The 50,491-nt window shown below is 35.0% G+C and overlaps 3 protein-coding genes and 3 pseudogenes across 5 annotated transcripts; 5 read left to right on the top strand and 1 right to left on the bottom strand.

The window, feature by feature from the left end:
- The first annotated feature begins 10,008 nt into the window (after positions 1 to 10,008).
- On the top strand, positions 10,009 to 10,700 carry LOC143566793 (RNA-binding protein involved in heterochromatin assembly dri1-like). Its single transcript, XM_077053396.1, has 3 exons — positions 10,009 to 10,083; positions 10,178 to 10,528; positions 10,628 to 10,700. Exons 2-3 carry the CDS (start codon positions 10,203 to 10,205, stop codon positions 10,698 to 10,700), a joined length of 399 nt encoding a protein of 132 aa, XP_076909511.1. The 5' UTR covers positions 10,009 to 10,083; positions 10,178 to 10,202.
- A 7,469-nt stretch (positions 10,701 to 18,169) lies between these two features.
- Positions 18,170 to 20,050, top strand: LOC143566792 (pentatricopeptide repeat-containing protein At2g44880 pseudogene; annotated as a pseudogene).
- Positions 20,051 to 23,616: 3,566 nt separating this feature from the next.
- LOC143566791 (uncharacterized) lies at positions 23,617 to 26,908 on the top strand (annotated as a pseudogene). Its single transcript, XR_013141287.1, has 8 exons — positions 23,617 to 24,240; positions 24,988 to 25,125; positions 25,214 to 25,282; positions 25,359 to 25,430; positions 26,110 to 26,192; positions 26,278 to 26,409; positions 26,547 to 26,760; positions 26,855 to 26,908. The product of XR_013141287.1 is annotated as an uncharacterized LOC143566791 (transcript).
- Positions 26,909 to 29,700: 2,792 nt separating this feature from the next.
- LOC143566777 (uncharacterized) lies at positions 29,701 to 33,128 on the top strand. Its single transcript, XM_077053383.1, has 6 exons — positions 29,701 to 29,935; positions 30,703 to 30,788; positions 30,876 to 31,022; positions 31,095 to 31,218; positions 31,869 to 32,152; positions 32,942 to 33,128. The coding sequence occupies exons 1-6, from the start codon at positions 29,704 to 29,706 to the stop codon at positions 33,032 to 33,034; spliced, it is 966 nt and encodes a 321-aa protein (XP_076909498.1). The 5' UTR covers positions 29,701 to 29,703; the 3' UTR covers positions 33,035 to 33,128.
- A 1,688-nt stretch (positions 33,129 to 34,816) lies between these two features.
- On the top strand, positions 34,817 to 36,123 carry LOC143566790 (receptor-like protein 51 pseudogene; annotated as a pseudogene).
- A 1,360-nt stretch (positions 36,124 to 37,483) lies between these two features.
- Positions 37,484 to 44,163, bottom strand: LOC143566781 (potassium channel AKT1-like). Of its 2 annotated transcripts, XM_077053387.1 has the most exons (11): positions 43,952 to 44,163; positions 40,790 to 41,155; positions 40,648 to 40,705; positions 40,241 to 40,558; positions 39,918 to 40,163; positions 39,736 to 39,834; positions 39,610 to 39,642; positions 39,336 to 39,521; positions 39,042 to 39,236; positions 38,882 to 38,957; positions 37,484 to 38,417 (listed from the first exon to the last, which is right to left on the bottom strand). In XM_077053387.1, exons 1-11 carry the CDS (start codon positions 44,161 to 44,163, stop codon positions 37,510 to 37,512), a joined length of 2,697 nt encoding a protein of 898 aa, XP_076909502.1. In that variant the 3' UTR covers positions 37,484 to 37,509. The 2 variants fall into 2 exon arrangements, with proteins under 2 accessions (XP_076909502.1, XP_076909501.1); XM_077053386.1 differs by lacking the exon at positions 39,610 to 39,642 and having other exon boundaries at positions 39,336 to 39,566.
- Positions 44,164 to 50,491: the final 6,328 nt, after the last annotated feature.

Here is a 50,491-nt window from a genome sequence, read left to right as displayed (position 1 = left end):
ATGCACATTGTGTCAAGTCGTGCGTGTGCCCGCTTGCTCAATTACCCTTATCATGACGATTCGCTGATCGTTTATGCAAAGTATGATAAGAGGAATAGCGTCTGGGCCATCAGACGATATAGCGGCGATCTGATCTATCTCAACCACCATAAGCTGAAATCGCTACCAGAGCTTAACATCAATTATCTCCGACAAACTCTAGGCCATGGTGCAGTTGGGAGTACGTTAGAAAGCTGGGTCCCAGACTATCTCCATCATCAATCAAGGGTGGACTACAAAGATTTCGAGCCGAATAAGTGTCGCAAGTACAAGAACCCAAAGGAGATAGATCCAGCTACCAGAAAGCCTCGCACCATGTGGAGATACAGGGCACCGAAAGACTGTCACGAGATTTATCACGGCGAGCCTTATCTTCCCAACACTCTCCGAGATTTCATTGACTGGGAGTTTGATAATAAAACCGGTGAAGCCGTCATCCACTGCCGTGATATGCACGAGATTCGAGTGTTTGACGAGCATGAGCTTATGGGTCTACACATTGAGGATGTGAAGAAGCTCTACAACAAGTCACAGGGAACCGTCGAGGACTTGGGACGTCAGAATACAGACCGGATAGTTGAAGCCTTCAATAAGTTCGTACGTAAACTTGTTGAGCTTCCACTAACCGATGACGAATGATTGGTCTACGACACCGACGGGTTTCAATAATAAAGACTAGAGGGAGATTGTTAGTCCCATTTTGTTGTTTTAGTCTTTTGTATTGTAATTATATGCATTGGGCTCTAGTTGTTAGTTGTGAATGTTTAGGCCCAAGAGAAATAATGTTGTAAAGCCCATTGAGCATTTGATGTGACTTACTTCTCATGCATGCTTCCCTATAAATAGGAAGCATACCATGAGAAGTAGGGGTTGTTTTTGTTTTTTGTTCATTTTATATAGAAAAACCTTTTGAAAACCTCTCTATCTCTCTCTCTCTCTCGGCCCTCTCTCTCTTTCTCTCAAACCATCCGAAAATAACATCTCAAGATCCGAGACCGCTTAGGTGGCTTAGTGTGATTTCCGCTAGTACTAAGCTCGGTTGATTCAAGACTATTGTTAGATCCACCCACGTTGGGACCTACAATAACTAAGTAGACAAAATAATTATTAAACATATTATGTAACATATCTACCTATACTATTAAAAACACCAATCTTACACACGTCATTCAAACTAGAGTAGTCAACTAATACTATTATCTTTTATAGAATTACTAACAAAGTTAAAAATATAACTTTAAATGTTGTACTAAATGAGATTTTTAAATATTTATGAATTACAAAATTTGATTTATGATTATCTATGTCTTAATAATTCATAAGGTATGCTATTGTGCATATTATTAAATTTAATTTTTTGTTGTATTTTTTTAACCGCACGTGTATGACATGAGCTATATCTTAGTATAAATAATTATACAACGTATACAAATAATTTTGCAACCTATGTTTATGATTACACGAGCCTATGCTTATAATTCATCAGAGTATGATTACGCACGTTATCGAAAAAATACATTGACATTTCTTAGTTCAAAAAATTATGGAACTATGGCAACAATTGTAGGCTTTATCCATTTTGCCCCTCCCAACCCTTTAATTTATTTAATTAATTTGTACACGTGGTGTGTCACCTTTTTAATATCTCAACTACTGATTAGCATTTATCAGCTGTCTATATAACTATTTACACTTCTTACATTAAGAAAAATTTTTTATATGATTCTAAATCATTCTCTCCTATATATAATTTTAAGATATGCTTGTTTTTGGACTAAAAGTATAAGTTTTGAAAATCCGAATGAAATAAGTCCCTGAGATTAATGACCAGTTTTGCCAATTTGAATAGCAAAATTCCATAAGTTCTTTTACATTCAACACCAAAGGGTTTGGAGATCAACAATATTAAGATATATAGCAGCGTGCTCCTCTTTAAATGGTTGAGAGTTACAGTCTCATAACGAACACTAGTGAATAGTGATGGGATAGGTACTTTCGGAATTTATTATTAGGAAAACCCACTCTTTCTTGTTATGTCATAAAGTTTTACTAGTAAGACTAAGAAAACAACTTTTAGTTTTAGTTTTTCAAAATAGGGCATAATCCAAGTAAAAAATCACTAACACATAAATCTTGCGGTCCCACTCTATATGTATAGTTGAATACTTTTGTTTTCGAAAAATATGTTGGGACCAATGAGTATGTAGTCGTGATTGTGTTGGCACTTATAATACATACGTATATTGTATTATCTGTGACTTGTAATATAACTCTCCAAGTATCGTATGGCTAATTTACGTAATTGATTCAAAGATATATACGTAAAACAAAGAATTATAGAAATTGTCCTTTATCTTTGCAATCAATTTCATTCATTGTCCTTTATCTTCAAAATTGATTTGTTTTATAATTTACGTTTATAAATTCAACGACATTTGTCCTTTGGCCTTAATCCAGCTAGTTTTTTTGTTAAGTCGGGTGATATGTCTAACACATGAGGGCAAGCTGGTCAATTTACATATTTAATAAAAAGTATTTTTTAAAAAATCAATATATATACATATCTAGCTAACGTTCAAAGTATTTTTCTGCAATTATGTCTATGTAAAATTCCTTATCTAGCTAACGTTCAAAGTATTTTTGATTGTATCAATGATTTTACATGTGAAACTCACTACTATCTTCATAAAGGTTCTATTAACCGAAAATAAGGTATATGGTGGCACTTATGTATGCATATTGTATTATCCACGACTTATGATATAACTTTCTACGTATCATACGACTAATTTTAGTAATTGATTCATAGATATATATGTGAAATTCATCATTTTGCTAACGTTTAAAGTATTTCTTATTAACTGTGTCTTATCAATGATTTCACACGTGAAACTCACTATAGTGGTTCCCTTAGTGTTCCAATTCATTGAAAACAAGGTGTGTGCGTGCATGTGCACGCGCATACACATTTATACTTGCGTAAAATTTCCAATGTAGTTTGAAAAGTTAAAAATTTAATTTAATGAGATTGATGTGAAATAAGTTTATCTTGAAAAGTGAGCACTGAATCTTTAAGTGGGGATTTGAATTATCGCCACAAAAATAATCGTAAGCGAAGAAGAATATAATTTTGTATTGGTGCATTGTTCCATATATGAGGAACTTATTCTCACATGGCATGGAAACCATGAAACTTATTATAATCAAATAATCAACACCAAAGAGTTTTAATTTGTATCTTAGTACATTGTATATTAAGAGTGGGCTATCATGTGAGAAACCAATGGAGGGAGAGGGATGTATCATGTTGTCTTTTCTTAACGATCAAGTGCAACTAGTTGTTACGAGTCTTTGAAAGACCTACGTACCATCCGCATATAACCCATGCATATTACCTGAGTTTGAATCCTTCTTACAGCAGTGCTGCCCGTATTTTAGAGTGTGCGCATGAGCTAAGAATCGAAGTTGGGACCTTCGAGACAGGAACCCCACATGAGCGAGTAAACATTCCATCTCTGGCCATCTAGACTGGACATCATTGACAAATGTATCATGTACACCTTTTTTTTTTTACTAAAAAAACAAATTGCAGTTTGTAACTCTACTCTTAAATCATTTAGAGTGTCTTACAAGTTACAATCAAAGTATTTGAATGTTCACCATTTAACAAAACATTATCTAATAAGTTAATTATATCACTAAGTCAAAGACCTATTGGTTGTCACCTTCTTATTTATGATTAGTAATAGTGCACATAATATATTTACTAAAAGTGGAAATAGTAAGAAAGAATAACATAAAGACTTTTTATTCAAATAATGCAAGAAGAATCATGTAAAGAGGGGCATATTTGGAATTTGAATCTTGTAAAAGAAGATGTTCTTTTGCTACATTACCACCTATTCACATATTAATATATAGTTTAATAATGTAGGAAGGATAGCATGGATTAGGGATTTATGACCCTTAAGAATTTTTATTATTCACATTCATCTCCCCATTCGTCTCTATGAATTTGGAAACATTGTTGTAAATAGTTCCAAGAATTGAGTAGAGATGAAAAAAGAATCTGAAACAGATATGAAAACCTAAAGGCTGAAACCCGAAATGTTTGGAAGAACTATACAAATATGGTACGAGTTATAAAACTTTAGGGTTTTGGATGGTTTGATATTATGTGATACATGCTCGATTACTCTAACAATTTTACCCGCATTCAATCCGAATCTATTAATATATTATGTAATCTTGAAATTTATTACGAATAGTGTTAGAATATTCTAGACCGATTAGTGTCTACAATCAAGGGAGAGGATCACATAATTAAGGGACAATATTTTCCATGATTAGTTTTTCCATGTTTAGATTATTTTCCTCCTATTTAATTCAATCCCTTGTCTGATTTATTGATATAAGAAAAATATTCAATTTCCTCTGTATCTGTCTGTACCTTTCATCATGGTATCAAAGCATAATCCTGGAAATTCATAAGCTCATCAAAACCCTAGCCAATCATAATTGAAGCCTGCAATCAAATATGGCAGACCAAAACACCACTTTGACCAAAATACCCGATGAATTAACCATGCAAATCGCTGCGCTATTAAGAAACGGTCTCGGGGTACAATCAACAACAACCAATTCCGAGAATCTCTCTCTCGGATTTAAACTCGAAGGGGATAATTATGCAATGTGGGCAACCTTGATGAAAAAGGCTGTTGGAGGTAGGGGGAAAAGTTCTCACATTACCGGGGAATCATTACCTCCTTCAAAAAGTGATGCAACGTTTGCACGATGGGAACAAGATGATCAATGTGTTTTTACATGGTTAATCCAAAATATTGATGCAAGTTTGGTGAATAATGTCTCGCAGTATCCGACTGCGAAGGCCCTTTGGGATGGCCTTGCGGTTACGTATGGTTCGGAAACAGACTCGCTGCAAGTGTTTGATCTTCACAAAAAGGCAAACTTATTGAGGCAAGGAGGAGATACCTTAGAAGATTGCTGGAACAAACTACAAAAAATCTGGATGACCATCGACAGAAGAGACCCGAACCCGATGAAACACGCTGAAGATATTCAATCTATAATAACAAAATTCAAGAACATAGACTCTTTCAATTGTTAATGGCCAATGACGACAAGTTGGAACCAATTAAGCGGGACATCCTGAAAAAAGATCCCTTACCTTCGGTTGAAGCTGCATATGCGACGATACGGCGAGAAGTAGCAAGACTCAATATTCTAAAACCTATCACTACTGAAACCGACAGGCCATCTGAAATCGGCCTGGGTCTGGTAGGAAAGGAATCAACCGGAAGACCAAAAACCCGTTCAGAGCCACTGCGAGGAAAAGATAAAGAAGATAAATCGAAGTTATATTGTACCCATTGTAAGATGAAAAGACATACTAAGGAGACATGCTTCAAGATTGTTGGTTATCCGGAATGGTGGGAGAAACCGGGGCAGCAAGGCAAGGCGGCCGCCGTCGTTGGAAGCCGGGACGCCGGGGGTGAATCAGAAAAATCGGCGTCTCTGGAACAGGAGGAAGATCTGATTGGTTTTGGTGGTGTGGCTGCTGGGATCGATCAAAAAGATGGAGCAGGTAAAGGGTTTTGGAGAAATCATACTCCAGACCCTTCAATTCTTAATCCCAAATATTTTAGTCCAAATTGTTTTGAGTATGACAAGCAGGCCCCTAGTGTTTTTAATCTAAAATCTAAAGCACATCAAACTAGTTCCACACATAACACTAGTTCAAAAAAATTAACTAAATGGATTTTTGATTGTGGAGCTACGGATACTATGACATATGATCATGAAGATTTTTTAAATATGTCTCCCTCATCCAAAACGTATATCGAGACCGCTAGTGGAGAACGGGTTAAGGTCAAAGGAGGAGGTTCAATTGAATTTTCTAAGAAAATGAAGCTAAACAAGTGTCTTTATATCCCAACATTATCTTCAAAGTTATTGTCTGTGAGCCATGTGACGAAAGAATTGAACTATGTAGTACTAATGTATCCAACATTTTGCATTTTGCAGGACATTCTTACGAAGGAGATACTTGGGCGTGGTACTGAGAGAGGAGGCCTTTACTATGTTGATGAGGTGACTCACAAGGGACATGCCATGCTTGCTCAAGGAACGGCTGATAGACAACTTTGGTTATGGCATCGTCGTCTTGGCCATCCGTCTTTTGGGTACCTTAAGTCGTTATTTCCGAGTCTTTTTTTGAATAAATCCACTGATATGAAGTGTGAAACTTGTATTCTTGCTAAAAATCATAGAGTTTCCTTTGACCAGAGTAATACTCGGGTAAAGTCTGTGTTCTCTATACATTCGGATGTTTGGGGTCCAGCTCCAAATTCTAATAAAAATCAATTTAAATATTTTGTGTTGTTTGTTGATGATTTTTCTCGAATGACTTGGGTATATTTTATGAAACATAAATCAGAGGTTCCTGAAAAATTCTTTATGTTTTATAAAATGATTCAAACACAGTTCAACAAGAAAATACAAATTCTTCGCTCTGATAACGGTGGAGAGTTTGTAAATCAGTCAATGAAAAATTTCTTTCAGGAAAATGGTCTTATCCATCAAACCACGTGTCCCAACACACCTCAACAAAATGGTGTTGTTGAACGAAAAAATCGAAATTTACTTGAAAAATGTCGTGCTATGATAATTGAATCTCAAACTCCTGAGTATTTCTGGCCTGAAGCAATAGCAACGTCCGTATACCTTCTTAATCGTCTTCCAACTCAAATTCTAAAACATAAAACTCCTTTGCAAACACTAGCAAGTCAAGTCCCTATTCCTTCTGTCTTAACCCTATTACCACGTGTCTTTGGATGTACAGTGTATGTCCATATTCCCAAGACTGATAGGAATAAACTTGAACCTTGCGCAAAAAAGTGTGTGTTTGTAGGATACGCCACTCATCAAAAGGGGTATCGGTGTTATAATTCAGTCACTCGTCGTGTCCATGTTACTATGGATTGTGACTTCTTGGAGTCCGAATACTATTTTTCTGACCAATCTAGCGTTCCAGGGGAGAGAGTTAGGGAATCTCTAGATTGGTTAGGTCACCTAAGTTGTCCCGACCAAAGTTGTTCCGATGCTGTTCCAACAGAGCGGGTAGATGGAGCCACCGAGTCTCTCACGACCAACATAGATGGGGCTGACAAACCAGTTTACACAACCAGTGAATCTACTTCGGATGATGTCCAACAAGAGGTAAATGAATCTCCTGATATTTTTGATGATCATTTAAATAGTCGTGGTGACAACCCAGTTCCAGAAACTGAACCAGAAGAACCACAGTCTCGTGTTCCAGAAACTGAACCAGAAGAACCACAGTCTCGTGTCCTTCCTCCAAGGAAAAATAGAGGTGTGCCAGCGGATCGATACTCGCCAGAACATGTGTCTCGGTCCTCTAGGTACCCGGTAAATGTAGACAGGGGGAGAGTTGCTGATGTTGCGAAAGCCTTCTCGGCCACAATCCTTTCAGAAAATATTCCAAAAACAGCTCAAGAAGCAAGTAAGAAGATTGAATGGCAAGAGGCTATGAATACAGAAGTGAAAGCCCTTATAAAAAATGACACATGGGAGAAGTGTGTGTTGCCTGCAGGAAAGAAACCGGTTGGTTGCAGGTGGGTGTTTACCATCAAGTATAAAGTTGATGGAACGATTGAACGATATAAAGCGAGGTTGGTAGCTAAAGGATATACCCAAACATATGGCATCGACTATTCTGAAACTTTTTCTCCGGTTGCCAAAATTGATACTATCAGGGTGTTATTTTCAGTTGCAGCAAACAAAGATTGGCCACTTCACCAGTTTGATGTTAAAAATGCTTTCCTACATGGAAATCTAGAAGAGGAGGTATATATGGAAGCCCCACCGGGTTTTTCTGATGGTTTTAAAAAAAATGAGGTGTGCAAACTAAAAAAGGCTTTATACGGGCTCAAACAATCTCCGCGTGCATGGTTTGGAAGGTTTACTATGGCTATGAAGCGATATGGGTACAAACAGAGTAATGCTGACCATACCCTATTCTTAAAGAGGATGGGAGATTTAGTTACATGCCTAATAATATATGTTGATGACATAATCATCACAGGAAGTGATGAAGAAGAAATCATTTCACTTCGAAAGAATCTATTTAAAGAATTTGAAATGAAGGATCTTGGAAGGCTTAAATATTTCCTAGGGATTGAAGTTCTCCGGTCAAAAGGGGGAATTTTCATTTCTCAACGGAAATATATTCTGGACTTGTTGGCAGAAACAGGTATGGTAGATTGCAAACCAAGTGACACTCCAATGGTAGTAAATCATAAACTCAAGATTACTGAAGGGGCTGAGCTAGCAGATCGTGAAAGATACCAAAGGCTGGTAGGAAAACTAATCTACTTGGCTCATACCAGACCAGACATTGCCTATGCTGTTGGGGTGGTAAGTCAATTCATGCATCAACCTCAGTTAGAGCATATGGAAGCAGTTATGAGAATTATAAGATATCTTAAGGGTACTCCAGGAAGAGGTATAGTGTTTAAGAACAATGGACACTTGGATGTTAAAGCGTTTACTGATGCGGATTGGGCTGGAAGTCCAAATGATAGAAGATCTACTGCAGGATTTTTTACCTTAGTTGGAGGAAACTTAGTCACTTGGAGAAGCAAGAAACAGAAGGTAGTGTCTCTATCAAGTGCAGAATCAGAATTCAGGGGCATCGTTAAAGGGATCACATAAATTCTTTGGCTTAAAAAATTGATGAACGAGATTGGTTTTCCTCTAAATCTCCCAACTCAGTTAATGTGTGATAACAAAGCTGCAATTAAAATTTCAGAAAATCCTGTCCAACATGACAGAACGAAGCATGTCGAAATAGACAGACACTTTATAAAAGAAAAAATTGAAGATGGCACCGTGGAACTTCCTTTCATAAGGTCTGAAGAGCAGTTGGCGGATATTCTTACGAAAGCGGTTGCAACAAAAATTTTTGAAGTAATGTTGTGCAAGTTGGGTATTGAAGATCCCACTACACAACTTGAGGGGGAGTGTTAGAATATTCTAGACCGATTAGTGTCTACAATCAAGGGAGAGGATCACATAATTAAGGGACAATATTTTCCATGATTAGATTATTTTCCTCCTATTTAATTCAATCCCTTATCTGATTTATTGATATAAGAAAAATATTCAATTTCCTCTGTATCTGTCTGTACCTTTCATCAAATAGTATGTCGATTTTTTTAGAGATTGAAATTATTAAAAGTGCATAATTTTATTGAATATTTTGTATTTGAAATCAGGTTTGTAGATGAGTTTAAGATTATGTTTTTGACAATGAGCATCAAACCTTATGCATAACGTATAATAAACACCTGACGGTTATGAAATATGGCTTAATAGCCACTAACCTATCCCATATATGATCTGTTTACACGCGTGCAAACTTGACAATCATAGTCCACCCAAAAAAACCAGATTATAAAATATAAATGTGTATTTAAATTCTAAGATGAATTTTTATCCAAGCTAGGTTTGAAGTCTCATCTAAGACATATGTTAACTTATAAATAGAAGTTAAATAGAAACTCAAACGTCATAAAATAACTTAATTATAGATGTATAGATACCCTCTCTTAAAAGCTAGATTTTATCATCTTTAACTAATTAATACTCATGTTTAGATTGTGTTTGTATGGATGATTTTTCTACACAATGGGAAGGTTTATCTGAACCAATGTGACACTTGTTAGAAAGGTTTTATCTGAACCGATGCAACTTTTCTACTTTAGGAATCTCATTCCAAGGAGAGTCCATATGAAAATACACTACTAAAAATGTCTAAACAACTTTAAAAGATTACTACTTCCATATTTTACATGGGTCCCATATTTAGAATCTTTTGGCAAGTATATAAACCCTTCAAGTTTCAATCAAGAAAAATCACCAACTCAAACACAATCATATATCACTCTTTTGTTTGTGCTATTTTGCTTCACTCCTCCATTACAAGATCAACATACTCTCAAGGTTAGTACTAATTTCTTAATTAATAGATTTGTATTTTTAGTAATTTTGAAAGGAAATGAAATGTGATTTATTGTTCTTTTGTTAATATTTTCAGATTCTAAAACTTATAACAAGAGAGAATGAGCAGTGGAGATTGGATGTGTGCTGCATGCCAACATTTGAACTTTAAGAAACGTGATGCATGTCAAAGATGTCAGTGTCCCAAATTTGCAACCCCTGATGAGGTTTCATCTTATGGGATGAATAGAACGGAAGTCTTGGCCGGCGATTGGTATTGTGCTACATTCAACTGTGGGAGCCACAACTACGCTAGTAGGACCGCTTGCTATAGATGTGGGACAATAAGAGATTATAGTGCTATGATGGCTGCTTCAACCGCAACATGTTATGGCTATGATGCTAGTGCTGTTCCAGGGTGGAAAACCGGAGATTGGATTTGCAATAGGTATAAATAATAAAGATTCTCAAGTGACACAAGTTATATACTTAGTTATATGCTAAATGTTACTTAATCTAATGTGCTCATTTTTATTTTTTGAAGTAGATTAGGTTGTGGGGTGCACAATTATGCTAGCAGAATGGAATGCTATAAATGCAAAGCATCAAGGAGTAATTGAGGTAATTAAACTACTTCTCATTAGTTTTGTGTGCTTGGTAACTTTTTTCTTTTCTGATTAATGTACAAAGATTTTTTTTTTTCAGGATGCAAAATGAATTTGAGGAAGGCAATCATGTGCTTCAATGACCAACTTAATTTCTTGTTTCTCTTTGTTTTTTAATTGTGCCTTCTTAAGTAGTGTTCTTGTTTTTTGCTTTAAAGATCGCTAGTTTATGACTTTATGTTCAGTGTAACCTCTTGTTACATGAAGCTTATGGAACCGTTCATACCTTTAGATTGTTCACATGTTTATACATATTTCAACTCTCTCTCTCTCTCTCTCATAGTTTATCAGTCTTTTTTTAATCTTGAGAACTTGTTACATCGAAACTTATGATACATCAATACTTTGCTAACCAATAGATCAAGTAAATCGCAATTTGAATCGACATATGGCCTTCCGGTGTAGTCAAACTTTCTTGCAAGAAACTTATAAATCCCCACAAACTTTATGCAAATTTCTTGTATTTATTTTTAGTTCTATTAGCTATCTTCTTTTATTTCCGGTTGAAGATTTTTTTGGTTTCTAATATAAACTATGAACGTTTTTCTTTTTTTTTTAATTATGTTATCATTCCACTTTTGCATGTTATCACTCCCCCTTCAATCAATTAAGCAATCTTCTTCTTCTTCTTCTTCTTCTTCTTCTTCTTCTTCTTCTTCTTCTTCTTCTTCTTCTTCTTCTTCTTCTTCTTCTTCTTCTTCTTCTTCTTCTTCTTCTTCTTCTTCTTCTTCTTTATTATGCATGCATGGTGTAAGATCTTCTTTACATGAAGCTAATGTCCCTAAAAACTTTGTTGTCTTATCTTAATGCTCATTCTCACACAAACACACCAAGAACACACGTCTCTGAGCATCAATAATTTTGTGACCTTCGGTCCATCCCGGAATATGAATCATAACTGACAAGAAAACCATTGATATATGCTCAAGATTAATTTGATAGAACTTCAATGGGACCGATCGTGGACCACCATTAATTTCTGCCAATTTTTAATCCATAAAAAACTAAGAATAAAATTTAAAAGTATCTGATAATAGATGCCAAGAAGATCTATTGCAACGGAAACTATTCGCAAGCTACTTGAAATTAACTCATTAAAAGAATGAATGGAGCTTGAGCTCATTTGATATAAGGCTCAAGCACAAGCCCTAGCTACAAACACCAAGTTTGATGTGGTGCGCCTAAAAAAACCTATTATATATATATATATATATGTATTATAATATATAATTACATAAAGTTACTCCATATGTGTGAGATTAAAAAATTTAATAAGGATATATATAGTATAATTATAATATAACTATACATAAGTAACATAATTATAACTTTTAACTACATTATTGTAACTACAGATAATATGTTATAACTATACATAGTTATATTATGCTATAACTATAAATATAACTACACACAAATAATATAATTATATTATGTTATAATAAACGAGTCAAGTTCAAACGCTAGAAATAGAACCTAAAGATAATTGCTAAAATTTTCTTAAATAAACAAGTCGAGTTTAAGCTTAATCCGGTTAATTTCCACTAGCAATAACAATTTATTCCACCAGAATAAAAACAAAATACCTTCAATAATTTTGCATAGATAAGAACCTGATGCTACTTTTAATGAGTGCTTCATACATAACTGAGTCCATTTCATTTCCCCCCCAAACATGAACCCAAATCTCTTTGAAGGCAAAGCCTCTATTTATATACAATTAAACATCTTATTTCAATGATTCCTATATACATTGTTTTTCACTAGTTCAAAGAACTAAAGATTTTGTCTAGTATATATTATATTCCATCCAATGGTGGATTGAAGAAATAGATTCTACGATATTTCGTCGTGTTTTATTGTTCTTATGGTATTCGATTTCAATAGGAGTCAAGTGAATTCTATTTGTTCCCTAATATCAATCAAGATGAAATATTGGTTGAGCTTGGATCAAAAATAGAAGATTTAAGAGCATCATAACAAAATAATTATTTTTTTTTATATTGGACCAAAAACGTTACAATCATCAAGAAAAATATTGTTTTCTCAAAGGTGGTTCAATAAGAATATGTTATAATCCGTCTTAGAAAGACTATTTATGATTTAAACAAAACCTTTGGCGAATGATTATATAGAGGATTACGAGAATACCCTCAATGTGACAGCTAAGCCTTCAAAACAACCTCACTTCTTCTACAAAGAAATATAGATTTTTTTAATAACTAAAGTCTTAGACAATCCGTAGTGAAGCATTTTGGGCTCCATAACTCTCCCCAAAACACCACCCACACCGCCCCCTAAGTTTTGGTCAAGTTTTGGGTTGGAGAGTTATGTATATAACGCTTGTTTGTGAGAGAAAATGAATTAAGTGGTAATGATTGAATTAAAGTTATGGGCTTTTTAACACTACACCACTTTTTACAAAACTCTACAATGCTAACTAGACCGTCACGTGTCGCAAAACGTTTAAGTGTGGAAAGTTATGAGTTATGACTACGCATGGTCTTTTGCAACATCTTGATACCACTATGCAAATATAAATAACATCTAATGTATTTTTTTTTTTTGAAAGCGCCATAATCCCATTTTTCAAATATCACTATTTAGACTAGAGGTGCACATTCCGGTCAACCGGTTAATTTTCTAACCGGTTAATAATTTGGCAGAAAATAACCGGTTAGATTGGTTAATCGGGTCGGGTACTAACCGGTTTTGAGACAATAAACCCCTACCCGGTCTAACCGGTTTCGGGTGTAACAGAGCCGGTTAACCAGAAAATAACCGGTTTTTAATTAAATGATAAAAAATATCAGTTAACCAGTTCGGTTAACCGGTTTTTAACCGGTTTCGAGATCGATAATATAAATCGGTTTCTAACCGGCGGTTTTTACTGGTTAGTAACTGGTTAGAGACGGGCCGGTTAGAGAAACCGGTTACTAACAGGTTAGACTGTGCACCTCTAACTTAGACTAGGCACTATATCTCATAAGGTTGATGTCATGTTGGGCCTTCAAGACCGGTGAATGAAAGCTTATCTAAAGTTGTAATGCACGGACAAGGTTTTTTTAACTTAAATAAGTTAAAATTCATAAACTTGTCTACAATACATGTATTTATGATATAAAAATGAGAAAAGAAAAATATTATCTTATTTTGTCCAACTTAAGAGGTACATATAGTATTGGGCCTAACTACTAATTACTAACTAGGGTAAATGGGCCGGATCATTTCTAACTGTAACTAAGCAGGCTTAAGTGAGTTAACTTTAAATTTGGGCAGATTAGCTTCGGTTGCACTTGGGCCGTAGGCCTTGCAAGTATCATTAAGCTTGTGAATACATAATTTCGTTGGGCCGGTCCAGTTAAGCCCGTTCAAATAAATGAGTTAACGCATATTACACGTATTTAAGTAATTATTATCACATATGAACACATTAGCACACGTAAGTAGTCTCATATATTATGTGTGTGTATGTGATTGTTTATTTAAAAACATGAACAAAATTGGCTTGGATTTTTCGGGTGTTAGTGTTAGTGTGTTACAATATGCATGCTAGCAATTAGTAGAGCTTTATGTATCAGACATGATTTACATGATGTATTTGGATGATGCTTAGCGTACATATCTCCATACAGTTTTTACTTGTTGTGCTCCTTTTTTAACTTATAAAATAAAAAATATTTAATCCATTAATTTTTTCTCAATATCCCCCGTTTCATCATTGAAAAAAAATATATTTCAACGAAAATATTAAATAAAACGTATCCACGATATGTTTTTCTTTAAATTAAAATATTTCATTTTTGTGATCTAAGACAGTACAATATTGTATCCACTTCATAGTTCAAAACTAGGGGTGGGTGTGTGTCAAGTAAGAGAGGGATACATCTATGATTGTATATCAGTATTCAGCATAATAATCAATAATATATATGAAAGAAAACTCAAAAATTCTATTTGTTGCAATGTTGTCGTTCTCTCTTTTTATGGAAGCCATTAGATTTCTTGATTTTTAAATGAAGGTCTCTCATTGATTTAACCTAAATTCATGGGTATGGGTCTTATCAAAACCAGTAGCTCTTAAACGGGTTATAATATCTCATTAAATTAAAAATTAATCTTACAACTTATTTGATATGAAAATCCTATAAAATAGGGATATACTAAAATTTAATATCCAATTTAAAAAGAAAAATATATTATTTAAAATTAATAAACAATTTTATAGTAAAAAACATAAGCGGGTCATGGATCACCAAATCTAGATAGCTTTTAAACAGATTATAACATATCATTTATTTATGAAACCCTTTCATCATCAAATCCTAAGTATATTATTAAAAAATTAATATCCTATTTTATTTTTAAAAAGATAATATTTATAATTAAGAAACAATTTTATAATAAAGAAAATAAACGGGTAATGGGTATCACCAAACCCAGATAGCTTTTAAACCAGATTATAACATATCATTTATTTGTGAAACCATTTTATCTCAAATCTCAAGTATATTAATTATTAACACAATAAATAAAATTAAAATCCAAATATAAATATATAAATATTAAAAACAAATAATGTAAAACAACCCCCGTAATACGGGGGATAAAATCTAGTATTATATAACATTAGTACAAGTGTTGGTCACACAAAGCTGAAACCCCCAATGCCAACATATGTTATGGGAGTTACACAATCGTTGGTTGCTTCACTTTCATGTACTCTACACAAACCTTTATGTATCTATATGACTATATCTATCTATTGTATATAGGCCACTTTATAACTCCATATTTTGTATCTTAAAATAGGTTTCTCACTTTGATAAGATCAAGAATCTTGATCAATTCAAATTGTTGTCATTGCCTTCCATGGATGCAGCCGGAGCATAATCATAATCATCATCGTCGTCATCATCACCATCAATGGCGCCATGATCATCGTCATAGTGATCAGGATCATTATATATATAAGCATGATCATAACTAGGATTATCATGATGACCATGATACTCAAACTCATCATCATGTAGATTACACATCATGTTTAGACCATGAAGCATTTTCATCTTTGTGGAGAGAAAGATAAATTTGCTATAAAGTTTCTTCACTCTCAAAAGTGTAGTGTGTTTGCGGAATGAAAGGTACATAAACTGATAACTTAATATATAGACGACTCGAGAATGATACGAACGTGACATGTGAATAAGTTCAACGAGTCGTGTTCCATAATGTTCGAGTATCTCCTCACTCCGTCCACAAATTAAATCATAAAAACGAATATTTTTTCCTTTGCAATCTTTTTGATTTGCTAACTATACGCAAAATACTCTTTGCGTTGTGATCATGGCAGATTGTGCGGTTCCCGTGGGGAGTTGTGTGATACCGCTCGCTAAGTGTGTCGAGCACATGGAAAATTGTGCCATGTAGATGCCTTCTTGGCGCACTTTTATAGTTTTATTCACATTTACACAAACCGAACCGAAATTATAATTTACTTGCACAACCAAAAGGAGATTATATGATTCTGAAATGACAACATGATGCATCATTTGTCATATCTTAATGTGTATTGATGATATTAATTTAGTGAGCATATGCCATATATATGTTGATATATATATATATATATGTACATAGATGTGTACCCATGATAGTTATGTACAGTTTTTATTTAGTGAGCATATGCCATGATGTACTTGATTTATTGTACTTGATTTATAGTTATTTAATGATTTGAACTCTCCACCTCTTGGATAGAAGGGAGGCGCGCCTTAGCAACACGATGTCCCTTGAGGACAATTACAATATTTAGTTAAAGTATAGTTTAAATTTATTATTTATATTTAGAGTTATTCTAGAACTAGCGTCTTACCGGACCCGATTGTTGGCTAGTACGTGGTCTTTCATGAGTCCACAAGAAAATTATCGTTGCATACTAGTATAAGTTAAACTAAAAAAAAATGTTGAACATCATATGACATTTTATGAACACAACGGGACACCATATTCCGAAATCACCAATAATGTTATGTGGATGTAAAAATGAATGTTAACAAATACGAAAGCAAACTTTTAAAAAATCGTTTGTAAAACCGTCACGAACCCATATGTAGCCCTTAGTAAAATTATTTAGTAAAATAGTAAAAATAAATTAATTAATAATATTAGTTACATAAAATGGGTCGGGTCAAAAAGTCACCAAGAAGTCATATTTATCATTTTGTGTGTGTCTCCTTTAGAACACATCTAGTCATGAGTATAAGTGTGAAGTTATTAGCAAAGTGTGTGCCCTACATGTGAAATAAAATTCACTAGACACCTCAGCAACGCATGTACAATCAGAATAATTGCAACTTTGCAAGTACTGTTGGTAAAACATGACTACATGAGCATATGTCTACATTACTAGTTACTACATATGCCTGTAAATTAACCAAACAATAACGCAAACGTATAATCAAACAAATTTTCGCGTTCATGTCCGTTTATTAAGAAAACGGCTTCTTCATGTTCGTTGATGTTCGTCGAATAAAGCCTAAATGAATAGTTCATGAACGCAAACGAACAAAAACAATCAAACTTAAATGAAGGTAATAGAACAAACATAAACAAACACAAATGAACATGTTAATCAAAGATATATACATATATACATATACATAAACACATAATTTAAACAAGCCCCTTTTATGTTTATAAAGAAGGTAAATATACGAACATAAATGAACAAACATAATTTAAACACATAATTTAAACAAGCCCCGTTTATTTTGTTAACTAAGGGAAAAATATTGTTCATGTCCATTCGCTTCATTAAATGGCAAATTAGATTTTAATAATCTCACATTTTTGCAGTTGAATAATGATAATCATACCTCATAAAATAGTTGACACCGGCCCCACCTTTCACACTAATTGTTTTCATTGGATCTCTGTAAAAGATGGTTAATGCCGTTAAGTTTTTTTCAAATTCCAAACTGGCGTTTTAGGGCTTTTGATCAGAATAAGGACACAAGTCGATTAATGTAAAATTTATCACAAAACGGCGCTCTAAATGGCTTGATTATTTTTAATTTGAAGTTTAAACACCTGAATTGAAACATCGTTTCGTTGTTTGGAGCACCGTTTCGAGATAAGTTTCACATCAGCCGACTCGTATACTCATTACGATCAAAAACCCTAAATACATATATTTGAAATTTGGAAAAAAAAAACAAAAACCTAACAGCGTTAACTTTTTTTTAACGGAGATTTAATAAAAACAATTAGTGTGAAAGTTAGGAGCTGGTTATTTTCAGATGTGTACAAAAAGATTGAGATTTTTAAAATCAAATTTTCCTTCATTAAATAAACGAACTTTTCGTCAAACAGTTCACTTGCACTACTCGGCTATATCTAGTCGTCTACATGGTGCACCATCAATGGGTCACAACTCACAAAGCATTAGTGTAATGAGCAATAAAACACAATTGCAAAGCTTATGGAGCACAACAGAGCGAACATGTTTATATCTTTTACAACACAAAACCACCACCAAACACCATCTTCTTCAAATCCAAGCTTTCATGCTTCGAAACCATCTCTTCAACAATCAAAACCTTGCCGCCAAATTCATCGCCACGTTTTCATCCATTGCCGCCACGTCATCTGACAATGCAACTCGTCTAATTCAACATGCCCACCAAGTGTTCGACCAAATGCCTGTGAAAGATGACACCTTTATTTGCAACATCATGATGAAAGCTCATCTGGGTATCAACCAATTTCAAGAATGTGTGGGTTTGTATAAAGAATTAAGAAGAAATATTGGTTTTGATGGTTTTAATGGTTTTGAATTTAAACCTGATGGGTATACATTTTTGACATTGTCTAAGGCTTGTGGGTTAAAATTGGATGTGTTGGGAGGTCAGCAAGTGCATGATCATGTAGTTAAGGAAGGATTTGAGCACGATTTATATGTATCGACATCGTTGGTGGATATGTATACAAAATTGGGGTTAATGGAGTGTGCACAGAAGGTGTTTGATGAAATGCCTGAGAGAAGTCCGGTTTCGTGGACTGCGTTAGTTTGCGGGTACGCGAAGCGTGGGGAGATGGGGAATGCGAGAATGTGGTTTGACCGGATGGATAAGAAGGATACGGCTGCGTTTAATGCGATGATTGATGCGTATGTGAAGGTGGGAGATATGAGTTGTGCTAGTGGTTTGTTTAATGAGATGCTGGAAAAGAATGTTGTGTCGTGGACGAGTATGGTTGATGGTTATTGTAGACATGGTAATGTGTTCATGGCTAGGACTCTTTTCGATTCAATGCCGTATAATAATTTAGTCTCTTGGAATGCAATGATTAAAGGATATTACCAGAATAAACAACCGAATGAGGCGTTAAAGTTATTTCAAAAACTACAACTTGAGGCATCACTTGAGCCTGATAATGTGACCATTGTTAGTGTTCTTCCTGCGATTGCGGATTTAGGAACTTTGGATTTGGGTAATTGGGTTCATGAATTCATTATAAGAAAGAAGATGAATAGAGCAACAAATGTATGCACCGCATTAGTCGATATGTATGCTAAATGTGGCGAATTTACAAAAGCCCGAAAAGTATTTGATTCAATGACAACAAAGGAAACGGCCACATGGAATGCTTTGATACATGGTTTAGCTGTTAACGGATATGGAAACGAAGCGATAAATGTGTTTCTAGATATGACAAAAAGCAAAGTCAAGCCGAATGAGATAACCATGACTGCGGTTTTAACAGCTTGTAACCATAGTGGTCTAGTGGAAGAAGGTGAAAGATGGTTCAAATCAATGCAAGATTTTGGTATCGTTCCAAAAATCGAACATTATGGTTGCATGATCGATCTTTTGGGGCGAGCAGGGTGTTTGGATGAAGCGGAACAGATTATGGATGATATGCCTTATGAAGTTAACGATATTATATTAAGTTCGGTTTTATCTGCGTGTGGTTACGCTAAGGATGTTAAACGGGCCGAGAGGATTTTGAACAAAAATTATGAAAAGGGTGTTCATAATGATGGGAATTATATTACATTGAGGAATTTATATGCACAAGATAGAAGATGGGTTGATGTGGAAGAAGTGTTGGGTGTTATGAGAAGTAATAATAATAAGAAGAATGCTAGAAAAGAAGTTGGTTGCAGTCTTGTTGAGGTTGGTGGTCAAGTGTGGGGATTTGCTTCAGGAGATAGGTTTCACCCTCAGTGGTCAACTATAAAGTCAATGTTGGAGGTGTTATTGATTCATATGAAGAAAGAAATCATGTTTGATTTACATTAGTCATGACTTAATGGAGGCGGCCTTCTTATTATTGACTTTAAACGGCCAAGATAGAGGCGAAGAAGGCAGTGGCGGAAGCAAAGAAGGCGGCCTTTAAACGGATGTATGAAAGTCTAGAAACAAAAGAGGGGGAACATGCTATGTTTAAGATTGCCAAAGCCAGGGAGCGTAGAAGGCAAGATCTAGGACCGGTGAAGTTCATAAAGGATACAGATGGGCATGTACCGGTCAAGGAGCAGGACATCAAGCTAAGATGGCAAACCTACTTCCACAATCTTTTTAACAATGGGAGAGCTTACCAAGAAGAACATGACAACACAAACTTTCAACGATAACAATCGAATAACTGCTACTGCCGACGGATCACACGAGAAGAGGTGAAGGATGCACTTAGGAGGATGGGAAGGTCTAAGGCGGTTGGCCCAGACAACATACCCATCGAGGTGTGGAAGTGTCTGGGGGAGGAAGGAGTCATGTGGTTAACTACTCTGTTCAATAGTATTCTCAAATCAGGTAAGATGCCAGACCAGTGGAGGAGCAGCGTTGTAGTTCCTATTTATAAGAACAAAGGAGACGCCCAATGTTGTGGTAACTACCGAGGAATCAAACTACTAAGTCATACTATGAAGCTATGAGAAAGAGTGATTGAGGGTAGACTTAGACGAGAAACTCAGGTTACGGTCAACTAATTTGGCTTCATGCCGGGGCGTTCCACCACAGAGGCAATACACCTTATAAGAAGATTAATGGAAAAGTATAGGGAGAAGAAGCGTGATCTACATATGGTGTTTATTGACCTAGAAAAGGCCTACGACAGTGTGCCACGACAGGTGCTCTGGGAGTGCTTGGAGGGTAGAAGAGTGGCCAGGAAATACATAGAGATAATTATGGATATGTATACCAGGAGTGAAACAAGTGTCCGTGCGCCAGTGGGGGATACTTATTTCTTTCCTGTAGAGGTAGGTCTTCACCAGGGGTCAGCGTTGAGCCCGTTTCTTTTTGCAGTAGTCTTGGATGAGTTGTCAAAGTCGATTAAGGGGACTCTCCCGTGGTGCATGATGTTCGCAGACGATATTGTGTTACTTGATGAGAAAAAACAAGATCTAAACATGAGGCTTGAGGAGTGGCGAACAACCTTAGAGACAAAAGGTTTAAAGATTAGCCGATCTAAGACGGAGTACCTCCACTGTGATTTTGGTGGGATAAACGACAATGAAGACGCACAGATCACAATTGAAGGGCAGGTGGTCCCGCAGGTAACGAAGTTCAAGTATTTAGGATCTTTTGTACAGAGCGATGGGGAATTAGACAGTGATGTGACCCACCGAGTTCAGGTAGGATGGTGTAGATGGAAAGCAGCCACAGGTATATTGTGCGACAAGAGTTTCCCGACTAAACTAAAGGGAAAATTCTATAGGGTGGCAGTTAGACCTGCAATGCTATATGGAACAGATTGTTGGGCCATCAAGAAGGCACAAGTGCGGAAGATGGAGGTAGCAGAAATGAGAATGCTACGTTGGATGTGTGGGCACACAAGGCTAGACCGAATAAGAAACGTTGTGTTTCGCGAGAGATTAGGGGTGGCGAACATAGCAGACAAGATAAGAGAGTGGAGATTGAGATGGTTTGGACATGTAAAGAGAAGACAGACGACGAATCCTGTTAGATCCGTAGAAAACATTACTATAGAGGGGAGGAGGGGTAGAGGACGACCGAAATTGACTTGGGATGAGAGGATTAGGCAGGATTTGATAGACCTAAACCTCTCCGAGGACATGGTTGAGGATAGGAATTCGTGGAGAAGTAGAATTAAAGTTAAGGATTTTTAGAGAGAATTGAATTCCTTAGGGCTTAGACTTAACTTATTTAGGTCACATACCATAATGGTATTTCCCTTACATATATTATTATTATTATAATTATTATTAGCTTTTATATAGCTGTTAAACTGTGATCTTATTATTAATATTATTTTAATTAGTAGTAGTTTTTATATAACTGTTAAACTTTGATTTCCTTTATTTTGCTTCATACACATGTACTTAGAGTCGAGGGTCTCTCTGGAAGCCACCTCTTTATTCCTTTGGATAAAGGTACGGTGTGCCTACATCCCACCCTCCCCAGACCCTACTTATAGCTTTGCTGTCGATGGGATTTTACTGGGCATGATTGATTGATTGATGACTTAATGGCATATTGGCATATGGTTGTAAGTTGTAACTTTTAGTCATTTTAAAAAAATATAATTATCAATTTATCATGATTAATGCATTAGTCATGACTTATGATTACAAATCAATATAATAATAATAATAATAATAATAATAATAATAATAACAGTCTTTGGATAAAAACTATTCAAGATTTCTTTGAAAAAAAATTCTTATGAATAGCTTGATAATTTTACAGTAACTCTTAAAAAAATGTTATTATGAATATGTATGTTGACAGTTGACTTGAGAAAATATTTATTCAAAGTTAGGGGTGTATGCGAGCCAAGCCGCTTGTGAGCTACTCGAGATTGGCTCGTTAAATACTCAAATCAAGCCGAGTTTAAACGAGCTCAAGACCGATCTCGAGCTTTTACAGAGGCTCATTCAATAAACAAGCTCGAGCCGGCTTGCAAGCCTAAACGAGCTTTTTATTTGTATGATTTTTATTTAATATATTTATATAATAACTATTATTATGAATGCAATTCTAATAAACATAATTAAGTAATATATATGATTTTATACATAAAAATTATAAATATAAACTAAGTAGCACGGGAACGGGTACGGGACTAGGATACGGGGACGTTACGGGTACGGGAAACGGCAAAAATCAAAAATCCAAGAAACGGGTACGGCAAAATTTTTAAAAAAAATAGATATATATTAAACAAACTTCAAAATAGAGAGAGTTAAATGTTAAAAGTATAACCTAATCTAACACTTTTTAATTTTTTTATGTAAAAGTTAATAAATTTTAGGGACTAAATGCAAACAAATAAAAATATCAAGGGTTAAATACTAAACTTATAATTATTTAACCCTAAACCCAGCCTCGTTTCTTCTTTCTTCTTCTGCAACCTCCTTTCTTTCTTCCTCTTTCTCAATGGTTTTCCGGCAAAACCATATCACCGGCGCCAAAACGTCAATTTTGTCCTTTGTCCTTTCAAAGGAAACGTTTCTGAAACTTTGATTAAGCAGTACCCAAGCCTGGAGACGTTTTACAAGCCGTCCCTGAATTTTAGAATCGGCCGGGAAACGTTTCAGCGGCGTTTCACCGGCGTATCCGTCCCCAGGCTGTCCCCGGGACGGGGACTCAACCATGCTAGGCGTTTTCGTGCAACATAGAATATAAATATAGATGTAAATAGTTATAAAAGTATATAATTAAATAATTAACGAACCGAGCCCGAGCTGAGCTTGAGCTTGAGAAACAACTCACGAGCCAAGCTCTGGCTCTAAAGTAGAGCTCTAAACAAGCCGCGCTTGAGCCTCTTAAACTAAAACGAGCCGAGTTCAAGCCTTAACGAGCTCGGGCTCGGCTCGACTCAGCTCATTTACGCCCTGAAAGTAAACAGTTTAGATAATAAAAACAAACACAAACTGAAAGCCCACTAAACCAGGCCCAATCTTTTCTAAACAACTATTATAGATCAGGCCCATTTGACTTAACTGGTTAAAAGATATGCCACCTGTACATCACTTGTCCGCCACAAATACTTTCAAAAGTTAGTTTGTGCCTTTGTGAGTTTGTTCTGTGGCTGTGAACCATAACACAAAAAAATGGCCACCACACATCTCTCAGGCACTATTATCCAGCCAGTTTCCGGCAACTACACTCCTCACTGGAACCTTAAACCACCACAGAACACTCTTTTGTTCATCAAACAATCAAGAAACAGAAGTCTAGTGGATAATATTAATAATAATATTAACAAAAGTTGTATTAGAGTGAGTTTAGTAGAACAAGTTCCACCAAAATCTTCAAAAGTTGATGTTGAAAGATTAGTGGATTTCTTGTATGAGGACCTTCCACACTTGTTTGATGATCAAGGCATTGATCAGACCGCTTACGACTAACGGGTCAAGTTTTGGGACCCGATTACGAGTTATGATAGTATAAGTGGATACTTGTTCAATATTGCATTGTTGAAGTTGCTGTTTTCTCCTAAGTTTCAGCTTCATTGGGTCAGACAGGTAGTTGTTTTGGTTAATTTTTATAAGAATATTTTACCTGCTTTTTTTATAACTTTTAACAACTTAATTTTTTTTTTTTTGAATAAAAGCACTAGGTTTATATTAAAAAAATATCCAAACGATTTACAATGAAGTGGCAGGTAAGCGGGCAACAAGCTGCGCTTAATTATAATTTTTTTATACTATTATCAATACCATTTTTCTTATCCTTAAAAAAAGTTATTTCATTTTCAATGCCTTTTTTATATGAGGTAAGCAGATGACAAAATCACTTTGTTTGGCTAGACAAGAATACATGTGTATGTATGGTACTAGGTAGGGGTATGCACGGTTCGATTTGGGTCGGTTTTAGGCTAAACCGAACCAAAAACCGAAATTTTGGTTTTTGAATTTTTGAAAACCGTTCGCTTTCGGTTTGTGTTTGGTTCGGTTACGGTTATTTTGGTTTAGCCATTTGAGCTTGAATAGTTAGGGCTAAAATATTTGAGTTACTTAATATAAAAATTCTTCAAGTTACAAAAAGTATAGAGTAAAAAATGAAGAGATATAAATTCAGTTCAGTTCGTTTTTTTCGGTTTTATTTCTTGCAAAACCAAAACTGAACCGTAAGTTCGGATTTTACGGAAAAATAAAACCAAAACCATCAGTTTTTGTTCCGGTCGGGATTTTTTGGTTTCTCGGTTTTAGATCAGTTTTTTCGGTTTTTTCATCAAGCATTTCCACTAGGTTCTCATCTTTTATTAATAGACAGGAACATATGAAATAACTACAAGGTGGACAATGGAAATGACGTTCTCTCTTTTACCATGGAAGCCAGTTTTGGTCTTCACAGGCACTTCAGTTATGGGCATAAACCCCGAAAACGGAAAGTTTTCCAGTCATGTGGTGCACGCACTTATCGCCCCTAATTTAAATTGCGTGTAATCTTCGCAACATTTGGTTATTAACTTCTTTTTTACTATCACTTTCATAGGATTATTGGGATTCTATAAAGAACAATGAGTACTTCTCTTCAGAAGCTCTCATGGACTTAATAAAACAGGTATTTAGTTACAATGTTTACTGTTTGGTTAATCATATGTTTATAGATTTAGTTGTGTGTAACATTTTTTTTTCAGCTGAGGATATACAAGACTCCTGATCTTGAAACACCCAAATATCAGATACTTAAAAGAACTGCAACTTATGAGGTTTGTTAGTACTTTTAAGACTAAGGGGGTGTTTGGGATTCCTTATTTTACCTCCTCATAACTTTTTATTAAGTTAATAAGTTACAAAAGTGTAACTTATGGAACTTTTCCTCTCACAATATAAGCAATCTCAAACACCTTATTACTTTTCAAAAAGTTTATAAGTTATAAGTTGGTGAAAATAAGCAATCCCAAACACCCCCTAAGTTTTGCTTGGGTGTGCATGAAACCGAAAAAACTTAACTGAAACAAAAACCGATGCTTTGGTTTTGTGTTTTTTTGTGAAAACAGAACTCACGGTTCGGTTTTGGTTTTACATGTATTAGAAACTGCAGAAAACCGAACCGAATTTATAACTTTTCTTTTTTAATTTTTTATTTAAAGTAATATAAAGAATTTAATATATATGTAACTCAAATATTTTTAACCAAATGTATAATAATCAATTAGTTATTAATTAACAAAATGATTTAGGCCTGAATTCTTTTTTTTTTGGGCCAATTTTTTTTACAACCCAAAATTTCAAGTTCAAATGACACAACCGAAACCGCTAACCGAAGTTTCAATTTTTGATTCAATTGTAGCCCAAAACCAACCCGAGCCATGCGCACCCCTAGGTTTTGCTAATTCAAAATAATATTGTGATGATCAATCACATTAATCAAAAGCACTTATCCAGGTACGAAAATACGACCCCTTCGTAATAGTTGAAACACAAAGTGACAAGCTTGCTGGAAATACAGGATTTAATGATGTAGCTGGGTGAGTTTTTAGTTCATTTAAGACATTAAACTCCTGGTCAAACATTGGTTTGACCATTCTAATATACACCATACACACTTTTCAGGTACATATTTGGGAAGAACTCAAGGGAGGAAAAGATACCAATGACAACACCAGTTTTCACTCAAGCATTCGATCCCGAGATGTCGAAAATGTCCATCCAAATCGTTCTTCCATCTGAAAAAGACATAAATAGGTCAACTTCAATCACTTTAGTCAAACAAATATTATTATATTATTCATATTACTATTAATAACCTAAGGTTTATTATTATTACTACTACTACTACTACTACTATTATTATTATTATTATTATTATTATTATTCTCCAGTTTACAAAATCCCAACAAAGAAAATGTGAGCATAAGAAGTGTTCAAGGAGGATTTGCAGCTGTTTTAAAATTCAGCGGTAAACCAACCGAGGATATTGTTTATGAAAAAGAGAAATTACTGAGGTCTAGTGTTCTTTCTGATGGTCTAAAACCGAAAGACGGCTGTTTATTGGCTCGTTACAATGATCCTGGTAGAACAAAAAGTTTCATAATGGTAAGTTTTATATTTACAATGTTTTAGATATAAAATTATTTACTGTTTCTAACCTTTGCATATGTTTGTTTGTCGTGTGAATTATCGAATGAAGCGGAACGAGGTTCTTATTTGGCTCGAGGAGTTTTTGTTGGACGAGTGTGTATGATTTTTTGCTTGCTTAAAGTTTGAAGATAGAAACAATGTAAGCAAATACTGAAAATACACATCACATGTATTATAAAGTTATAATCACATTTTACTTGAAAATGAAATGATATTATAATCACATGTGTTACGCGCATTATGGAGATTTTTTGACGCCAACCAAGTTATCCAACCATCTATGAATCTATGATCTATGTGCTTGAGAGGATGGTTTGTTGCGATCATTGCTAACGAACTTCACTCGTCACGTTATAAGGCTAAAGTCTAGCCACATATCCGGACCTCAAAACCGAACGAGTGTATACTCTTGAAGATGTAAAATAATGACTTATAATAACCATTCATTCAAAATACTTTAAAGGTACACTAGTACAAAAACAAGTCAGTTTTCTACATATCATTATCATATACTTCTTGTCAATATTGTCCTTTGGATTGGCAAAGGATGTGTTTGGGTTTTCTTACATGTTATAACTAGTTAGTAGAAGTGTTTATGGTCTGGTTCAATCGGTCTTGACAAGAATTAAGTTGAGCTGTTTAACTGTGATTTCGAAGAAAAAAACCACTAAATTGGTTGGGTTCGTGGGTTGGTTGAATCGGTTAGTTTCGGTTTAACAGTTCAGTTTTGACAATTTAGTTAGTAGTTTTTATAAAATCGAACCGTATGAATCTCAATCAACTGAATTATGCTAGCAAAATCCAAGCACCATACCCCGACTAGTATGGGTGAGCAATGACCGTACCGAAAGCCAACGAAACCGAACCAAAATTAACCGACGACGAAATTAACCAAAAAGCGGTTATCGATTATTTTTGGCATCATCCATTACTGAAATTTAGCAAATCGAACCAAACTATTTATATTTTCATATATTTCTAGTTCTAGTTTTTATATCTTTATTTCATGTATTTCATGTTTTATACCATCACATTTCGTGTATTTATAATCTCGATTCCATGTATTTTTAATTAAAAGTTTATGCCAAAACTTTATTTTGGGTATTACCCAAACCGAAAACTAAAAAATTAATTGAATCCGAACCGAACCAAACCAAACCGTGGACAATGGTACTAGAGGTGCACAAATCATGGTTTTTCTAATACCCGGTTTCGGGTATGGAACCAGGTAGGGTATGACCGGGTATTGGAAAATCGGATATTGGCAATACCCGGGTAGGGTTCAGGTCCGGGTTTTATCTCTAAAAAACATACTCTATGCATCAAGTTCGGGTGGGGTATGGAACCGGGTATTTGAATACCCTATTATCGGGTATAGATTGAGTTTTTTTAAGGGGCTGCACTTTTTTGGGGTATTTTTCGGGTAATTTAGGGTATAGATCGGGTATTTGAAAAACTCGGCTCCGTGTATGGAACCGGTTCCAGTTTTTGGGTATTATCGGGTACAAATTGAGTATGGTTCCAGGTATGAGTTTTTGTACTGAAATGGATGCCCTATCCATACCATACAGGTAGGGTCGGGTACGGGTTTGGGTAGTAAAAACCCGAGTATAAGAAAACCGATTCAGGATTTTTTTTTCGAGTCCGGTTCGGATTTGGTTTTCTTTTTTCACCTGTATCTAACCCGCACCACTCAGAAAAAATTGTAGCAACACAATTGGGGATGTTCACGAGCCGAGCCAAGCCGAACCGAGCAAGGGCTTGCTCGTTGCTTGGCTCGTTTCAAATCGAACCGAGCAGAGCGGCTCAAAATCGAACCGAGCCAACATCGAACTGAGCCAAAATTGAACCGAGTATTTTTTGAGCATATTTCGAGCGGTGTCAAGCGAGTTCGAAGCATTACTTTTTTTTTCTTTTTTCCCTTTAAATTCTTTTACAAGAAACAAGTTTGAAGTTGAATATGTGCATGAAAATAAATTAGTAGTTTTTAGAAAAACTATTAGAAGCTTGTAATTTTTGATAAATTAAAGTTTAAAGTTGGATATAATGTAATAAAACAATTAATAATTAAAAAATAATTATTTATATAAATATATATGCACAAATATATAACTTATTTTTATAATTATCTTTAATATTAAAATATTGAAAACTAAATATAATTATTTTTTATATTTAAAATACTAGAAAATATTCAATAAGTAAAAGATATTCAATATTCAGTTTTTCAAAATTCAACATAATTATTAAAACAAAAAATATATTTTTGAGTATATAAATATATAAAAATGAATTAAAAATATTCGAGTCGAACCGAACCAAGCGGGCCTTTGCTCGTTGCTTGGCTCGTTTACAAACCAAACCGAGCGGAGCGGCTGGTTTACAATCGAGCGAAAAACGGGCGAGCATTTTTCAAGTAAATTCCAAACGAGTGGCGAGTAAGTTCGAGCGACAAACGGTTTGAACAACCCTCTGAATGACACATTACCAAAGTGTTATAAACTAAAACCAAGCAGGCCCATAGTTTAACTTAACTTAAGCAGAGTGAGTGGACTGGACCCGGTTCAGCTTAGCTTAGCTTAGCTTAGCTTAGCTTAGCTGAGTGGATAGAATAGCATAGATACCATACATACGCTGCACCACGTGCCATGTCCAAAATCATCATCCGGTTCGGTTCGGTTCGGTTCGGTTCGGTTCGGTCAGTTGACGACGTTTCTTCCACAATATCTTAATTTCTTTACGCGTATTTGTATTTCAGGTAAATTAATTAACATTTTACAGATCAATCAATCAATTCTCAATTCTTCATCTCTTATTATCTATATTGTTCACGATCCTTTATAATTTTGTTTGTTTAATTATTATCCTAGGGTTTGTGGTTATCAATATATTAGTTAAATGAACGGCGAATTGCAGCTGGAAGCTAGGGCTTTGGAAGGCCCTAGCGATTCCGATCCTCTGCTTCCGAATACTCAGCATAACGCTGACTCTCAATCACCTTCACAACCACTGCTGGCTGTTGTTAATGCGAGTTCTAGTGAGATCAAAGATGTACATGATGAGGATGATGATGTTGAAGGCGGTTCGATTGCTACTTGTCGAATTTGCTTCGAATGCGACGGAGAGGAAGGTGATCTGTTACTTCTAGTAATGTATATTATTACTTTTATTATTATGCTTCTTAGTGATAGTTAGTTAGTTGCTTTCGGTATGTTCTAAATGGTGTTTGGTTATATCTATTGGAATTGGAATAATTAGTGTGACAATACGAGTTAAGGCTGTAAGCGAATCGGAACGTTCGGCGAGCTGTTGGTGAATTGTTCAGCTATGTGCGTTCGTTTAATAAGTGAACGGACATGAATTGAGGCTATGCTTGTTGTTCAATTGTGTTCGTTTGTGTTGGTTTATGTTCGCTAGTGTTTGTTTGTTTATGTTTGTTTATTATGGTTTTAAATAATTTTTAATGAATTTTCTAGTCTTATTGTATAGGTTTAGGCAAAGTTATTAAGTAGATAACAAAAAAGTTTATGAGTATTAAACTATTTGGGTATATGTAAAATTAACATATGAAAATGAATGTTAGCCAAATCAATAAAACATTGTTTGTGTTCATTTGTATTCATTCACTTGTGTTCGTGAACCGTTCACTTGACCGATAAGAGCTTAATAGACAAACATGAACAAGGCCTTGTTTGGTTCGGCTTGGTTCGTTTGCAGCCCTAGATATATTACTTTCAATGCTTCTTAGTGATTGTTGCTTTCAGTTCATTCTGAATGTTGTTTGGTTACATCAATTGGAATAATTGAATAATTAGTGTTGCAATGCAGTTATACTTTTAGAATAGTGTGTACAGGGTTGAAAATTTGATCAATTATATGCTTTTTTCTGTTCTGCAGATGATGATCTGATATCACCATGTATGTGCAAAGGCACGCAGCAGTTTGTGCATCGATCATGCCTTGATCATTGGCGGTCTGTCAAGGTGAGGATTTACTCTTTGTATTGTTTGATAAGGACTGTATGATTTACTACTTTTCACACCTTTATGTAACCCCGCTAATCTTAACAGGAAGGACATGCCTTTTCACATTGCACAACTTGCAAAGCTCAGTTTCATCTACAAGTTGTTGAACTAGAAGAAAATTCGTGGCGCAAAATAAAATTCAGATTATTTGTCGCCAGAGATGTTTGTCTTGTGTTTTTGGCCGTACAAACAGTTGCGTATTCGACCTTCACTTCTTGTGTTACTTCACCAACTTCTGAGTGGTTAAAATATTTTATTGAACAGGTGATTGGAATGATGGGAGGTCTAGCATATCTTGCTGACAAAGACGGGTCTTTCAGAGATTCATTTAATGACAGTTGGGATCGTATATTGTCGAGGCACCCTATTCCGTTCTACTATTGTATAGGTAAGTTTACACTGTATATCATACCACAGAAGATAAATAATTTAGTTTTGATAATAATTCTTCAATGATTTTCTGATCATCACTTGCCACTTAACATTATGGTGCAGTTTTTAATAATGATCTTGAAAAAGTGTTTGTTTAATTAATTTTCTACTGTTAAAGAGCTCTTCTAGAGAATGATTCAAATTTAATCCTGTATATATTTACATCAGTTTTATACATAGATTTTAACATTTTATATATGTAATACAATTTTGGTTACAAGATCGCCAAACAGCACACAAAACCATATTCAAAAAGTACAATTTCTAAACCGGGACTAGTGAAAAAGTGCATTAGTATGTTCCATTAAAAAACCCTAAAAATACAAGCAAGAACATGTGAAACTTAAGTTCTGAGTGTTTATCCCATATATTTAATGTACATGTAATGACTTCCTTTTATCGTTTTGATTTGCTTCAAGTACGTTTTTGTATCCTGCATCTGATGCATGAACAGTAATCTTTTTTTAATCACATGCACGCTACACATTAAATCTTGACATACATCGGTATCAAGCACCTGTATCATTGCAGTATATGTTAATGTATCGTGGCCCACTCAAGCTGCAAGTATGATATGTTCTCATTGATCTTATTTTTGTTTGACAGGGGTGCTTGTGTTCTTTGTGTTGCTGGGATTTTTCGGGATAATATTACACTGTTCTTCCTTGAGCAACGATCCACGAATGGCTGGCTGCCACAACTGTTGCTATGGCTGGGGAGTGTTGGACTGTTTCCCAGCATCTATGGAGGCATGTTTTGCTCTGGTTATAGTCTTTGTTGTCATATTTGCAATTCTTGGTATTGCATATGGCTTTCTCGCTGCCACCATGGCCATTCAAAGAATCTGGCAGAGACATTACCACATCCTTACCAAAAGAGAACTTACCCAGGTAATGCTTTTAGTTACTTTGACCATGTTATCACATGCCTTCAAACGAACCGAACCCTCAGTGAACAGTTCGGTTATGTTCATTTATTTAATAAACGAACGAACATGAACACATGTTTCGTTTGTTCATTTATGTTCGTGAACGCTCGTTTATGTTTATTTATTTTTGTGTGTTTATGTTCGTTTAACCCATTTAACTATATAATTTCTATAAATTTTAAAAATAATTTATCATGTATTAGACTTCGAATGGCGTTCGTTTATGTTCAGTGAACAGTTCGGCTATTTAAGTCCGTGTGTTTATATTCGTTAACTATGCAATTTTATAAAATTTTAAAATAATTAGACTTCGAATGGCGTTCGTGTATGTTCATAAATGCACGTGTATGTTCATGAACTTTCTGTTTAGAGTTTTTAGAGCTGGGTCTCTTTGGAAGCAACCTCTCTATCCTTTGGAATAGGGTACAGTCTGCCTACATTCCACCCTCCCTAGACCTTTACTAATATAATAGCCTTGGTATTCACGGGATTTTACTGGGTATGGTTGTTGTCATCGTTGTCGTCGTAGTAACTGTTCATTTAGTTTCTTAGCGAACGAACATAAACGCGCATTAACATGTTCGTTTTCTTAATGACCGGACATGAACAAGAAAGAAAATACGTTCGTGTTCGGTTAAAATTGAATGAACAAACACAAACACGCCCTCGGACGTGTTGACTTTTCATTTTTCATGGTGAGAAACAATACAAACAATGTTCAAAATGTATGATGATAAATATTATTATGTAGGAGTATGTAGTGGAGGATCTTCAAGGGTGTTACACTCCTCCAAAACTGGATCCGGAGCATATGGAGCGCCTCAAGATGCTAAAGCTTTTGTAACATGATACTAACAATTGGTTTGGTTTGATGTTGTGTAGATATATGCAGAAAGAATTATAACTACATTCACATGGGTGACAACTTTCTTGTTTTTAAATTACGTTTTGTACCCATCACATTTCTCTTTCTTCATAAAACTTATATTATATATTCAGTCTCTTTGAAGGAAAGTATATTGGAATCAACTATTTTCTACTCTATTCTTGCTGGTGTGTGTGTGTATGTGAATTGTGATGGTAAATTGCTTACTAGTTTTTATTATTTGTGTTAATTGGTTGAAGAATAAAGTATTAAAAGATCATATTGTGAAAACACTAACCTCCAAACACGCTTAATCGTAAAGTGTTCCTTGTTAACACATGGGTTATGCATTTTTTTAAACCTAGCATCTCTTATCAACAATCAATAATATATTAATCTGATTAAGTTTTCCTCTCACATGTAACCTAAACATCAAAACGTGACGGTATTAAAAAAAATTAAGCGTACTTTATGAACTTGAATACTTGATATCTACTTATCGACTGTTAAGTTTGTCTATGATTGCCTTTACATGTAACTTCTATTGTTGTTTTCGTATAATGTTCTAATGTTTTAACTATTAGTATTATACTTTCTTGCCTTGTTTCGGCTATTGACACTTGACACTCTACTAGTGTTACATTGCTAGTACGTTTCATGCGGCTATTGTCTTGGCTGCTTAGATTCGCACTATAATGCTACATTCATGCATGTCCGCATATCATTATCAAAGTCGGGATCTTCCTGTAAACTGTCTTTCTATCTCCTGGGATAGGTTTATGGCCTACAAACATTTCACCCTCTATAGACCTTACCATTGCGCGCACAATTCAACTGGATATGATTTTCATTTTTAAGTTTACGAATATTAGGGGGTAAGGGGTACTCATGGGTGTTACCTATCCACCGGCTAATCCTCCAATGTCATTTCATTTCTACCCTCAAGTACCCACAAAATACAAAATCACTGATTGTACCTACCCACAAATATCATAAAACTTTCTTTTTTTTTTGCATTTTTTAAATTTAAGTTAAAATAAATATAATTTGGTTAAGTGAAAAAGTCTATCACATGGGCTTGAAGCCACGTATACTTACTACATGTTTACTTAGGTTATGTTTGTTTTCACTTAAAAGATCTACAATGGGTTTATATCTGCAGGCGCGCAAACATAAGCTTCTGAAGACGGTTTGTTTTAAAAAAAAAGAAGAATCTGAAAACTGCTTTTATGGTCTTAAAAAATAATCTAATATCCAGCTTCTTCACACTTCTTCACATCCTACCAACACCCACTATTCATCACCATCACCACCACCACCCACCATCGTTCACCGCCTACCACCATCATCTACCACCAATCGTCCACCACCACTCACTCACAGTTCGTACACCACCACCAAAAGTTTGGTCCACATCTTCATCTACAGATGTCTAAAGATGTAATTCGTAGACCACTAACATTTTACCTTTTCAAAACAAACAATACCTAAGCTTTTTGAGATACATGTCCTCCCTTATACAAATATGATACAAAGGTTTAATGTGTAGTTTGTTCACAATTAAATGAAGTTGCAACTTGTAAGTGTTTAAATGAAGTTGGAAGTTGATAATAATGATCACACAAGGGTAAAATTGGTAACTAACTATACACACTTTACTAGTTTACTCATATATCTTTATGACCATCTTTTCTTTCCTTGATTCCTCCACCCCCCAAACACCACTTTCCATTTCCAATCCACACACACTCTCACACACTTACCACCATGAACCTCACCACCACCACAACCACCACTGTCCTCCTCATACTCATACTCATACTCATACTCATACTCCTCCACCTCACCACCACCACCACCACCACTCTAGACCCAAAACAACTAGCAGCCCTCCACTCCCTCTACATCCCCACCACCCATGACCCATGCACCAACCCAACCACCACCACATGTGACACCACCACCCCATTCCGACACCTCACCACCCTCCACCTCACCAACTGCTCCGCCGACTTAACCCTCTCCACCACCACTCTCTCCACCCTCTCCACCCTCACCTTCACCAACTGCCACGTCAGCATAGTCCACTTCCCATCCACCCTCACCACCCACCTCAAAACCTTCACCTCCACCAACTCCCTCCAACACCTCACCGGAGTCTTCCTCAGCCGCTTCACCAACCTCACCGGACTCACCATCTCCGGCGACAACATCAAATCCTCCGGCGTCCACGTCATCACCTCAAACATGAAATCTTTAGACAATATTACCCTCTCCAACACCAACCTCACTGGCCTCATCCCAAAACACTGGAACCCAAAACTCACCCACATGGATTTATCCAATAATAACCTTAACGGAACCATACCCACTTCACTAACACTCTTGGATACCTTAAAGATCCTTAATTTATCATCAAATCAGTTAATTGGAGAAATACCCACTTCATTTGGTGACTTGATTTCCCTCCAAAACCTATCTTTATCATCCAATTCTTTATCCGGGTCAATACCCGGATCCATATCCGGTATGACAAGACTGACCCACTTGGATCTGAGTTCAAATCAGCTGAATGGGACTATACCCAGATCCATATCTGAAATGAAGAGTTTAAAGTATTTAAATCTTGGGAATAATAATTTTCATGGAGTTATGCCATTTAATGTGTCATTTATTAGACAACTTCAAGTGTTTAAGGTTAATGGGAATGATAATTTGTGTTATAATCATACATCTGTGTTGAAAAGTTTGAAGCTTGGGATTGCGAAATGTGATAAACATGGATTGCCGATTTTGCCCCCGCCTGCGGCCGATGAGCCGGCGTCGTCGGCTGATGATTTGAGTAGTGGGGATTATGATGATGATGGTGGTGAAAAAAAGAAAAGTGGTGGTGGTGATGGGCCGAATAAGGTGGTGCTTGGCGTCGCGATTGGGCTTTCGGCTGTGGTGTTTTTGATTATTTTCTTGGTTATTTTGTCGAAGTGTGGTGGTAGATGTTGTTGCTGCTGCTGTTAGGTTAGTTATTAGATTAGAGATTGGTTATTGATATTTGTTTTATTCATTTGGTGAAGATGTGAAATGCAGGGTATACCACTGAAATGTTATTATGATTTATTATCAGAGATTGACATATAAAAAAGAAATCATATGATGGTATGGGTTGTTTTAACTAGAAGATTACATTAATGTTGTGTTGATTGTGTCTACATCAAGATTATTAAGTACACTTTATGTATAGTAATGATGTTACACTTTATATGTAGTAATGATGATGTTTTGGCCTTTTGTGGACAATATGGAACCATCTCCCTAACACCGTTACTAGTTTTTTTCTAATGGATAGGGATTAGATATAGCGCATAACCAGCGTCGGTATGTAAAGTAGTTTAAAAAAAAAAACTTTTTAAACAAACATATTTTGACCCGAAACCGTTCTAATCCTAAAGGTCAAAACCCATTGACACATGACCAAACAGACATTTTTTGAAGCGGCCCGTTTCGATTATAACCCATTCTGGCCTGCGACCCGACCCGTTTGCTAGTCCTAATGTGTAGTATGTGTTGGGAAGCCTTGGAAAAAATACACCGGCTATATGCCATGATAATATGTAGAGATTTACATCAACATAAATTAACATGCAATGATTTGTTTATAGGTGGTGAGAACTTGGTTTAAAATCAACTTCAATACATGATGAGATACTCTTATATTGGACAACCAAAACTAACATGTTAGACCCAACCCAAATAACCCAACTTTCATAAGCCCGAGTCACGCCTAGACCGTCAAGAATAAAGCCCAAACAAGCTCATACAAATATACTGTTTCAAAACGTGTTGTTCCGGACACGCCAACCAACCTACGCCAGACCGTCCCAGGCCCATCACGTGAGAGGTAAACCACCCTCACTCAACAAGGCGATTGGCGCTTAGGATCGATTTCTAACCCACGACCTCTAGGTTATTGTTTCAAGTCTTACGCCCCCTTAACCAACTAAGCTACACGGCGAGGACCCATACAAATATGTTGACTCCAAAACACCACCAGTCCACCACCATGTTATGCTCTTCACGCCTTCTCTATTCGTCTATATAGTCATAGATATGCCTCGACTGACTTGATCGTCAGAATGTCTACAGCGTTAGGGTTCAAGCCCGTGGACCCTTTTTAACACGTTTCTAGTGGCTGCCGCTTGCATTGGAAAACGACTTGATTCTTAACCAGGAACTCACACCCTTGCATCACTACCCGAGTCCATTGGCTTTAGCCAAGTAGATTTTGTCATAGTCAAATAGATTTGTAAGTAAAGAATCAAAATAACATGAACATTTTTTAGGCTTTTTTTTTAATATTTTCCCCATAATATGGTGTAGAGATTTGATATATTTATACTTGCATTGTATTTTGTTATATAATTTAACAAATAAAACAAAGTTGATCAACAAACCAAGTGTTATCTTGGATTCTGACCATCTACTTGTTGATCATTTGGGACATCATCACCATCAAAAACCAAGTGATCACCATCTCGAATCAACTCAATCTCATCAATCTCAGCTCCCTCCATGTTCACATCCTTCGACGCCAAGAAACCAAACTTTCTAACACCGATATCCAACAACTCTTGGAAGCTTTGCGGCAAAAGAACAAGCTTCCCGACGACATCCCCTTTCTTAGGACAACTAACGGCCACCCGACAGTTCTTCTCTTTCCCAAACTGAACCATCCTAGGAGAGACCAAGTCAACGTTTTTCTCACTGTTTGACATTATCCCAAACAAAGAGTTATGAAAGTTATTCACCCTTCGTCTTTGACGAGGCTGACTCCAATGACTCTCGTCCCCATTTCCATGTCCATGTCCATGTCCGGGTCGGATCAACATGGGGTCGCTTTTAAACCTCCCAATGAACTGAACGTGTCGTGACTCAGCTCGTTGAAATGGCATGAGTGACGCGGTTTTGGTCAACTGAGTGTAGTCTTTGTCCGTTGACTTAACGGATAAAAACAGTTTTCTAATGTCATGGTGTCCTTGTTGGACAGCCAGGTCTCTAGGGGTCCAACCATGGTCGTCTGGTTTATCGATGTCCGCTCCTTGGGCTAACAGAAACTTAACCATCTCAATGTTGCCTTCACAAACTGCAACGTGGAGGGCTGTTGAGCCGTTGGTTTTTGGGACCGTTACATTGCCACCATGGTTAATAATTTGTTTAAGTATGTCTAACTTGTTTTGCTCGGCTGCAATGCACGAAAACTGTCCCACGTCACCGGATAATAATGTCGCGCCGTTATCTTTCAATATTGTTATAACTTGTTCATGGTTTCCTAGTATGGCCTCCCACAGTGGAACACTACCTTCTGAATCTGTATACATCAAAAGATAGATAAAATTAAAAATAAATAAAAAATTAAAATTTTGTACAGTTAAATTTTAATGACTAGCTGATTGATGGCAACGTGGAAACTATAATAGTTGACTTTAAAAGGTTCATAACTGTTATTGAGTAATCATAAAAACATGGATGATGATGCACACATAATAAGACTTTAAAAACTTAAAATAGAAAAAAGCCCATGCGGTGTCAATGACTCAATAATTCAAATTATTTGACTAACAAGTGGATGTAAAAATAGAAATAATACCTATGACTTAAAAATAATAATTTGTCACATTAAGAGTGGCAAGAGGCGTGCAATGATTTGAGGGAAATCATAAACTACGTTATTCTGGTCGGTTAGTTTCTCAGATATTAAAGTCAAACCAGATCTATTGACTATTTGACCGTTGGAAAATAAAATATATTGTTTGCTTAAAGTAAATCAATTACCTCTACTATTTGGATCAGCTCCATAATCTAGAAGTAACAGGACACAGTTTATATTTCCTTGTGATGCTGCTATGTGCTGCAAGTTACCAAAAAAAATGTATGGTTTTGTAAACTGTATAGTGTATAGAATATCTTTTCTAATTTAATTTAATAAACTAACCAAGGCTGTTCTTCCATTGCTATCAGATTCATTAGCATCGAGACCGCGTTCCAACAATTTCTGAAGTAAAAGATCGTCTCCCCGAAGAGTAGCAAAGCATAAACTCAAGGGCAAATCCATCCTACCACGAGCCAACATATGCTCGGTTTCCAACAAAACTCCCTCCATAACTGGATCATTAATTTCCTTCAAATGCTGTTTACATTAACCAGTAAAAAATAAGCATGGTTATATTTATTGATCTTGATTATTTTTTTTAAATTTTGGTAGATGTATATAATACAAATTACAAACCTTGAGGAGGTTGTTCATGATAATGGTCCCATCACCAATATTGGCTTGAATTATGCTCAAAAAGGTAGTGCGGTTCAACCGAAGTAACTGACTTAACCGTTTGGTTCGAACTGTGAAGAGTTGTGGTCTATAACAAAGAACTCCAATCTCACCACAAAGTTCACCGGCTTTAGCTTCTCCGACAGTCTGTATGTAGGCATTAGACATCATTTTCTTCAGTAACACTAAAATCTTAATTTAAAAAAAAAATCGAAATATTTGACTAAAATCTTGCCTGTTCGACTCCATTGTTTATGCGCAGAAGTTCCTGATAAAAAAAATTTAACCATCAAACATCATATAATAAATGCAATACCTCTTTTAGGCTAGTAGAAATAAAATAAAGAAATTTAAGACTCACTACTGCTCCTGTAACAAGAACATAGAAATCGGTTGGTGCTTCATTCTGCAAAATGACATCTTCCTCTGGAGGAAAGTATTCGGCTTTCATTTCTGAAACCTTTAGACATGGTTACATGTTAATTACATAATATTCATAGTTACAAAGATACAAGTGTAATATTATTATGTAGTGAACCATACCAGCTGAAAAAGCAAGTCATTTGACACGCCACGAAACAAGTAGGCCTTATCTAAAAGTGAATAAAACAGAAAATGAGAAATGCTTGATCGAATGGCTTTCGGTAGGGAATCAAGACTTTCTTGTTGCTGAAGTCCCTCTGAATCGGTTCTGAATTTTAAGCACAAATGTGCAAGCATCTGATCTTGCAAACAGGCAGGCAACTGGTTTCTCTGTGCAAAACTCGAAGCAGCTTGAATCGTGTCCCTTTATTTTAAAAAAAATATAAGTTACAAGTTCTTATTCTCATAATGATGTGTCAAAACAAGATAACAAATGTACTTACAAATTGTCTAGTTTTGCTGGTTCCATGAACAACCAAGTTGGTCATGTTACCTATCAAATATGATGTCATTCCAAGGTTAAAAAGCATATAGCATATGACAAATATCATCTCCCTTCTATTTTGAGCATGTAAATCGCCATATCCAACAGTAGTCAAAGTTGTAATTGACCAATACATCGATGTCACATAGCGAATCCACAAACTTTCCGTCTCAAAATTCTCGTTACCGTACCCTATCCAAGTCTTGCCTGGATTAGGGTAATGAGCAGCAAGATAATAATAGAAGCACCCGGCACAATGCACTGCAAAAAGGGTAACCTGCAAATATAAAGTTATAACATCGTTTTGTTAATTTTATACAAAGTAACTAAATAATATATTTTTTTAAATAGAAAACAGATACTTACAGCAATAAGTTTGGCACATCTGACCCAAAAGTAGTTGAAGTTCCTATCTTTCTCCAATCTGTTTTAAGGACATAGATCATAAAACAAAGATATTAATTATACATTTGTACCAAACAAGATTGTGTATGTTAAAAGAATGTACCTTGCAAATAAGGAACTAACTCTGCGCAATCGCCAGAGTCGACACATGTTAAATAAGCCATAGGTTTGAAAGCCACCATTTGATAATTTCCTAACTAACTCAGAAGGAATTGTGGAAATGACATCAAATACCAGCCAAGTGCTTGTATATCTCCAAGCAATCTTCTTTCGGTCATCCACAAGAAGGTAGGTACTTTTGTCAAGGTATGCTAAGAAGAATGTAAGGACAATATCAATTGCAAAGAATCCATTCACAACATTATCAATGATTGATAGTGGCTGCCGCGGTTTTTTAAGAAATCCAAATTCAAATGGGGACACCCAAGCGGTATACAGGACCAAAACTACTAGATATGTCTCCCATGCCCTGAAAATTGAGTTTAATATTCGTAAAACTTAACATAAGTAAACATAAATATGTTAACTTCATTGTTTATGTGACTTATAATCATGCCATACGCTATAATCTAAGTTATAGATGGAACTGACATGCATCCAGGCTAAAGTCAACTCTTGTAAAGATTATTGAAGATACAAGAAGTCAAAACAACAGCAGAAAGCATGAACATGGTGATTATTAACAAAATGGAGAAACATACAAGCGAAATCAAGTAAAATTCACGTATAAATCTATGATAATTATGCTACTGAGATTGCTCTTGAAAACGAAAGTAACAATTAGGAGTGTCACCCGTCAAACTATAAGTATGAATTACTATAGGCTGGATTATTAAAATTTATTTTCCTTGTCTGTGTGACCTATAATCCTGCAAATTAGGCTAATGTTAAATCAGTAGTATTATTATTAATTACTTGCTCCATAGGAATCAACTACAAGGAGATAGAAACAAGGAACTATTGATTAGTAAAGTCAACTGTTGTAAAGACTAAAGATAATTGAAGATACAATAAGTCAAAAGGCAGCAGAAAGCATGAAATTGAAGATTAGGGCTGTCACTTTTACCCGAAACCCGAAACCCAACCCAAAAAAACCCATACCCAAACCTAAACTAACCCGACCCAAAAAACCCGAACCCGAGAAAAGACTAACCCGAACCTGAACCGAAGTAATTCGGGTTGGTCTCGGGTTTGATTTATAAGTTTCGGGTCAACCCGAAAGACCCGAATAAACTTTTAGTTTTGAAATTAAATATATTTTTAGGTATAATAGGCTTTGTGTTAGCCACTAAAGTTATCAGGATCTGAACCTAATTGACTGTTGTCATTCCAACTATTATGGATCGATTTTTTATTGTTAATTTATATTTTCTGTTTATTACTAACAGCAACCATAATCGAACAACCAAATCACGTATGATTGAAGACGATTATGGTTCGAGTTAATCACTTAGTTTTACTCTTCTTTTGGATTGTTTATAACTTTGTCAAGTTATGTTGGTTTATTATTTGATTATTTGCGTTACGAGCAAATAAGAATGTGTTGTTTTGATTTTGGCATTGAAGTTTTTTAAGTTTTTTTGTTTCATTTTTTAGGATACTCGAAACCCGATTAACCCAACCCGAAAAAACTCGAACCCGAAAAACCCATGGGAGATTTGGGTTGGGTTTCGGGTTAAGATTTAAAACGTTGAAACCCAAAGAACCCAACCCGAAAAACCCGAAACCCGAAAAACGAACCCAAAGAACACCCCTATTGAAGATCCATAGAAAGTTACAATTTAAAACGTTGAAACCCAAAGAACCCAACCCGAAAAACCCGAAACCCGAAAAACGAACCCAAAGAACACCCCTATTGAAGATCCATAGAAAGTTACAATTGCTATTGATCAAATTCCTGAGGTATTGTACCAATGTATATCGTTGTATATCACTAATCAACTATCTACAGAACTACAATAACAACAATTACAAAACGAAACCTAATCGAAATACAATTAGGATAATTACAAAGGAAACGTAATCTAATCATATCTCATATCTTCTAATTATGGTCGAGGTTGCAGAAGTTGATAGGCGCAGTCAGGTTGGTTGATTGGGGACTTGCGAGTAATTGGCCTAGGCGAACCCCAACAAGGTAAGTTATAAAGAAATTGATTTTCAGAAAATTGTATATATGTTAAATATCAAAAGTTAACTAATATTTATAACAAAAAATATGTGAATATCAATATAAATTAAAAGGATGCATCTTCACATATATACACAAGGATATTTCAAAATCAAATCTCGTTTTAGTAATAATTTAATTCTCGTCTGTGAAAAACAACGGAAATCGCTAAAAGATATGCGAAAACTGAAAACAGTGAAAATCCGAGTTGTCCAAGTAGGACTGACTTGCTCCGAGTTTGACAGATTCCTAGTAATATTGGCCGAGTTGAAGGAACTCGCCTCGGCACCCTAGGCCGCATAGATCGATTTTTACAAATAGACTACAACTAAAATCTCCTAACACTACAGAAGAAAATCACAGCCACAATGATGATGCAAATCAAAATGAGATACGTCCATTGACTATGAACAGAATGATATAGAATATATTTAAATAATAAAAGGTACACAGCTCAAGGATTAAAATTTAAAATAACTGCCAACATGTGCAGCATAATTAACGAGTAATCAATCATTAAACTCATTAAACGAATCACGACGTTACACCGCTGATATGAACAATTGAACATCATAACACCAGATCATTCCTTCTTTTGGTAACATTAAGTCAGAAACTAATTATCGGTGAGAATAATTAATCCGGTATATATAGTATAATCGTACGGAGATATAATAAACGTCTTCTAGTAACAGTAAGTCAGTAACTATAATTATCGGTGAGAATATTCCGGTATATATACCTGTAACGACGTTACACCGCTAGCTAGCTAACCCTAGGATACGAACAATTGAACATCATAACACGGCATCATAATAACTTCTAGTAGCAGTAAGTCAGTAACTATCGGCGAGAATATTCCGGTATACACACACACACACACCTGTAACGGCGATCGTACGGAGATCTACACAGTAAGCCAGTAGCTAATTATCGGTGAGAATATTCCGGTATATATACCTGTATTGACGTTACACCGCTAGCCCTAGGATACGAACAATTGAACATCATAACACGGCATCATAATAACTTCTAGTAACAGTAAGTCCGTAACTAATTATCGGTGATAATAATAATAATAATAATAATATATACCTGTAACGGCGATCGTAGGGAGAAATAATAAAACTACGAAGCTTAACACGGCGGTTGCTACGAGCACCGAGAGACGGTAGGATAGCGGTGGTGAGACTGTACTGACTGCCGTCTCTAGACATCTGCTCAAGTTCTTCTGCACCGCCGCACATTGAAACCCTAAATACGCCATTTTTGTTTCTCTTTGATTGAGTATCGAATATTTCCGCCATTAGTCGGAAGAATGAGGTCAATTAGCTTCACTTAATTCTCTATGCCTAACGACTACTATATATATTATATATATGCTTATGTATGTACACAATGGATGTATGTATATGCATGACTATGTGTGTGTGGGGTGGGTAGGGCCTACCTAGTGTTATTTTATTTTCTCTTAAAAATAGCTTTAGAGAAAGATTCCAAAAACTTCTTCCATTTTTTAGTTTTAAGATTTGTTTCTAACCTATCTCGTTGTCGGCGATACGTTAGATATTTTCGACGACGTGCTAGTAAGTCAATGAGAGAAAGACATGTGGTTGGAATAAGCTAATATCTAGTCGTTAGCAGTATGGTATGGCTGATCAATTTCGCGTATCTTAGCGTCGGCGACCTATTAACATAGCACGTCGTCGGCGATGTGTTACGTGTGCAAACGCATGGTTGAATTAACATAGCATGTCGCCGACGCTACTTCCGACCACGTGTTTTTCTCTTATTGGCTTACTAGCACGTTGCCGGGAATATCTAAACACATCGCCGACAACGATATAGGTTAGGGACAAATTTGGAAACTCGAAAAAGGTGAACATTTTTGGAATCTCTCTCTATAAATAGACTATTTTAGGAATTTTCCGTAAATTATTTATCTTTTTGCTAAATTGTTGTTAGTTTATTTTGAAAGTAAAAGTTTACTCGTTTATTTAAAACTAAAAAAGTAGTGACTGCATCGAAACAAAAGATAAGCGTGCAATAACTGTGTTGCTGTTTCTTTTTGAATTGCGAAGTCCAATCTTTTAAAAAAACACTTTGGTTGATTTTGAAGATATAACATTACTATGCATCACACGTTGAATCTCGACTAAGTAGCTCCATAGTGTCACATGCATGGAATAAAAAAATGTCGAAATCAAAATAAATGAATAATATTACGTGTGGTTGGGGTGGATGGGCCCTACCTAATGTTATTTTACTTTATTTTTTTTTGCTAAGTTGTTGATAGTTAGTTATCTAGTAGCATCAATCACGTTTGAAGATTTGGGGTTCTTGTATTTTAAAATTTTCTACTACTTTTTTTCCTTGCGTGACTCAGAACTGAAGCGATAAAATAAAAGTGGTGCGTATGTTTTAGCAAACGATTATATGAAAGTTATTTGGGAGCAATTATTGTTATGATATCAGAAGTTATAAACATTACAAATGTGTATTTGTTTATCGTCTATACTGAAGCCTACATGTAAAAGTCGATAAAAATTATTACAAGAAATATCAATTTTGGCCGTAGACTTGTTTGACTAAGAATATAAACCATTCAAATTAAAACTAAGTTATTAGAAAAGTAGATTTTATGTTGGTTATTTATTGATTTATTTTTAGCTTATTTTTTTGCCATTTTTAACATTTTATTTGTTCCAAATGCAAGTTTGTAATTTGATTAATATGCCTTGCATTACTATCCAAATTTCATCTCCATCTCTAAAATATAAAGATTTTGATATAACATATATCTATATACATCTCTAAAATTAAAAAATTGTATCCTAGTTGATAAATAAAATTTTGTTAGTCGTTTAAAAAAAGTTATTTATGTTTATAACTTAAGCATTTAAGTTTAAACTTTAAGTATGGAAAATGAAAAAACAATCAAAATAAAAAAGGAAGTTAGAGATGAGACGTGGAGATTAACAAAATTTAGAGTCAACTTAACTAAAATGGGTTTTTATAGACGAAGGCAGATATTGCAATAGCTTGTTACTAGTTTTTCTCGTTACACATCATCTCTAAATTTTAAAGAAAGATTTAAGGAAATAAGCTAAGTTATAATTAAAGTTTTAAGAAAGCTTTTGTGATTCTTAATATACAAATTCACTATGCATTCCTTGTATTTTTTTTTTTTTTGTGTGAAGGAAAAAGACAATATATACTCTCAAGTCTCAAACCCTAAAAAGTACTCTATACATATATTTACATTTTCACCTTATTATCTCATTTTTCATTTATTTTTCATGATCAATAAATCTTTTTGAACTAAATCAAATTATTTATAAAAAACTTTAGTAAATACTTTAACGGCAAACTTACTTATATAAAAGAAAAAAACATGAGGACGAGTAACATATAGGTCATAGAGAATAAACATGTATTGATTAATAAAGCATACATGCATTGGGCTTGAGAATAGATAATTGGACTACATAAAACAAGTTTATTATATTTGACTTTCTAGACACATAATTTAAAGAAGAGTTAGTTGCCTGTTGAAAATACTAATGTTTGGCATGTGACACACCGATAGGTGCTTCATCGTGTAGAATATTGTGGAAATATTTTATATCAAATTGACCAATAGATAACAGTGTTACGATAAAAATAATAACAAAGAATAGTGTCAAATTGTTTTAAAAAACTGACCAATAATAACACTACTATTATGAAAATAATTACAACACAATTATTGAGGTCAATCTTGCGAGTGAGCGTGATAGCATTGGTAAGCACTAAAGTCGTTTTTGAACAGTTTTTGGTTTGTCAATCTTGCTATCCGTTGTGGCCCACCATCATGGCTGTTTTCGAGAATTTAAATACCTCGGTTGAGCCAGAAAAAAAAGGCTCATAGCATTAACGAGTAACGAAATATATAAGCTAATTTTTTAAAACGAGACTTAATGATATTACAATAAACATAGAAAAATATATTATTAAAATCAAATACCATACTAATTAACGATTAACCAATGATTCGTGAAATTCTCCTAAGTCCTAACATTGGGAAGAAAAAAAATAGTTTGGTCCTTGGTGGCTAGCTTGGTCAACCGTGAAGGAGCCTAGTGGTTAACAACAAACCAACAGTGGTGGTCAGCTGGTTGGTCGTTGTTTAGCATTTGCAAAGAAGAAAGAAACCAAAGAGAAATTTTAATCAACCGCTATTTCTTTTATTTTGCATCGGGTTTTTATTTAATTTTTTTTAGTTTTTAGTTTTAGTTTGCGCCCAATAATTTAAACTTAATTAAATGGATTATGGATAAAAAATAATTTCGGACCCAATAATTATAAGACGGTAAAGAGCAATTCATATTTATAAGTTTTATATTTTTAAATGTATATACAAAAAAATATAGATATAAAAAATTTTGGCCCCTAAAAATTACGTGCCCCAGCCGACGGTTCAACTGGCGCCACCCTCCAGGCGGTCTTGCCCGCCATCTCAACCACGAGCGGCGTGGCGCGAACCACGTCGGCGTGCTCGTTTGGGCTAAAGGAAGAAAATTGATGGGTTGACTCGCGAATGGATGATTTCAGCGGGCGCGAACGACAATGGGGTGAATTCACCGGTGGTGCTACCGGCAAGGGTTGAATGGTTGGGTCCAGTCAGCGCCACGTAACACAATGTGATTGGATTAATTTAGAGGCCGGCTTTAACGACAACACATAGTATAATATATAAAGTAATGTCTATTGATTGTGTAATTTGATAGAATAGTCAACGTAAAACGAATGTGCTACGGGTCTCTATTAATGGGTGATTTGATCAGTTAGAGGATTAGCCGAACCACAACCTCCTTAAAATTCCAGTTTTCCATCCACTTGTTCGCCATAAATGAAAAAAAAAAAAAGAATTAATGTGATATACTCGCTAAAATCCTAATCACTCCTATAAAATACATAGCAAATAAATTCCAACTTCATGAAGAAAAAAATAAGTCCGCTATCGTCCACCAATGATCCGAATAGTTTAGTAATATGTTTCTATGTTAAATTATAATCAACATTTTATTGAAATGGCTACATCATCCACATCAAAATATTAAACAATTAGACTAAATAACCAAACCCTCGAAAAGTTGTCGTAGATGATGCAAGTAAAGCTTGATTGTTCCAACTCGTTGATATATAAATCTATAACAAAAGCTATGTTTCTTTTTTAACACATAAAGCAGCGAACGGTGCTAAAATAATTAGGAACACATTAAAATACGGTTAACATATACTTTTTTAGCAACAAATCTACACTACTACATTACTCCAACCTAATGTCGCATGTCAGGATTTGTACCCGAGGCCTTCCGTCAAAAGCCTCTATCAAATTGGTTGCTCCCACGTTGGCATGGTCAAGCGTCAATATACTCAGCACGTTGATTCGTTTGCTCTAAAGATAAAATTTCAATAAAAACAAAATAATAATAATAATAATAATAATAATAATAATAAACCATCACTCGTAAAATGAAAGTTTTCTCACTTTGGCTTGAACTCCTTTGATGACTCTATTTAGGTGTTAACTTGTTTAAAGTTATCTTTTTATGTCACATCAAGTCCATATAATTGAAGAAGATGTTTACACCAAGTGGCTCATGGTTCATGTCATGAGTGATCATAGATTATTATGAATTCATTCATGTATTCCATTTCAACTAACTAAACAGAACTGAAATATATTATATAAAGGGAGACAAAAATAAGAAGGATTTACAGTTATAAAAACTCCTTTAAAAAAATAAAAAAAGTTAAATAAAAAATCATAACTCAAAATTTAATAAAAAACAAAAAAGTAAAAACACAAAACTGTTTCCACTGTCTTCCTCGTTCTAAAAAAAACACAATGTTGAGAGAAAACGATCATTGTGTCTTTTTGTTTATCATTGTGCTTTGTGTTCATTTTCGTCATTGACTGTGTCTTTTTTCTTTGACACTGTGTCTTTTTTTTCCTAATATTGTGTTATATTTTGTTCGACATTGCGTTATATTTTGCAATCTATTGTGTGCTTTTTAGTTATAATTGTGTCTTAATCTGGCCATTTTCGTCATTGTGTTTTTTGTCTCTGCATTGTGTCTTTTTGGCGTTTTCTTAACTGGAATGATGAGAGAAACATTTTTGTTTTGTTTTTTTATTTTTTTGTTATATATATTTTGAGTTATGATTTTTTTAATTAATTTTTTAAAATTTTTTAAAGAATTTTTCGTGTAACTACAAATCCTTCTCACAATTCTTATTTTTGTCTCCTTTTATATTTTAACGTCCCTTAAATGTAGATAACATTTATATATAAATTATGGGTTAGGTTATAATAGGAAGTATAGTTTTTATAGGAAGGATAAGAAGTAATCTTGTCAATTGATTTTGAATATGGATGGTTGAGATTAGTTTAGGGGAAAATCAAGTGTGAAGACAAGGTAAAGGGCATAAAAGAAATAACACATTTGTTGATTTTTCTCTCTTCACATGCAATATACATGTCAAATTCTCCCATCATTTTCATACGTCCATAACTTTTTTTATGATGTTTTTATTGAAAAACAAATTTACCATAATAACGAGTGTCTTTTTATATTTTATATGAGTACCATATTGTAATATAAAAATTAAAAAAATTAGTGGGTTTTTTACAAATTGTGTTTTACCAAATTGTGTTTTACAAAATTGTGTTATGCAATAATATTTTTCATTGTGTCATACAATTGTGTTTTTTATTGTGTGTTTTATTATTGTTTTTTTTTAATAGTGTTTTTTACATTGTGTTTTTTACATTGTGTTTTTCATAGTGTTTTTTCGGACTTTTCCGACTAGGTGGTGGCGGTGGGCGGTGGGGTGGTGGTGGTTGTAGGATATAAGTGAAGATGTAAGTGGATTTTATGTAAGTGGGTTTTTGAAATGAATGTAAGTGAGTTTTGAGATTAAAGTAAGTGAGTTTTGAGATTTAAGTGTTTGACTAAAATATCCTTCTTTCTAAATCAAACTTTTTATTTGAACCTAATATAAATTATTATTATTATAACCTTATTATAAAAACCCATGAAGTCACAACTACCAAATTTATTTCATTTTCATTTCCTTTTTTGGATATTGTTTGACTTTGTATTTTATTTTTGAGGAATTAATTGAAGGGATCGATAAAGCCAAGGCTGCACACGACGAGGGACCATACACAAAGGTCACGGTTTCACTACTTTGACGAAGCTCACGAAGACCAAAGTTTACTTAAAGATAATATACATTTGAAATTTTATATGTATATGACTATTTTAATAGCTTTTAACATATAAATAATGATTCATTCAATTATTCAATATAAAGAATTCCATATCCTTTTTACTATGTCTAGTGTTAGAAAGTTTTAGGTTATTCAACGGAGACACAAGTTCGATCGTCATAGATAATATTTTAAGGAGGGCATGGACGACTCAATGAAGGAAACCGGGATCTTTGTGATATTCGCTTCGATTATGAGTACGTCCAAGTTTTACTACTAGTGGGCCTTCAAGAGGGCGCGCAGGGGGTGGGGACTCCGGTACTAGAGATAACTTTAAGACACTTAAGGGTTTCGTACAATTAGGTTGGGCCAA

The sequence above is a fragment of the Bidens hawaiensis genome, unplaced genomic scaffold, assembly GCF_021521415.1.
Source record: "Bidens hawaiensis isolate Kalapana, Puna unplaced genomic scaffold, B.hawaiensis_p1.1 tig00023051_1, whole genome shotgun sequence".
Lineage (NCBI taxonomy): Eukaryota > Viridiplantae > Streptophyta > Magnoliopsida > Asterales > Asteraceae > Bidens > Bidens hawaiensis.
The sequence above is the reverse complement of the archived record's forward strand: the minus strand, read 5'-3'. Positions and strand labels throughout refer to the sequence as shown.

Coding starts and splice junctions, on each gene's coding strand:
- LOC143566793 (XM_077053396.1), top strand. CDS start 10,203: ATGAGCAGTGGAGATTGGATGTGTGCTGCATGCCAACATTTGAACTTT. Junction 10,529..10,627: donor GGAGATTGGATTTGCAATAG/GTATAAATAATA, acceptor TTTTTGAAGTAG/ATTAGGTTGTGGGGTGCACA.
- LOC143566777 (XM_077053383.1), top strand. CDS start 29,704: ATGAACGGCGAATTGCAGCTGGAAGCTAGGGCTTTGGAAGGCCCTAGC. Junction 31,023..31,094: donor TGTTTTTGGCCGTACAAACA/GTTGCGTATTCG, acceptor TTTATTGAACAG/GTGATTGGAATGATGGGAGG. Junction 32,153..32,941: donor CCAAAAGAGAACTTACCCAG/GTAATGCTTTTA, acceptor ATTATTATGTAG/GAGTATGTAGTGGAGGATCT.
- LOC143566781 (XM_077053386.1), bottom strand. CDS start 44,163: ATGGCGGAAATATTCGATACTCAATCAAAGAGAAACAAAAATGGCGTA. Junction 39,835..39,917: donor ATGACTTGCTTTTTCAGCTG/GTATGGTTCACT, acceptor CCATGTCTAAAG/GTTTCAGAAATGAAAGCCGA. Junction 39,567..39,735: donor TTCTTGTTACAGGAGCAGTA/GTGAGTCTTAAA, acceptor TTTTAAATTAAG/ATTTTAGTGTTACTGAAGAA.